The following is a 72,089-nucleotide window of genomic DNA, read 5'->3' as shown; positions in this document are numbered from 1 at the left end:
CAGACCAACTTTCTGTGATCCTGCTACCAACCTCAGTAGATATGTGCAGTGTGCGCTACATTGCATTCATACCCAACTTGTAGGCCGCAATCAAACTTAGCTTGACCTATTTCCTGTGAAACTGGATTGTGCAATTTTATCAGATACTCCTATTTATAGCATATCATCAATATATAACATCATGATTTGTATATTGATTCTAAGCAGTGCAAAACGTGCTGCTCTGTGTGTAACTCAGCGCATCTTTTCACAATTTATATAAATGGCTTGGATGAAAGGGCCAAAGGTATCATTGCTAAATTTGCTGATGACACAAAGATAAGTAGGAAAGTAAGTTATGAAGCGGACATAAGGAGGCTACAAAAGGATATGAATAGGTTAAGTGAGTGGGCAAAGATCTGGCAAATGGAGTATAATGTGGGAAAATGTGAAATTGTCCATTTTGGCAGGAAGAATAAAAAAGAAGCATATTATCTAAATGGTGAGAGTTTGCAGAGCTTTGAGATGCAGAGGGATCTGGGTGTCCTAGTGCGTCATTAGCAAAAGGTTGGTATGCAGGTACAGCATGTAATTAGGAAAGCTAATAGAATTTTACTGTTTATTGCGAGGGGAATTGAATACAAAAGTAGGCGGGTTATGCTTCAGTTATACAGGGCATTGGTGAGACCACATCTGGAGTACTGTGTACAGTATTGGTCTCCTTATTTAAGGAAGGATATAAATGCATTGGAAGCTGTTCAGAGAAGGTTTATTAGACTAATACCTGGAATGGGCGGGCTGTCTTATGAGGAAAGGTTGGACAGGCTAGGCTTGTATCCTCTAGAGTTTAGAAGAGTAAGAGGCAACATGATTGAAACATATAAGATTCTGAGGGGTCTTGACAGGGTGGATATGGAAAGGATGTTTCCTCTTGTGGAAGAATCTAGAATGAGGGATCACTGTTTAAAAATAAGTTGACGCCCATTTAAGACAGAGATGAGGAGAAATCTTTTCTGTCAGAGTGTCGTCTTTGGAATTCTCTTCCTCAAAAGACAATGGAAGCAGAGTCTTTAAATATTTTTGAGGCAGAGGTAGTAAGATTCTTGATAAGCAAGGGGATGAAAGGTTGTAGGGGTAGGCGTGAATATGGAGTTGTGGTTACAAAGAGATCAGCCATGATGTTGAATGGCGGAGCAGACCCAAGGGGCAGAGTGACCTACTCCTGCTCTTAATTTGTATTGTTTGTACCTTTTCAAAATGCTTGACTTCATGATTTCCTTTTCATATGGTGAGAGAAAAATCTTTTTCTGAATGCATTTTGGTTTTTGGCTGGTTCTTAGGACTTCGGTAACACTGATGAGGCAGTATTTATTCTAGGGAATGAAGAACCTGCCACATGGTGTGATACCAGAATCATATGTAAGCTGCGGCAGACTGGGAAACCAGGTTTGCTTCCTTGAAGGACATTTGTGAGTATATAAGTTACCATATTTATTGAATTCAGTTTTACGACTCGTCATGGTGGTATTGAAATACTGTCTTTTGGGTAGTTTAGTATCATAGCATTCTCTTGTGAGAGTGACAGCATATTTATACATTACTCTGCAAAAATCTAACATACCATTATAATGCAGCTGGATGTATTAATATTTACCTCAGGGACCGTTGGGCTCAACATGATTACTATTTCATTTTGCCTGCTTGAAAAGTTGAAATGGAATAGTGAAACTTGAATTTTTATAAGAATAATTCCCTTGAAATTATTGTAAATGTGCCTTGTAACCTGCATTGCAGGCATTTATGGTATTTCAAGTATGGAGAAAAAGCTATTTTATTATCAACCTAATTTGCATCTGGATGTGTAAGTGATGTTTAATTAGCATATTTAACATGTTCTCCCTCTTAGAGCAGGAAATATATTCTCTAATTTTCATAATAGGATTAGTTTAACACACCATCTTTACACTTGTGGGACTAACTTAGTGGGGATGGTAGTGTCGTAGTAATGTTACTGGACTAGTAATCCAGAGACCTAGACTAATGCTCAGGAGACATGAGTTCGAATCTGACCACAGCAGGTGGGGGAATTTAAATTCAATTACTAAATCTGGAATTAAAAACTAGTCTTGATGATGAAACTACTGGATTCTTGTTTTAAAACCCATTCAGGTTTACTGATGCCCTTCAGTGGAGGAAATCTGCCATCCTCACTTGGTCTGGCCTACATGCAACTCCAGATCCACAGCAATCATGCTTCACTTTTAATTGCCCTCTGAAATGGCGTAGCAAGCCATTCAGTTATATCAAACTGGGTGAAACCAACTCCACATGGACTGCAGCAGTTCAAGAAAGTGGCTCACACTCACCTTTTCAAGGGCAATTAGGGGCAGGCCTTGCCTGCAACGCTCACATCCCAAGAACAAATAAAACAAATCCCATTAAATTTGACATAAACTGATGGCTCTGCCTCACCTATTCTTTTGTCATTTAATGTCCCACATCTTCATGCCTATCACAGAACTTCCTTTTTGTTCTTTTTCCACCTTCCCCCACTTTCACCTACTTAAACTTAAATGTAAAACATTTCCCAGTCCTAATGAAAGATCATCGACCTGAAATGATAACTCTACACTCTCCACCTTACCTGCTGAGTATTTCTAGCATTTTCTGTTTTTATTTCACGTCTCCAGCATCCACAAAATTTTGCTTCTGTATAAACTGATACTTGTAAGGCTATTATGTGAATTGAGCCTGGGCAATTTTATTCCGATTCCTAGGGGGTCAGACCCATAGCAGAAACTGGCAACTATATGGAAGGAATTGACAATAATTGAAATATTATTTATGGAGATTTTGCATTATATTATTTTTCTTCTTGTGGTTTCAGGAGAATGAGCTCTGTGTGCTATCTGATTTTGGAATCAGACATTACGACAGATAAATAGAGCGCATCAAAGACTTAATTTTGCATGGAGTTTGTTGGAATGAAGAAGCAACTAATGAAGCTGCGATCTTCCAGGAAGCGGCTTCCTAATTGGCTGTCTCTATGTCCGCCATCCAATTAAGGACAACAGGAGTGTTCCTGAGGTTGCTAGCCCAATCAGAGGGCCTGCAGCTGTGGGCAGCCAACAGCCCCAATGGGAGAGGTGAACCCTGCTGAGGCAGGTAGGGGAATGTGACAACACCTCAAAATGGAGGCACCCTGGGAAGCATGAATAAAATGTCAAACATAAAGAAGCCTGAAGCTGGTAGAGCCATCAAAGTGGAAGGAAAAGCAATCTGGAGGATTTGATTTGGCGGCAGGCATGATCTTTCATTCCTGAGGCCCCATCATTGGGGCCTGGATCCGCTGGCTCCGATGGCCTTCTGGCCTGCCACCGGGAGGCTGCCTCCACGGAGCTGTCAGGCTCCGCACTCAGTGGGGATCCACTCCAATGCTGGAAAGATGCTGATGGAGACCTCACCATTCCCCCCATCTCCCATTTAGGTACTTAATTGGCCTAAGTGGCTACCCACCGCTGCCGGACACGTCGTCACTGCAATTATTCACCTGCCTCGGTCAAGATCGCCTGGAGGTGGGAAGGCATCGGGGCCGTGACCTGATACCCTAATCCCCCAGTATCACATTCAGACCCACCTCTGCGGGACCCAGAAGATTCCACCCACTGTGTGTAGTTTTGATCGTAATATTAGAGCAGGGACATCATGATACCAGCGACGTGGATCGCTGCCATCAGATACCAGAGAGTGGATAGAATATGGAACTCATTACTACATGGAATGTTTTTTAAAATGTTGAGCATTTGTTGCCCATCCCTAATTGCCCTTGACAACTGAGTGGCTTGCTCGGCCATTTCAACCACATTGCTGTGGATCTGGATTCACATGCAGGCCATACCTGTAAGGACAGCAGATTTCCTTCCTTAAAGGGCTGCAGTGAACCAGGTGGGTTTTTACAGCAATCAATGATAGCTTCATAACAGCATTACTGAGACTAGCTTTCAATTCCAGAATTTTATTCATTAATAGAATTTAAATTCCACCAGCTTGCGGTGGGATTTGAGCCCATGTCCCTAGGACATTAGAAGAAGGGAATAGAAGAATATAGAAACGTTGGCACATAGAAAATTCACAGCACAGAGGGAAGCCGTAGTTTTATATGTTAAAACATTTCAAGTGCATACCCAAGTATTTTTAAATGCAATAAGGATTTCTGCCTCTACCATCCGTTCAGGCAGTGAGTTCCAGACCCACACCAGCTTCTGGGTGAAAACATTTCTCCATAATTCCCCTCTAAACCTTCTGCAAATTATTTTAAACTTGTGGTTATTGACCGCTCTGCTAAGGGAAATAGGTTCTTCCTATACACTCTATCTAAGTCCTCATAATTTTACACATCTAAAATAATCTCTCCTCAGCCTCATTTGTTCCAAAGAAAACAACCCTAGCTGATCCAACCTTTCCTCATAGCTAAGATTCTCCTTTCCTGGCAACATCCTTGTAAATTTCCCCTGTACCCTCGCTAGTGAGATCACATCCTTCCTGTAATGTGGTGACCAGAACTGTGCACAGCACTTTAGCTGCATCCTAACTAGTCTTTTATGCAGTTCTTACATAACCTCCCTGCTTTTATATTCTATGGCTTGGCTAATAAAGGAAAATATCCCATAGGCCTCCTTGATCACCTTATCTAACTGTCCTGCTACCTCCAAGGTGTCTGCTACATGCACTCCAAAGCCCTTCTGTTCCTTTAAACTTCTCATCATCCTACTATTTATTGCATATTCCGTTGCCTTGTTTCCCTTCCCCAAATGCATTCTCTCAAATTTCCCTGATTGAATTCAATTTTCCACTTTTCTGCCCACGTAACCAGTCCATTGATATCTTCCTGCAGTCTACAGCATTCTTCCTCACTGTCAACCACATGACTAATTTTTGTATCATCTGCAAACTTCTTAATCACGCCCCCTACATTTAGATCTAAATCATTGATATACATCATGAAAAGCAGGGGACATAGTACTGAACCCTATGGAACTCACTGGAAACAATCTTCTGGTCACAAAAACATCCATCGACCTTACCCTTTGCTTCCTGCCACTGAGACAATTTTGGATCCAATTTGTCACTTTCCCTGGGGTCCTATGGGTTCTTATCTTGCTGACCAGTCTGCCATGTGGGACCTTATCAAAAGCAGATAGGGTTAGATAGGTAGGGTGGGAGGCGTCTCATGAAGAGTATAAACATGACACAAACCACTTGAGCTAAAGGCCTTTTCTGTGCTGTAAATTCTATGTAGTACTGGAGAAATTAAAGAAGCTAAGTCTTATTGAGCTATTCAAGGTCCTTTACCGTGTTCATGAAGAACAGTGAAGGGGCTTGAGATTTCTGATTTCGACGGTAAGAGGTGCTATATAAATGATACATAGCTGTTGAAATGAAGAGGGAAGATGAATAGACAGATTAGATACAATTGTTTCGCATTGAGGATAAAGTACTACCCAAGAAGGTGATCAAGGTATTTGTCGAGACAATAAATCAAGAGGTATAAATAGCGAACTATATATTCTGTTTTTGAATCTGGAGCCATTCTAATGGACTGAACTGATCTTTCTAGTCTTGTACATTCCAATATCTTCTTTCAAGTTTATTCTCGCAGTTTATTTTAAAGCCTCACAAGAGACTGTTTGAAAGCGCAGGCTTGGATAATTCAGACTGCTTTGGAGAGGCTACTTCCTTATGAATTCTAGGGAAGTCTTTTTGCCCTAATCCATGAATAAGCAGTTCCAGGGCACGCCAGAGAGAAGCAACGGAAAAGCTTAACAAAGTCATGTAGTGAGGGCTTTAACCAAGTAATGCAGGAGCTAAAAACAAGAAATGCTGGAACCACTCAGCAGGTCTGGCAGCATCTGTGAAAAGAGAAGCAGAGTTAACGTTTCGGGTCAGTGACCCTTCTTCGGTCAGTTCCGAAGAAGGGTCACTGACCCGAAACGTTAACTCTGCTTCTCTTTTCACAGATGCTGCCAGACCTGCTGAGTGGTTCCAGCATTTCTTGTTTTTATTTCAGATTTCCAGCATCCGCAGTATTTTGCTTTTATTTTAATGCAGGAACTATCCTGATAAGAATACAAATGTTTGAAAATGGCTTCCCATCTTTACTTTGATGAAACCAGCAATCTTCACCCTATAAAAGATTCATGGAGGGCAGATGATGGTGAGGGAACTGTACTACACCTATAAGCAGCTGAATTAATGAAAAACTGGCTGATGTGATGCAAGGACACATATTTGCTGGTGGAGCAAAGGATGTGTCAGATTTTGCCTTCTGCCTTTTCTTATATTGACATATCAATAATAATAAATATGCAAGGACCACATACCCATGTATTTACATGAAGTCAGTCCGTTGAATGGAACCTTGGATGCTGTAAGGGTGATCTCCAGTGTTTAAGTTCAATAACACCCTTGTTGCACCAGTATACTCTCACTTTCATACATTATCTCCATGTATATCACCTGATCCATCTTTGTCACCTTACCTGCTTTTGGCAGAAAACTAGTAAGTGCAGTTGGAACTGTCTTATCTGTGATCTACAAAAGCACATTCCTAGGTACCTAGTACCGTTCAATTACTATTCTTCAGTAATTTCCACATCATCCCTAACTCAGCTTGCCTCCTGTTAATTATGCTATTTCTCAGTTTTACTAGCATAGGTATAAACTGCACGTTATAATTTGATCTATTCGATTACTCACTTTTGCTTAAACTTATACTGTAGTTAATAACAGACACCCACCTTCTTCCTCCTTAATTTTGGTTTGGTTCCAGCTAGCTGGACCAAAGGTATGTCCGATCATTGTTTCCTTGTGACCTGTCTGCAGTAGCTTGCCTGTATGTTTTGCAAAGAGATATTTGAGACAAGTGCTGTACGATCTCTCTCTTCCTCTATCACATTCTTCATGCTCTATATCAGTTAATCCATGATGCTTTCTGCTCATGTCAAGTTATCCTAATTTAGCAATTTTTTACTCTTCGCCCTAAATTCTGAAGCTGGGATTATGATACAAATACTGTGACAAAAGCAGGTCAGAGGCTGAGTATTCTGTGGCAAGTAACTCGCCTCCTGACTCCACAAGACTGTCCGCCATCTACAAAGCACAAGTTAGGAGTCTGACGAAATACACCCCACTTACCTGGATGAGTACAGCTCCAACAGTTCGACACCATCCAGGACAATGCAGCTCAATTGATTGGCACTCCATTCAACACCTCAAACATTCACTCTCTCCACCTCCAGATTGCCATAGCTGCAGTGTGTTCCATCTAAAAGATGCAGTGCAGCAACTCATCAAGGCTCCTTCGACAGCAGCTCCCAAACCTATGAACTCCCCTGTATTACCTAGAAGAATGAGGGTAGCAGATGCATGGGAACACCACCAGCTGCAAGTTCCCCTCCAAGTCACACAACATCCTGACTTGGAAATCTAGCGTCGTTCCCTCACAGTCGCTGGGTCAAAATCCTGCAACTTTCTACTTAACAGCACTACAGTGGTTCAAGAAGGTGCCTCACATCACCTTCTCAAGGGCAATTAGGGGATGAGCAATAAATAAAAGCAAAATACTGTGGATGCTGGAAATCTGAAATAAAAACAAGAAATGCTGGAAATACTCAGCAGGTCTGGCAGCATCTGTGGAAAGAGAAGCAAAGTTAACATTTCAGGTCAGTGACCCTTCTTCAGAACCAAAGTGCCAGTAGCACTATGGAGCTGAGTTTTGCAGCCTATATATTTGAGCTATTAATGAAAATGCATAAACCTTGGTATTGCTCCCCTTCTACTCCTGAACCTGGCCCTGTTAAAAAGCAAAAGGATGTAAAGAACCAACAGAAGTGATACAAAATGAAAATGTGTTTGAAAGATGATTTTTTAATAGAGGTCATTGTCTTTAGAACTGAAAATGAAAGTGGCATAATTTTCCTATAAATATTTCAGTGCTTGGGGCATTTCTGGGTAAACATTTGAAACAAGGCCTTTGCTCTTTTCCGATGAGATCATTTGTCTGAGTTGCATGCACAGCTCACTCAAGCATGTAATGCTCATCATGCTCATGTCCCAGAGGCAGAACTCGGTGAAGGAACCTCTGTGCAATTTGGGACTTCTATATTCAAGAACGCTTGCACAAACATTGCTTCCTATATTTTAATTAGCTCTGAATAAATGATCAGTGTAATCTAATGGGATAGAATGTGTTTCAATGGTTTGTACTAGATTCCTGATTTTGATGCAGCCTTTCAATGAGGCGTATTAAGATGACATCATGAAAGACAAGAGCAAAACTAAAGGCGGATTGTGAACGTCTGAACTCTGACATTGAATTACAGCTTTAAACTGCTTCTCGCGGTCCTGCTGTTTTCTTTCCAGTTAATTAACAATACAACGGATGCCTAATGCCTTATATACCAATTAGACCAATAATTAAGGGGCTGACCTGACTAAAATTAATCAGGCTGCCATTCCCTGCAAATGTTTTTCACACTGGATAAAATTTAATACCTCCCACTCTGTTGGACAAATGCTTAATGACAAAGTTTAATGCATTCTGCTGCAAATATCAAGTTGTTTTATAGGGCTGCTGAATGAAATTACTGGTAAGTGACAAGCTACCCTTTATAAGCATAAAAACAAAGACATGAGAATCTATAGGATAAAACTGCATTGGAACACTCTCAATTCTGAATGATTGGAAACAGAGCCACATAATAGTATTCACTCACAGAGCTTTTAGTTTGAAGAACAAACAGGAAAAGCCTCTTTGCATGGAGTTGGGTGGCAATGGAATTCACTTCCAGATTAGAGATTGAAGCAAGAGCTATGTGAAGATAACAGATTATATTTTATAGATGCATGAAGGAAAGGGGGTTTAAAGGGATATGGGTGCAGTGTGGGTAAATGTGATTCAAACTGCTTGCTCATGTGGTGGGTAAATACCAACATGGACTAGTTGGGCCAAATGGTGTGTTTTTGTGTTGTAATTTATATGTATTTCTATGACTTCGAAATTGTATATTGAGTTCTGGAATTAAATAAAATGGGACTGAAGATAGAAATTATGAAAAATATACTTTTTGTTTAATACATTTTCAATAGGCAAACAATTTATATTGAGATTTTACATTGTGAAAATTTCTTCAAATTCTATTTTCTAGAACAGTACTTAAAATGGAAGCTTGGGAGGTGGCATTGGTATAATCTATTCTGCAGGATCAGCCTTTGAGTGGGGTGGCATGTCAGCCATGTCTAGGAAGGCCAGCAGAACCAATGGGCTAACAGTCAGAGGGTTGAGTCAGTCTTGAAAGTGCCATTGAGTAGCAGGCGCTATATTCTGCATCTAAATTTATTATATTGTATAGAATTGCATAGAAATTACAACAGGGGAAATGAGTCATTCAGTGCAAGAAGTCTGTGTTGGTGTTTAACTTCCATATGAGCAGCAGTCCTGATCTGACTTGCCCACCCTGTTCCCATATCAATTATTGCCCTTTCCTTCAACTACTGGTCTCAACTATTCTTAGACTTTGACACCTCCTCTGCTTCAATTACTAACTCCAACAGTGTGCTAAATATCCTCACAAACCTCCATGTAAATAAAATTGACTTTGAATGCTTGATGCTGATACTCAGCATTCATTCAAAGTAGGAAAATATCCCATTGTCCAGCAGCAGAAACAATTTCACAAAATTATAAATGTAAACCATAAATTTAAATATAGTGTATTAAAATGGGACATATTGTATTTCACTGTTTTTGCCAGTAAAACCTTAGTTCTTTCTTATCAACTGTTCTGGAAGTGCTTGTGGTTATTGCATAGGAATAGGACAATTATTATTATTTTTTATTTGTTCTTGGGATGTGGGCATTGCTGGCAAGGTCAGCATTTATTGTCCCTAATTGCCCTCGAAAAGGTAGTGGTGAACCACTGCAATCCATGTGAAGTCTGCACATGCACAGTGCTGTTAACAACAGGAGCATTCGAGCCACGCAAGTACCAGGCAGTGACCATCTCCAACAAGAGAGACAATCTAATTATCTTGCCTTGACGTTCAACAGCATAACCATTGCTGAATCCCCCACTATCAACCTCCTGGGTGTTACCATTGACCAGAAACTTAACTAGACCAGTCATATAAATACTGTGACTACAAGAGCAGGTCAGAGTCTGGGAATTCTGAGGTGAGTAACTCACTTGATGACTCCCCAAAGCCTGTCCAGCATCTACAAGGCACAGGTCAGGAGTGTGATGGAATACCCTCCATTTGCCTGGACAAGTGCAGCTCCAACAACATTCAAGAAGTTCGACACCATCCAAAACAAAGTAGCCCACTTGATCAACGCCCCTTCTACCACCTTAAACATTCACTCCCTCCTCCACCAGTACACAGTAGCACCCGTGCGTACCATATACAAGACCCACTACAGAAACCTGCCAAGCGTTCTTTGACAGAACCTTCCAAACTGCAACCTCTACCAGCTAGAAGGGCAAAGGCAGCAGACGCATGGGAACACCACCATCTGCAACTTCCCCTCCGAGCCACATACCATCCTGACTTGGAACTATATCGCTGTTCCTTCACTGTCACTGGGCCAAATTCCTGGAACTTCCTTCCTAGCAGCATTGTTGGTGTACCTACATCACATAGACTGCATCGGTTCAAGAAGGCAGCTTACCATTACCTTCTCCAGGGCAATTAGGGATGGGCAACAAATGCTGGCCTTGCCAGTGATGCTCACATCCCATGAATGAATAAAAAAATGGATGGAGATGTTTTTGGAGCCTTCTGCTCCGGTTAGCTGTTTAATTGTCCACCACCATTCATGACTAGGTCTGGCAGGACTGCAGAGCTTTGATCTGATCCTTTGGTTGTGGGATTGTTTATTGCATACTGCTTCTGATGTTTAGCATGCATTTTGTCCTGTCTTATAGCTTCACCAGGTTGGCACCTCATTTTTAGGTATGTCTGGTGCTGCTCCTGACATGCCCTCCTGCACTCTTCATTGGACAGTGTTGTTAAAGTTAGAGTTTGAGCTATGCTGGGCCATGAGGTTACAGATTGCGGTTGAATACAATTCTGCTGCTGCTGATGGCCCACAGCGCCTCATGGCTGCCTAATTTTGAGCTGCTACATTTGTTCTTGATCTATTCTATTTAGCATGGTGGTAGTGCCACACAATGGAAGATGGCCTTTCTGTGGAGGGGGGGTGGACTTACCTGCACAAGGACGGTGCAGTTGTCACTTCTACCAATATTGTCATGGACTGATGCATCTGCGACAGGTAGATTGGTGAGGGTAACGTCAAGTAGGTTTTTCACTCTGGTTGGTTCATTCACCACCTGCCGCAGGCCCAGTTTGGCCAATGTGTTCTTCAGGACTCGGCCAGATGAGTTAGTAGTGGTGCTTCTGATCCACTCTTGGTGACGGACACTGAAGTCCCCCACACAGAGTACATTCTCTGCCCTTGCTACCCTCAGTGCTTCTTCCATGTGGTGTTCAACATGAAGGAGCACAGATTCATCAGTTAAGAGAAGGCAATAGGTGGTAATCAGCAGGAGGTTTCGTTGCCCGTGTTTGACCTGCTGCCATGAGATTTCATGCGGTTCGCAGTGAATGTTGAGGACTCCCAGGGCCACTCTCTCCCGACTGTTTATCACTGTGCCACCACTACTGGTGTGTCTGTCCTGCTGGTGGGACAGGACATACACAGGAATGGTGATAGAGGAGTCTGGGACATTGGCTGTAAGGTATGATTGGTGAGTATGAATATGTCAGGTTGTTGCTTAGCTGGTCTGTGGGACATCTCAATTTTGGCACAAGCCCCCAGATGTTAGTGAGGAGAACTTTGCAAGGTCAACTGGGCAGGGTATGCCTTTGTCATTTCCAGTGCTGAGGTCAGTTCCATGAGGTGCATCTGGTTTTATTCCTACTTGACTTTTCTGTAGCAGTTTGATATAACTGAGAGACTTACTAGGCCATTTCAAAGGGCAGTTAAGAGTCAACCGTATTGCTGTGGGTCTGAAGTCACATGTAGGCCAGACCAGGAATGGACAGCGGATTTCCTTCCCTAAAGGACATTAGCAAACCAGATGGGTTTTTATGACAACCTGGTAGCTCCATCATCATTATTAATGTTACTTGCATTTTATTCCAGATTTATAATTAATTTAATTTAAATTCCCCAGCTGAAATACAGTGAAATAGGCGATAGATAGAAGATTAAGTATGAACTCATAGATGAGCACTTTAATCAGAGCACGGTCTGGAGAGCAGGTCCAACCAGAATATCAATTTTTAAGATGTTAATTTTGGATATGCTTCACCGATAGCCATCAGGAAAACAGATGCAGAGCCAGGAAGGAAGATGTTAGAAGATTAGACTGAAGGCCCTGTTTTTAAAAGCAAAGGAGGCGCTGGGAAGGTTTACAGAGGGAATAACTGAGAGTAGAAGCCTGTCACTTAGAGGCTGTGCTGCCAATTGTTGCATAAAGAGCAAAGAATGAACAAAAAGCCAGATTCAGAGGAGTCGAGTAGTCAGAGGAGAGCAGATTGGAAAGATATAAATCAGAAGAAAACTACAGAGACAGAGTGGGGTGAGACCATGGCGAAATTTGAGGATGGGAATATTAAATGCAGTGTGTTGGGGACAGGGAGCTAATGTCGGTCAATGAGGATAGGAAAATGGGCAAACAGGACCTAGAGAGTGAGACAAAATGCATGTAGCAGAAATTCACACAACGTGTAGGTTAAGGAGGGTAGAAGAAGGGACCCTAACCAAGGGAGTGCTTGAGTAGTCAAGTCTGAAGGTAGAAAAAGCATGGATAAGCGTATAGCTGTGTAAGGGCAGTGATATATTGTATTGCCTTGGAGAGGCTATTACAATCTGCAGCACTGAACAAAACAAATAGTGATGAGTAATCCTTCCCCAAATACAATCATTTCTGCTCAGCAGATACGTCAGAATTTCACAGCAGCATCCTATCCACTGTTTTCAATGAAGTTCTCCGACACTATCTCAGCATAAAATAAAATGCATATTGTTCCTTAATTATGGAGCTAAGAGGAGGTTTATTAGCTCCACAGTCCATTGTTAACGGTCACAATTGGAGATTAATAAATGTACAGTATTGAACAACTAAAAGCATATTGTACTCAAACTTTGGGGTGAGAAATTAGGTTTGTTAGCACCTGTTGTTATTTTGGCGCTACGCGTGTCCTTAGAGCTCCAAAATGGCAGTTGCGGTGCCCGCGCACACTTGTGGAGCGAATCATGCCAGACGCCATATTGGTCAGAGCGCAGTAAATGTCCACCAGAAGCATGCAGAGTAGGCAGATTGAGATGTCAATCAGCACGCAACGCTGATTTGACATCACTGGTGCCATTTTGGAGATCATCACTCCAACCAATACCCTGTATTAACCTTGCACAGCTGAACATGCTTTCAGCAGCAGGAAGGACCACCCATCAGTGCTATTTAAAGGGCTTATCAACTATTTACAGGTTAGTTGTTAGTTGATTTCTTCTGGCTGTTGCTGTGATTCTACAAGTATTTGGTGCTTTCTATATCTGTTTCAGTTGCAAACGTTTACAGGGAGAGGTGCGAGAGGACTTTTTGCAGACTTCAAGGCTTCTGTACAAGGCAGCTGCTCCCAGAGCCGAATGCACAAATAGGCATTCCCATTGGAATACAGCACAACAGGGAGAATGAACAGAGGTCACCCAGAGCAGGACAAGCTTTTGGAACAGAGAGGAGAAGGGCTCTTAGCAGGAGGCCATATCTGCCCAGGGTACTCAGGGAGCAATTCTCCTCCCTGAACCTCAGTGTAGAACAATGTGTGAGATGTTGACACTTCAGTAAGGACATCCTCCCTGAAAGCTGTCACCTGCTGCAGTCACAACTGCAACCTCAGAGCAGGGCAAGGACTCCATTGCCAATGGTTGTGAACGTGACCATGGTGATGAATTTTTATGCAGTTGGCTCCTTCCAGGCTGGAGCTGGAGATGTTTGCAACATCTTACAGTTTGCCATCGATCCTCTCTATTCAAAGGGAACTAACTACATTTCAGTCTCTGTTGCTAAAGCCAGGAAGATGGAGTGAGCATGTGGCATAACTAGGATTGCAGGTTTTCCCATGGTGCAGGGTGCAATTGACTGCTTGCACATTGCTTTGTGGGTTCTGCATACTGGAACCCAAAGGGATTCCACTCCCTCAACATGAGGCTGGTCTGAGATCTTAGGCAGCGAATCAAGCTGCCTTCATTCTTGCAGCAATTCGCTGTGCCCACTCTATTTCAGCCACTATGGCAAACCAAAGGGCGAATACTAGGTGACAGGTGCTGCCACACAAAATGTGATAGAGCAGACCATTGGCACACTGAAATAACACTTCTGCTGCCTTGATCACTCTGGAGGACACCCACAATACAGGGTGGATGTCAAGATTCATGGTGGTCTGCTGCATGTTGCATAACTTTGCCATCATGAGTGGATAGCCTTTGCCACTAGCTAAACGGTGAGCAGATGAGGAGCCAAAACATCATGAGGAGGAGCAGGAGTATGAGGAGGAACAAGAGGAAGAGGAGGAAAAGGAAGGGAGGAATTGACATAGAGGGCCCTTTTCTGCTGTCCATGAAGAACTTATCTGCGTGTGACTACTGCAACTGCAACCCCAATTCCCCCTTCATTGACAGACCCACACCTTACCTTTCCTTGGTCACTGACCATCACAGCGTCTGCTTGGACACAATGTAAAAATAAAAGTCACCACAAAATAAACATTCCAAACCAAATTTACCAATGAGATAATGCCATATTGTATTCAAAAGTCAACTAATCACCCTTGTGCATTAACAGTGTCTGTCTTCTAGGTGACTTTGCCTGTCCTAGTTGTAAGAATGTGGGCTTATGAATGTATTTTGAGGGATTGAGAAGTGCAAGACTTAAATGACCAGAAGACTTTCTCTAAAGTTACTGTCTTTCAAAATTACACTGCTTTGGTCTGTCTACTGACTTCTGGCAATGTCACAAGTGACCTTGATATTGCTAAAAGTGATTATTATTGTTAGAAGAGAGAGGATAAATACAATTAGAGCTGTCTACGGACTTACAGCTTATTGCTTTTTATGTCTGTGGGAATTGCTGAAAATAGAAACATGTTGTCGAAGCTTTTCGTCTTGCACTCATCAGGGCAATCTGCAAGAATAACCAATGTAAGGGAAAACAGCAACTTATACTGCATAAGAAGAGAGTGATGATTGGGTGGCAAGTGAACTCTGATTGGTAGAGGTGTTGCCATGGAGAATGCACCAGTTTATGATGACTGACAGTTAACTGCCAAGCTTTGTTTGAAATTTAAACTAGGCAGCTTGACTCTGATTGATCAAGGCATTGCCCTGAGGAATGAACCACCTGTCACTTATTTTGTTCGGCTGAAACAGGCGCAATGTTTATACATAAAAACAAAATACTGCAGATGCTGGAAATCTGTATTAAAAACAAGAAATGCTGGAAATACTCAGCAGGTCTGGCAGCATCTGTGAAGAGAGAAGCAGAGTTAACGTTTCAGGTCAGTGACCCTTCATCAGAACTAGCAAATATTAGAATTGTAAAAGGTGTTAAGCAAGTAAAGCGGGGGTGGGCAAGAGATAGCAAAAGAGATGGTGTTGATAAGACAAAGTTACAGAGAAAATGTTTATGCATATTATTTCTGTCTGCAAAGAACAGGACCCTGTGTATTAATATATATAGCTTCCAGTATGTGCAAATGCACCACACTGTGAGCCCTACTGACAATCTTAAATTGGTTGTCAACGTAATTCTTAGCACACTGAGGATTATTTAGCAAATAAAATAAAAGCAAAATACTGCGGATGCTGGAAATCTGAAACAAAAACAAGAAATGCTGGATTCACTCAGCAGGTCTGGCAGCATCTGTGGAAAGAGAAGCAGAGTTAACGTTTCGGGTCAGTGACCCTTCTTCGGAACTGACAAATATTAGAAAAGTCACAGATTATAAACAAGTGAGGTGGGGGTTGGGCAAGAGATAACAAAGGAGAAGGTGCAGATTGGACCAGGCCACATAGCTGACCAAAAGGTCACGGAGCAAAGGCAAACAATATGTTAATGGTGTTTTGAAAGACAAAGCATTAGTACAGATTAGGTGTGAATATACTGAATATAGAACATCAGCAAGTGCAAACCTGAAGAAAAACAACCTGAAAAAAACAGTGGGTAAGCATTATTTAGCAAATGTTGTCCAATCGCGGAATCTCATCTAATGTTGGACACTGTGTTTTGAGTTTTGCAAGCGGGGAGTGGTTGGGTGCAACCCGTCCCTTGCCCATTGCGAACAGCAGAAGGGACATGTTGTTTGATACAATCCGCCAATCTTTGGGACGTCCGGCCTATATACCTAGCATTACACTGGCATTGAAATTCATATATCACGTTATTCATTTGTGTGATAAGCTGGTCGTCTTTTTGGCTTGATGGCAGCATCCTGTTAGTGGTGTACACTATACGTGTTACTGCTGCATAGTAGTAGCATGCAACAGCTGACTTTACCTGTTGCTCTAATTTTTGGGATACATTACTCTTCCAGGGTAATTTGAGGTAGACTGGGCATGTTGTTTAGGGCTGAAAAGGTCGGCCTTAGGCCCATTCAGTAGGGCTCGCATTGTGGTGCATTTGCACATTCTGGAAGCTACATATATTAATACGCAGGGCCCTGTTCTTTGCAGACAGAAAGAATATGTATAAACATTGCGCCTGTTTCAGCTGAACAAAATAATTGACAGCCATTCGGTGGTTCATTCCTCAGGGCAATGCCTTGACCAATCACAGTCAACTGCCTGGTTTAAATTTCAAACAAAGCTTGGCAGTTAACTATCAGTCACCATAAACTGGTGCATTCTCCATGGCAACACCTCTACCAATCAGAGTTTACTTGTCAACCAATCAGCACTCTCTTCTCATGTAGTATAAGTTGTTGTTTTCCTTTATATTGGTTATTCTTGCGGATTGTCTTGATGAGTGCAAGACGAAAAGCTTCAACAACATGTCTCTATTTTCAACAATACTCAAGTTCTGTACTACCTAAACAATTGTCTATGGGAATGTTGTATATCTGTGGGAATGTGCTCAAGACTTTTGATAGTTGTTGAAAAAGAGTTGAATAGAATTCCTTTTATTTATTATATTTCAGATTTCCATTAATATTAAAGTTGGTCTATAGGTGTATTGGTTTATTAATTTGGTCTTATGTTTCATAGAATTAGAAGAAAGAATGATAAAATGTAGTTTTATTCACAGTTAGAATTCCTGCTGTCCTCAAGGTCCTGGGTCACATCAGAAACCATGAGAACAGAAAACAAACAGAAAAATTTTGTGCTAAGTCTAAACAGCAGATAAGGGAGGCTCAAGGCCTGTGCCTGAAGACAGAACATGCTGTGCTAATGATTGGATGGATTTCTCTGCAGTTCTGGCTTTTGGGATCACTCTCAGTGTGGAAGGGCCTGAAGGACACCAGACAGTTGCAGTTGCAAATGTGAGTGGAAGATACGGGGAAGGGATCATGCCTTCTGTAATATGTTTAGCTAATCTCGCTGGAAGAGACTACTGAGGTTTTGGTAAGTTTTAATACTACGACCGACCGCTCCAGTCAAAGCCCCCAATCAAAATATACGATTCTGATTGTGGTGGGAGAAATGCACTGATAATTCAATCCTGTCACTCCACAGATCGCATAACATATCATTTAAAACTTTCCAAATTAAAGAAAGACCCAGCCAAATTGTACCATCTATTAACTCCCAAATGAGGCTAACCAAACCAGGTATCTTTCAATCAACAAATTAACTCTTTAATTAAAAGAGCTAAATTCTCAAACACTATGAAGATATAAACAACATTTAAAATAGATAAAATTAGAGTCCTTGCAAATTTACAGTTCAATGTTGCTTGAAGTCATCACATAATGTTGCTTGAAGTCCTCACAGCTGTCTGATGTGGAAAAAAGATTCTTCCACAGTAGAACAGTCCGTAGTCCAATTGCAACAGTAGGTGATGCTTTCCTTCTCAAGCGAATTTCAACAATTAACGACTTGCAAACACTTTCAATAGAATCAATCTGACTTTAGAGTTTTTTCAGGATAAAAGATTGTCACAGTCTAACTTCTCTTCCTTCAGTATAAATTACCAGAGATCTGTGTTTTGGCTTGACTTTTTCTTAGAATTTTGAGAGATAATAATAAACAGACTAAAATTCCCTTCCTTCAATTTGAATGGTTGAGAACTCTTTTTCCAGGTGCTGTCACCACAGCTGTCTGTCTGTGTGTCCTCTGTGTCTGTGTTCTGAATGAAAAAACTGTCTTCAACTAAAAAGCCAGTTCAAAATTGAATTGTAACAAATGTATCATTTAATACTCACTCCCAGTGGCTGTATCTATGGTAACAAGAATCCACCCTTTGAATTTCAGTCTCCAAATGGCTGTTTCTCAGGCAATGAAAATGCACCTTCCTATAACTCCTGAGGCTTGCTGGTTCTTAAAGCAATACTCATCCTTTGCAAGCCTGAAAGGCAAAATGCATATTCCCAGAAAAAAACTACATTGGGATCACTCTCAGTATGGAAGGGCCTGAAGGACACCAGACAGTTGCAGTCGCAAATGTGAGTAGAAGACACGGGGAAGGGATCATGCCTTTTGTTAAACGTTTAGCTAGTCTAACTAGGAGAGATTACTGAGTTTTTGTTACATTTTAATATTAAATAGTAGAGAACTATATACAGCTTTATACAAGTATGTCTAACTCCATTGATGCCATGATGCTTCTCCTTCAAGTCTCTCTCTCATGTGATCTCTTACAAGTGGGAGGTATTACTCATACTGTTCCAGATATTAACCCTTTCACTACACCTTCTACCTAAAGGACAATAATAGATAATTCTTAAGTATTCTTTGTAAACTGCTGCTTGATAATTATTCAGTCCAACTTATGTTAAATAAAATCTGAACTGTTATCAATCTGGAGTCAGCTTCAAACTATTGAACATACAGTCCACAGGGACTTCAACTTTATTACACACTGCTACTATGCAGTGCTACCCCAATGGCTGTAGCATGGTTTGTGGAAGCTGCTGACTCTCAGTGGTGGTGGCTACAGATGGCCTCAGAGGATGACCTCGAGCAGCTCTGGGCCTAGAAAGCCCAGCTGCGAACTGCACCATCTCGGCATAGGCGGCAGCTGTCTGGCTGCCTGGCGGACAGGCAAGAAACAGGCACTGGTGGAGTGGCAAGGATGAAGGAAGAATGTTGTCTTCCTGAGAGACGACAGCAGGTTTGTGCTGTATTGAGCCACTGCCATTCCTAGGAGCAGCGCCTTAGCAATCCTAGTAATCAGTTGGAGGACAGATTCCTGGATTGTTGTGACACCCTGCAGGCCCCCTTGAGCACTGTGATCTACAACTATGATGGAAGCAGTTTGAGCTAGTAAGGTAGCAAACTGGCCTTGCATGACAGCAGTCTGAGCTTCCACTGCAGCACTCAGACATTGGGTGGCTTCATATGCTGCATCAAGGTTGTGTGTACAAGTGTGCAAATGGAGTTTGTCACCACTTCCATGCTGGAAAGGATGGTTTCCAAGGTCTGGGCAAAGCCCTGTGCTATCTTGGTGATTGATACGTCCAAACTCCTCGACATTGGTAGGTAGGTAGGTCAAGGGTAGGTCGTGCTTCACAAACCTTATTGAGTTTTTTGAGAAGGTGACCAAACAGGTGGATGCGGGTAAAGCCGTGGATGTGGTGTATATGGATTTCAGTAAGGCGTTTGGTAAGGTTCCCCACGGTAGGCTATTGCAGAAAATACGGAAATATGGGATTGAAGGTGATTTAGAGCTTTGGATCAGAAATTGGCTAGCTGAAAGAAGACAGAGGGTGGTGGTTGATGGCAAATGTTCATCCTGGAGTTTAGTTACTAGTGGTGTACCGCAAGGATCTGTTTTGGGGCTACTGCTGTTTGTCATTTTTATAAATGACCTGGAAGAGGGTGTAGAAAGGTGGGTTAGTAAATTTGCGGATGACACTAAGGTCGGTGGAGTTGTGGATAGTGCCGAAGGATGTTGTAGGTTACAGAGGGACATAGATAGGCTGCAGAGCTGGGCTGAGAGATGGCAAATGGAGTTTAATGCGGAAAAGTGTGAGGTGATTCACTTTGGAAGGAGTAACAGGAATGCAGAGTACTGGGCTAATGGGAGGATTCTTGGTAGTGTAGATGAGCAGAGAGATCTTGGTGTCCAGGTACATAAATCCCTGAAAGTTGCCACCCAGGTTAATAGGGCTGTTAAGAAGGCATATGGTGTGTTAGCTTTTATTAGTAGGGGGATCGAGTTTCAGAGCCACGAGGTCATGCTGCAGCTGTACAAAACTCTGGTGCGGCCGCACCTGGAGTATTGCGTGCAGTTCTGGTCACTGCATTATAGGAAGGATGTGGAAGCTTTGGAAAGGGTGCAGAGGAGATTTACTAGGATGTTGCCTGGTATGGAGGGAAGGTCTTACGAGGAAAGGCTGAGGGACTTGAGGTTGTTTTCGTTAGAGAGAAGGAGGAGGGGAGGTGACTTAATAGAGACATATAAGATAATCAGAGGGTTAGATAGGGTGGATAGTGAGAGTCTTTTTCCTCGGATGGTGATGACAAACACGAGGGGACATAGCTTTAAGTTGAGGGGTGATAGATATAGGACAGATGTCAGAGGTAGTTTCTTTACTCAGAGAGTAGTAGGGGCGTGGAACGCCCTGCCTGCAACAGTAGTAGACTCGCCAACTTTAAGGGCATTTAAGTGGTCATTGGATAGACATATGGATGAAAATGGAATAGTTTAGGTCAGATGGTTTCACAGGTCGGCACAACATTGAGGGCCGAAGGGCCTGTACTGCGCTGTAATGTCCTATGTTCTATTGGTGCAGGCTTCCCTACGAACCAAACATTTTGGTCTGCATACCCATCAGTGTTGTTCTGTAGGCTGTCCATCAAAGTGTTCATTTGAGTCCTATGCATTGGAGCTCGTGTGTGACCTGGTCCTGTGGCGAGCTGTAACCTGTGCTATCCATGCTCCCTGCCCTCGCTGCAGTCCACTCGCACCTGGTGTCTAACCACATGTAGGTCTTCCATGAATCTATCTTCTAAGATATGTGCAGTGTCAATATCTGAGCTGGTGGTTGCGAGTGTGAAATCAAGTCATGGTGCTCAATCTTCATCATTACTTTCTCCTTGATGTTCCTGGCCAGGTTGCATCTCTTGGCAATCGATAAAGATAAAGGCACAACTATAAGTTTGTGGTGCAGAGCAGGGAGGTGAGTAATTGCAGTGTGCTTACATCATCTGCAACACAGAAGAGATTGTGGGGTGAGGGAGTGGTGGGATGTGAGAAGGAGGGTTAGGTATACAAATACGGTCATCTTCGATGGTTTCAGTCCCACTGCTGGCCATAGCCTCAGCAATGGGCATCCCAATAATGGCCAGCACTGTCTCCTCCATGGAGATTAGGACATGCAGGGTGCTTGTCCCCCTCCAGTTAGCTCCTGCTGCCCTTGGTTGCATGCCACCTTGTCCTGTGAGAGAAAGGGAAATGCATCAATGGTCTGTTAGCTGGCAGTGTTTGCAACCGATGAGATGTAGGTATGAGGCTTGCAATGAAGCATATAAATGTTATGTATGAGGCCTGATTGACAGAGACTGTTGGTAGATGAGTGATAGGGGTCTGGCAATTTGTACTGACTGAGTCTATTGGTACAATTGGTTGGATATGACATGTGAAGGTGTCTTCACCGACCTTGACAACTTGTGTGAGGTCATTGAACTCCTTGCGGCACTTTATCTAGGTCCTTGGTGTTTGACTCCTGGTATTGACCTCCAGGACTATCTATTGCCACTCCTTTTTGTCCATGTGTCTGGAGGGCCTCATTTCCCCCTGCAAATACAGGGCATATCTCCTCCTTTCCACCTCCTCCACAAAAGCCTCCAGTGCAGTGTCCAAAAAATTGGGAGCCTGTTCTCTTCTCTATTTTGCCATTCTTCACTCTTTCCTGGGTCAGATTCTCTTTAACTGTTAATCCCAGTACCTGCTCAAGACACAATGCACCTCCCATTTAAGAGGTGCAGGCTAGCTTTATATGGTGCTAGCCAGTCACAATATTGTACCAGCCAATGAATGACACAGTTAGCACTGGCTGGACACAGATCATTCAAATGAGGAGGCAGCACAAAGTCTGCATTGCAATCAACAGACATGGGTTAATTATGCATTGTAATCCCTCTGCCCTTTATTGAGAGCTAACCAATTTATCCCTCCTTATCTCTTAATGTACTTTACATGTTTCTGTCTTTCTAGAATGATGATGTAAAGCATTTTATATTTCTGAGTCATATTTCTTCCATCTCACATTAACAATCCATAAGATTATTTATCCTTACTGTGGAAAATAGATCATGTGACATATTAATTCCTTAACTGTTGACAATGGCCCCAGTAAATTGAAATTTAAGAAATAGAAGGTTTCTAGTTTTATATAGTAAATTAATCATGTGCTTTATATTCCCAATATTAAATAAAGAATGATGGAATACAGAATTAATTCCTAGTTCCCATTGGGAATTAATGTAACTCACCCCCTTCCATGTGTTTGGTTCAACAACTACTCATCAGAAATCATACTGGATGCAACAACTCTTGTTGTTACGAGGTATAACCACTGCTTTTGTGCACAACCACAGCACTCTGAAAGGGAATTAGATATACTTCCCCTATAATAAATGGCTGCATTGAGTTTCAAAGTAGTAATTCAATTGAGTGGGTCTGATAACCTCATAAGCTGGGAGTGTGAAGCTTGAGAGGTTTATAAATGTCAGCAGAACCAAATAATGGAATTATTGCCTGTCACTCATTGTCAGAACGTTATTGTTTGCATTATATTGACTTTGCTTTTTAAGGATAAAATTCTCATTTTGTGTCTTTCCTTTAACTATTTGGTAAAGTAGTAGCGCACTCATGGGCAAGTTCAAGTTTGATTTGAGTATGTAATTAAGGCTGTGCAATGTTGAGGGCGTGCTACATTGTTGGAGATGTCATCTACCTTCCAGGTTGGGATTAAGAAATCCTATAACTATTTGAGAAGAGCAGACATTCATTCCTCAAGCAACAGCATCAAGAACAAATTACTTACTCATTTATCTCATTGCTGTTTGTGTGTCCTTGTTATGCATTACTTAATTGCTACATTTCCAACATTGCAATAGGGACTATAGGTCAAAAGTTGTTTATTTAATGTGAAGGCCGTTTGTGGGACTTTTTGAAGATTCATAGAGTCATAGAGACATTATGGCACAGAAGGAGGCCATTTATCCCATCGTGTCCATGCTGGCTCAGTGTAGAGTAATCCAGTCATTCCCATTCTCCTGCTCCATCTTCGTAGCCCTGCAAACTTGTTTCCCTCAAATGCCTATCCAATTTCCTTTTGAAATCATTGCTTCTGCTTCCACCACCCTCCTATGCAGTGAGTCCAGGTCATTACCACTCTCTGCATAAAATACTTCTTCCTCACATCCCCCCGTATGTCTTGCCCAAAACCGTAAATCTGTGTCCTTGAGTGCTTGTACTATTCGGGTGGTAACAGCAGAGAAAATGGACACCAAGCATTGATAGTTCAAGGAAATGTTTGTTTATGTCATTACACATCATGTCATTACATCAGCATCTTGTTAGCATAATATACAAATACATTACACTGCTTCCCCTTTCAAAAGTAAAGTACTTTTCCTTTTGTTTCTCTTCAATGAATCACAACTACAAATCAAGTTTAATAACTGGTTTATGAAGTCTTTCTGATATCTTTACAGCTTTTTTATATTCTGTCATGGGTTGTGGGTGGCGTCTGTTGCCCATCCCTGATTGCCCTCGAGAAGCTGGTGGTGAGCTGCCTTCTTGAACCGATGCAGTCCATCAGGTGCGGGTACGCCAGTGCTGTTAGGGAGGGAGTTCCAGGATTTTGACCTGGTGACAGTGAAGGAACGGCGATATATTTTAAAGTCAGGATGGTGTATGACTTGGAGGGGAACTTGCAGGTGGTGGTGTTCCCATGCGTCTGCTGTCCTTGTCCTTCTAGATGGAAGGGGTCACGGGTTTGGAAGGTGCTGTCGAAGGAAGCTTGATGAGTTGCTGTAGGGCATCTTGTAGATGGGACACACTGCTGCCACTGTGCGTCAGTGGCGGAGGGAGTGAATGTTTTAATGTGGTGGATGGGGTGCCGATCAAGTGGGCTGCTTTGTCCTGGATGGTGCTGAGCTTCCTGAGTGTTGTTGGAGCCACACTCACCCAGGCAAGTGCAGAGTATTCCAGCACACTTCTGACTTGTGTATTGTAGATTGTGGACAGGCATTGGGCAATCATTCGCTGCAGAATTCCCAGCCTCTGACATGCTCTTGTAGCCACCGTATTTATGTGGCTGCTCTAGTTCAGTTTCTGGTCAATGGTAACCCCCGGGATGTTGAGATTGGGGGATTCAGCGATGGTAATTCCATTGGATGTCAAGGGGAGATGGTTAGATTCTCTCTTGTTGGAGATTGTCATTGCCTGGCACTTGTGTGGTACGAATGTGACTTGCCACTTATTATCCCAAGCCTGAATGTGTCCTGGTCTTGCTGCATATGGACACGGACTGCTTCAGTATCTGAGGAGTTGCAAATGGTACTGAACATCCTACAATCATAAGAAAACATCTCCACTTTTGACCTTATGATAGAGGGAAGGTCATTGATTAAGAAGCTGAAGATGATTCAGCCTTGGGCACTACCCTGAGAAACTCCTGCAGTGATGTCCTGTGGATGAGATGATTGACCTCCAACAACCACAACCATCTTCCTTTGCGCTAGGTATGACTCCAACCAGTGGAGAATTTTCCCCTTGATTCCTATTGAATCCAGTTTTTCTCGGGCCTATTGATGCCACACTAGGTCAAATGTTGCCTTATGCCAAGGGCAATCACTCTCACCTCACCTCTTGGGTTTGGCTCTTTTGTCCATGTTTGGACCTAGGCTGTAATGAGGTCAGGAGCCGAGTGGCCTTGGCGGAATCCAAACTGCGCAACAGTGAGAAAATTATTGCTGTTTAAGTGGCACTCATTTGCTCTGTCCAAGACACTTTCCAACACTTTACTGATGATCAAGAGTAGACTGATAGGGTGGTAATTAGCTGGATTGGATTTGTCTTGTTTTTTGTGGATAGGATGTACCTGGGCAATTTTCCACATTGTCGGGTAGATGCCAGTCTTGTAGCTGTACGGGAACAGCTTGGCTAGGGGTGAGGTGGAAATCTTCAGTACTACAGCTGCGATGTTGTCGTCAGGACCCATAGCCTTTATAGTATCCAGTGCATTCAGGCATTTCTTGATATCACATGGAGTGAATCGGATTGGCTGAAGACTGGCATCTGTGATGCTGGGGACCTCAGGAGCAGGCCGAGATGGATCATCCATTTGTCACTTCTGGCTGAAGGTAGTTGCGAATGATTCAGCCCTTTCTTTTGCACTGATGTGTTGGGCTCCCCCATCATTAAAAATGGGGATATATGAGGAGACTCCTCGTCCTGTTAGTTCTTTAATTGCCCATCACCATTTATGACTGGATGTGGCAGGACGGCAGAGTTTTGATCTGATCTGTTGGTTGTGGGATTGCTTAGCTCTGTCTATTGCATGCTGCTTCTGCTGTTTGGCATGCAAGTAGTCCTGCTTTGTAGCTTCACCGGGTTGACATCTCATTTTCAGGTCTGCCTAGTGCTGCTCCTGGCATGCTCTCCTACACTCCTCATTGAGCCAGAGTTGATCCCCTGGCTTGATGGTAATGATAGCTTGGCCATGAGGTTACAGATGGCGTTAGAATACAATTCTGCTGCTGCTGATGGTCCATAGTGCCTCATGGATGCTCAGTTTTGAGCTGCCAGATCTGTTCTGAATCTATCCCATTTAGCACGATGGTAGTGCCACACAACACGATGGAGGGTATCCTGTGTGAGGATGGGACTTCATTTTCACAACGATTGTGCAGTGATCACTCCTACCAATTCTGTCATCGGCAGAAGAATCTGCAACACGTAGATTGGTGAGGACAATGTCAAGTAGGTTTTTCCCCCTTGTTGGTCTGTCACCATCTGCTGCAGACCCAGTCTAGCAGCTATGTCCTTGAGGACTTGGTCAGTAGTGGTGCTACCAAGCCACTCGTGGTGATGGACTTTGAAGTACCCCACTCAGAGTACATTCTGTGCCCTTGCCACCCTCAGTGCTTCTTCGAAGTGGTTTTCAACACGGAGAAGCACTGATTCATCAGCTGAGGAAGGGCGGTAGGTGGTAATTGGCAGGAGGTTTCCTTGCCCATGTTTGACCTGATGCCATGAGACTTCATTGTGACTGGAGTCAATGTTGAGGACTCCCAGTGCAACTCCCTCTCTACTGTATACCACTGTGCACCGCCACCTCTGGTGGGTCTGTCCTGTCGGTGGGACAAGACATACCCAGGAAAGATGATGGTGGATGTAAGGTATGTTTCTGTGAGTATGACTATGTCAGGCTGTTGCTTGACTCGTCTGTGGGACAGCTGTTATAATTTTGGCACAAGCCCCCAGATGTTAGTAAGGAGGACTTTGCAGGGTCGACAGGACTGGGTTTGCTTTTGTTGTTTCCAGTGCCTACGTTGAGGCCAGGTGTTCTGTCTGGTTTTATTCCTCTGTGTAGAGTCAGGTTTTGGACTGCTTGGTTTGGGTTCAGTATTTAAAGAAGATCTTTTTTACATTCTCATAAATTGGTACGTCATCACTGAAGTCTGAACTGGTTCAGACACTGGTATGAACAAGTGTTCTAGTGGATCATGCTCATGCTTTGGTGCATCCCTTGCTGGGATCATGTGATCTACATGAACTTTTCTCACCTTTCGGTTAATTTCAACCAAGTATCTTTTGGTTCCACACTCTTCTACTACATTTTCCACATTCCACTTGTGTGGCTTGTGACGGGGACTCAAAACACAGACATGCTCATTTTGCCTGAAACTGCATGCTTTCTTGTTAGTTTTTGACTGAACTGTTTTTCTTCAACTTTAGCAGTCAAATTTGGTAGGACCAGACTCAAACGTGTCCTTAACCTTCTCTTCATCAAAAGCTCAGCAGGTGTATACCCTGTAGCAGAGTCTATACTTCAGCAGGAAATTCGCCAACTGCTGTTTCATACTAAAATTTGAACACCTATGCAGCACTTATTTCTTGAGCGCTTCTTTAACTATCCTTACAGTTCTTTCAGCTGCTCCATTGGATAATAAAGAGGAGTGAGGGTATGTTCAATAACGTTTTGCTTCGAGAAACTTTGGAATGGAGCAGAACGAAATGGAAGATCTATTATCTGAGGCAAGTTCCTCTGGTAAATCATGACACGCTAAAATAGACAGTAACTTGTCTATTGTTCATTCAGCATTGGTATTTTTCCCCATGTGCTTGACTTCGATCATCTTTGACTGGCTATTGATGAGAACTAAGAAACTGTCATTTTCCTCCTCACAAAAGTCTACATGAACTCTTTGAAATGTCTCGGAGGCCATGGTCATGATTGTAAAGGAGTTTTAGGTGGCTTATTTCCACAGTTTTGGCAGATTGCACATTTGCTAACCAATGATTCTTGGTCACTGTCTAGACCAGGCCAACAAACAAAACCTCTAACTATGGATTTCATACTGACTATTCCTGTGCATTCAGTATGGAGTTCTGCCAGAATATTCTCTCTCAAAGAACTAGGTACCACCACTCTATGACCACAGTTAATGCAGCCCTGTTCACATGACAACTCATTGCCAGAAAAAATGGTAAGCCCGAGGATTGGGAGCAATTTAGAGTTCACCAAAGGAGGACCAAGAAACTGATAAAGGGAAAAGAGATTATGAATGGAAGCCAGCTTGAAACATAAAAGCGGACTGTAAAAGCTTCTTTTGGTATATGAAAAAGAAACGATAAGTAAGGATGAATGTGGGTCCATTGCAGGTGGAGACTGGAGAGTTTGTGGTGGAGAATGAGGAAATGGCAGAGAGAATAAACAAATACTTTGTGTCTGTTTTCACGGAGGAAGACACAGAAAATCTCCCAGAAATATTAGGGAACCAAGGGACTTGTAAAATGAGGAACTGAAAGAAATTAGTATCAATAACAAGGGAGTACTTAAAAAACTACTTGGATTGAAAGTTGACCAATCCCCTGATGAGCTACATCCCAGAGTATTCAAGGCAGTGGCAACAGAGATAATGGATACATAGGGGGCTATGTTTCAAACTTCTATAGATTCTGCAAAGGTTCCTACAGACTGGAAAGCAGCAATTGTAACCCCACTATTTAAGATGGGAACGAGAGAGAAAATGGAGAACCACAGACCTGTTAGTTTGATATCAGTAGTAAGGAAAATGTTATGATCTGTTATAAAGAATGAGATAACTGGACACTTGAAAAATAATGATATGATTGGGCAGAGTCGACATCATGTTTGACAAATCTGCTGGAGTTTTTTGAGGATGTTACTTGTAGCATAGATAAAGGAGAACCAGGGGATGTGGTGTATTTGGATTTTATATTTAGAGATACAGCACTGAAACATGCCCTTCGGCCCACCGAGTCTGTGCTGACCAAGAACCACCCATTTATACTAACCCTACCTTGAAGCGGCCAACACCCCCAGCTTATACACACTACTGAGTCAGCGGCGCTTGAGATGGCTTGGCCATGTGAGCCGCATGGAAGATGGCAGGATCCCCAAAGACACATTGTACAGCGAGCTCGCCACTGGTATCAGACCCACCGGCCGTCCATGTCTCCGTTATAAAGACGTCTGCAAACGCGACATGAAATCGTGTGACATTGATCACAAGTCGTGGGAGTCAGTTGCCAGCATTCGCCAGAGCTGGCGGGCAGCCATAAAGACAGGGCTAAATTGTGGCGAGTCGAAGAGACTTAGTAGTTGGCAGGAAAAAAGACAGAGGCGCAAGGGGAGAGCCAACTGTGCAACAGCCCCAACAAACAAATTTCTCTGCAGCACCTGTGGAAGAGCCTGTCACTCCAGAATTGGCCTTTATAGCCACTCCAGGCGCTGCTTCACAAACCACTGACCACCTCCAGGCGCGTATCCATTGTCTCTCGAGATAAGGAGGCCCAAAAGAAAGAAAGAAGACAGTAATCCCATATTCCCTACCACCTACCTACACTAGGGGCAATTTACGATGGCTAATTTACCTATCACCTGCAAGTCTTTGGCGGTGGGAGGAAACTGGAGCACCCGGCAGAAAACCCACACAGTCACAGGGAGAACTTGCAAACTCTGCACAGGGCAGCACCCAGGATTGAACCCGGGTCCCTGGAGCTGTGAGGCTGCAGTGCTAACCACTGCGCCACTGTGCCACCCATTTTCGAAAGGTTTTTGATAAGGTCCCACACAGGAGATTAGTAAACAAAATTAGAGCACATGGGATTGGGGATAATATACTGTAATGGATTGAAAATTGGTTAACAGAAAGCAGAGAGTAGGAATAAATGAGTGAATCTCAGGATGGCAGGCTGTTACTACTGGGGTCTCGCAAGGATCAGTTCTGGGGCCACAGCTGTTCACAATCTATATAAATGATTTGGATGTGGGGACCAAATGGAATATTTCCAAATTTGCTGATGACACAAAACTAAGTGGGAATCTAAGTTGTGAGGAGGATGTAAGGAGGCTTCAAGGGGATTTGGACAGGCTATGTGAATGGGCAAGAACATGGTAGATGGACTATAATGTGAATAAGTGAGAAGTGATCCACTTTGGTAGAAAAAATATAAAAAGCAGCATATTTCATAAGTAGAGAGAGGTTGGGAAGTGTTGATGTCCAAAGGGACCTGGGTGTCCTTGTTCATGAGTCACTAAAAGCTAGTATGCAGGTGTAGCAAGCAATAGGAAGGCAAATGGTATGTTGGTCTTCATTGCAAGAGGATTTGAGTACAGGAGTAATGATGTCTTGTTGCAATTGTATAAAACCTTGGTGAGACTGTGCCTGGAGTATTGTGAACAGTTTTGGTCTCCTTATCTAAGGAAGAATGTACTTGCCATAGAGGGAGTGCAACGAAGTTTCACCAGACTAATCCCTGGGATGGCGGGATTGTCTTCTGAGGGAAAATTGCAGAAACTGGGCCTGTATTCTCTAGAGTTTTGAAGAATGTGAGGTGATCTCATTGAAACTTACAAAATTCTTACAGGGTGTGACAGGGTAGATGTGGATAGGATGTTTCCTCTGACTAGTCCGTCTCGATCCAGGGGACACAGTCTCAGAATAAGGGGTAGGCCATTTAAGACTGAGATGAGGAGGAATTTCTTTACTTAGAGGGTGGTGAATCTGTGAAATTCTCTATCTCAGGGAGCTGTGGAAGCTCAATCATTGAGCATGTTCAAGACAGAAATCAATATATTTCTGGATACAAATGACATCAAAGGATATGAGGATAGTGGGGAAAAATGGCGTAGAAGTAGACAATCAAGCACGATCTGTTTGAATGGCGGAGCAGGTTTGACAGGACGAATGGCCTACTCCTGCTCCTATTTCCTACGATCCTATGATGATTGTGGAATGGTTTCAGTTCCTCGTCTGTACACTGGTCAATTTCTATCCATCCATTTCATGTCTGTTCATAGACTCTTCTCAACACTGAGTCTTTTTGAGTTTCAGCTGCAATTTCAGTTGCTATGATTGGAAAGTTATCATTTACTACTCCTGTTGTTAAGATGAAAAGTGCGAAGAGAAATGCAGACTGGTTTCAATCTCATAATGAAGAGCTGGAACCTGTCATAGCCGCTAAGCGCATTGCACTTTTGAACTACAAGAAAGCCCCCAGCGATTTAACATCCGCAGCACTTAAAGCAGCCAGAAGTACTGCACAAAGAACAGCTAGGCGTTGCGCAAACGACTACTGGCAACACCTATGCAGTCATATTCAGCTGGCCTCAGACACCGGAAACATCAGAGGAATGTATGATGGCATGAAGAGAGCTCTTGGGCCAACCATCAAGAAGATCACCCCCCTCAAATCTAAATCGGGGGACATAATCACTGACCAACGCAAACAGATGGACCGCTGGGTTGAGCACTACCTAGAACTGTACTCCAGGGAGAATGCTGTCACTGAGACTGCCCTCAATGCAGCCCAGCCTCTACCAGTCATGGATGAGCTGGACATACAGCCAACCAAATCAGAACTCAGTGATGCCATTGATTCCCTAGCCAGTGGAAAAGCCCCTGGGAAGGACAGCATTACCCCTGAAATAATCAAGAGTGCCAAGCCTGCTATACTCTCAGCACTACATGAACTGCTATGCCTGTGCTGGGACGAGGGAGCAGTACCCCAGGACATGCGCGATGCCAACATCATCACCCTCTATAAAAACAAAGGTGACCGCGGTGACTGCAACAACTACCGTGGAATCTCCCTGCTCAGCATAGTGGGGAAAGTCTTTGCTCGAGTCGCTCTGAACAGGCTCCAGAAGCTGGCCGAGCGCGTCTACCCTGAGGCACAGTGTGGCTTTCGTGCAGAGAGATCGACTATTGACATGCTGTTCTCCCTTCGTCAGATACAGGAGAAATGTCGTGAACAACAGATGCCCCTCTACATTGCTTTCATTGATCTCACCAAAGCCTTTGACCTCGTCAGCAGACGTGGTCTCTTCAGACTACTAGAAAAGATCGGATGTCCACCAAAGCTACTAAGTATCATCACCTCATTCCATGACAATATGAAAGGCACAATTCAACATGGTGGCTCCTCATCAGAGCCCTTTCCTATCCTGAGTGGTGTGAAACAGGGCTGTGTTCTCGCACCCACACTTTTTGGGATTTTCTTCTCCCTGCTGCTTTCACATGCGTTCAAATCCTCTGAAGAAGGAATTTTCCTCCACACAAGATCAGGGGGCAGGTTGTTCAACCTTGCCCGTCTAAGAGCGAAGTCCAAAGTATGGAAAGTCCTCATCAGAGAACTCCTCTTTGCTGACGATGCTGCTTTAACATCTCACACTGAAGAATGCCTGCAGAGTCTCATCGACAGGTTTGCGTCTGCCTGAAATGAATTTGGCCTAACCATCAGCCTCAAGAAAACGAACATCATGGGGCAGGATGTCAGAAATGCTCCATCCATCAATATTGGCGACCACGCTCTGGAAGTGGTTCAAGAGTTCACCTACCTAGGCTCAACTATCACCAGTAACCTGTCTCTAGATGCAGAAATCAACAAGCGCATGGGTAAGGCTTCCACTGCTATGTCCAGACTGGCCAAGAGAGTGTGGGAAAATGGCGCACTGACACGGAACACAAAAGTCCGAGTGTATCAGGCCTGTGTCCTCAGTACCTTGCTCTACGGCAGCGAGGCCTGGACAACGTATGCCAGCCAAGAGCGACGTCTCAATTCATTCCATCTTCGCTGCCTTCGGAGAATACTTGGCATCAGGTGGCAGGACTATATCTCCAACACAGAAGTCCTTGAAGCGGCCAACACCCCCAGCTTATACACACTACTGAGTCAGCGGCGCTTGAGATGGCTTGGCCATGTGAGCCGCATGGAAGATGGCAGGATCCCCAAAGACACATTGTACAGCGAGCTCGCCACTGGTATCAGACCCACCGGCCGTCCATGTCTCCGTTATAAAGACGTCTGCAAACGCGACATGAAATCGTGTGACATTGATCACAAGTCGTGGGAGTCAGTTGCCAGCATTCGCCAGAGCTGGCGGGCAGCCATAAAGACAGGGCTAAATTGTGGCGAGTCGAAGAGACTTAGTAGTTGGCAGGAAAAAAGACAGAGGCGCAAGGGGAGAGCCAACTGTGCAACAGCCCCAACAAACAAATTTCTCTGCAGCACCTGTGGAAGAGCCTGTCACTCCAGAATTGGCCTTTATAGCCACTCCAGGCGCTGCTTCACAAACCACTGACCACCTCCAGGCGCGTATCCATTGTCTCTCGAGATAAGGAGGCCCAAAAGAACAAAAGAATGTTGTTAAGATTGCACCTTCACATCCTACTTCTGAGTCTTCAAGCGGCAAATGTGACAGTGCATCAGTGATAGCAGTCACTTTCAAACTGTGATTTTTGCTGTTGTAGTCATACTGTGAGAGAAGTACAGCCCATCACTCTATCCTTGATGCTGCCATCTTCGTTATTGCAGACTTTGATCCCAGAATAGCTATTAAGGGTTTATGATCTGTTGCTAGCGGAAGTTTCTATCCAACAAAAACTGGTGAAACTTCCGGATTCCGAAGACGGCTCCAAGTGTTTCCTTTTTTATCTGCATGCAGTTGGGTTCACTCTCATTCAGGGCATGTGAAACAAATTCTATGGGCTTCTCTTGACCATCATCTATGACATGACTGATTACTGCTCCAACTCCATAGTTTAAAGGGTCACATGATAGCTTCAGTTCACGATTTGTGTCAAAATGAACTAGTAAGTGTATCACTGGTCAAGTTTCTATTTCATGTATCATAAGCACCTTGTCCTGCTTTAAGCCATTGCCATTTCACATCTTTCCTCAAAAACTCGTAATGGAGCTAACACGGTTACAAGCTCAGGCAGAAATTACGAGTTGTGTTGGATCACGCATAGAAACGATCCAAGCTCAGACATATCTTCTGGCTTTGGGGCATTGACTGTAGCCTCTATCTTCTCTTTCACTAGCTGTAGTCCTTTCTCATTGATTTTCAAGCCAAGGTACACTACCTCAGATTGCACAAAAACACACTTGCTCTTTTGTAACTTCACATTGTGATCATTGAGCCTTTTTAACACTTCATCCAATACTTGAAGATTCTCTTCCTCTGTTGCGGTTGCAATCAACACAACATCCTGATTACACAAGCAATGTGGCACTCCTTGCAAATTCTTATCCATTGTAGCTGGAAGACTTTTGGCGAAGACTTCATACCATAGGGCAGCTTCGTGTAGGAGTATAACCCCATGGGTGTGTTTATGCTTACTCTCTCGATCCACATTGAGCTAGGCATAAGCATGGGACAAATTCAACTTCATGAATAACTGGATCCCGCTAACTCTGAGGTTGGTAGTGGATACAGCTCATCATCCACTGCCTGCTTGATTGTGACTTTGTAGTCCCAGCATAGTTTTATGGTTTTGTCTGTCTTGGGCACTACTACAAACTGATGTTATCTGGCCTGCGGGAGTGGGAGTGGAGGCATGGGCCAAAAAATCGGATGGATGCACTCGCCTGGAAACTGGACATTGCACCTTCAGTTCCAGACTTTGTCAGCAGTGGGAAAGCTCCAAGGCGGCATTGCTGCCACAAAGCAGCGAGACTGCAATTTGAGTTGGTGAACAGCTAGTTAGAATCCTTTTTTAAAAATTCATTCATGGGATGTGGGCGACGCTGGCCAGCCAGCATTTATTGCCCATCCCTAATTGACCCTGAGAAGGTGGTGGTGAGCTGCCTTCTTGAACCGCTGCAGTCCATTTGGGATAGGGACACCCACAGTGCTGTTAGGAAGGGCGTTCCAGGATTTTGACCCAGCGACAGTGAAGGAACGGCGATATAATTCCAAGTTAGGATGGTGTGTGACTTGGAGGGGAACTTGCAGGTGATGGTGTTCGCATGTATTTACTGCCCTTGACCTTCTAGTTAGTAGAGGTTGTGGGTTTTGAAGGTGCTGTCTCAGGAGCCTTGGTGCATTTGCGTTGAATTGAAGAAAATGTTATGGGAGGTTTCAGATTTAGTCAACGGTGTACGGAGATCATGTGCCTTCAGATCGCCAGCTGTTTAAAGGTTGTGGCATGGAACCGAGGCCTCAGTGCAGCCAAGGGAAGGCAGCCATGGGGAACAATGGATAAGGCAAGCGGAGGCCATTGTTGGCATGTGGTTCTGGGCTATTTGCAAGGATGGGCATATTCTCAGGTGCAAGGCTCAGGTGGGTGCAGTCTCGTGTGCAAGGGTAGGGTGGGCACAGTCTGGGGTTCAAGGCTAGGGTAGGCACAGCCTCAGGTGCAAGGATAGGGTGGGCACAGCCTCAGGTGCTGGGCTTTCTGCAAGGGTGGGCATTGAGGGGCATTAGCGTATATTCAGAGGGGAGTAGCAATGGGAAGGTCCTAAGGTAAGTTCATCTCTGCAAGGACAGTGGCCCTGTTCTGAATTGTGAGATGCAACCTTCACCCATGCTCCCTCAATGGGCACAGGCTGCATTTGGTCAGCATCTCAGATGTGTCAGAGTGCGTGGTGAAACTGGGCGCTAGGCACTGGAGTGTGATTGGAAGGAGGCGACAGGCAGAATATAGTGAGTTGAGTCTTTATTAGTTCACTTTGAGAGGCCATCACGGTGGCAGGAACTGGGTGTGTATGAGCTTGTGTCTTAGCCTCGCCACTTTGTGGCAGTAACGCCACCTTGGATCTTTCCCACCGCTGACAAAATCTGGAACTGAAGGCACAACGTCCGGTTTCTGGGCGAGTGTATCCACCCGATATTTTGGCCCTCGCCCCCACGTCTCCACTCCCACTCCTGCTGGCTGGATAAAATCCAGCTCGTAGTAGTGCCCAAGACAGACAAAACCATAAAATTATGTGGAGCCGACAAAGTCACAATCAAGCAGGCAGTGGATGATGAGCTGTATTCACTACCGATCTCTCAAGATTTGAATGCAGAGTTAGTGGGATCCAGTTATTCAGAAAGTTGGATTTGTCCCATGCTTATGCCTCGCTCAATGTGGATCGAGAGAGTCGGCAGTAAAAAGACCCCTGGCATAGATCTCATACACCCCATCTTTGTGGACCCTTGTGTTGCTTAGCCGTGGCTCAGAGGGAAGGAGGACCAGGATCCTGCTGTGTCCACCTGTGAAGCTCCAATAGGAGACAGGCAGCAACCGGCCATGCCAAGAAGGGCCAATCCAGAGAGTATACCGGACTCACCTCAGCTACCTCCAAAAGTCCGAGCAGCAGTGTCAGCGAAGACTGCAGCTCTCTAGTGAGGCTATCATTGACTCCTCCATCATCTGCTCATGGTCACACATTGTCTCTGGCTACTCCATCAGATGTTCCTTTACCTTTCTCTGCAACTCTTTTGCTAATTATCTTAAATCTGTGTCCTCTGATTACTGACCCTCCTGCCAGTAGAAACATTTTCTTCTTATTTACTCTTACCAAAAACCCTTTATAATTTTTAACACTTCTATTAAATCTCCTCTTAAACCTTCGCTGCTCTAAGGAGAAAAATCCCAGCTTCTCCAGTCTCTCCATATGACTGACGTCCCTGGCAATTAGATAGATAATGAATAACACCTTTGAGAGAGCGCTCAAACTTTATAATATTACTGCTGTTGTGAAGTATTAGGCATGTTTTAAAACACTAAGTAAGTCTTCCAAAGGCACCCATTTAAAAAAATGGGTTTTGAAATTAGAAATGTGTTGTGACATTGAGTCCTGGTAATAATCAAGGTCGCTAGTCTGTGGAGGTGGCTAACCTCAGCAGGGGCAGTAATGAGGGTGCTACAACTGAACTCAGCATCCCTCGACCCTGAAGGAAAATCAGGGTCGTAAGCATATAAGAACAGGAGGAGGCCATTCAACCCCTTCCAGCCTGTTCTGCCATTCAATGACAATGGCGAATCTGTATCTTAACTCTATCTACCTACCTTGGTTCCGTAACCTTTAATACTCTTATCCAACACACTGGGCAATTGTTTGTCTGTCAAGAATGAAGCTTGGAAGTGTGACTTATTCTATCTCAACAATACCAAATGAATATGTAACTTTCTGGCAAAGCTCTAACGTCTCATAGGAACAGGAGGAGGCCATTCAGCCTCTCAAGCCTGTCACGCCCATTCAATTAGTTCATAGCTGGTTTGTACTTTAAATCTAACCCTTAATACCCTTACCCAACAAAAATCTACCAATCTTAGTTTTGAAATTTTCAATTGATCCCCCCCACAGCTTCTACAACTTTCTTGGGGAGGGGCAGTAAGTTCCAGATTTCCACTCCCCTTGTGTGAAGTCCTTCCTGAAATCAGCCCTTAATGGCCTGGCTCTAATTTTAAGGTTATTATCACTCCAAAAACAAACCAATCAGGTCTTTTTTTTTCCTGATGACTAACTACCCTTGTGGATAGTGCATGTGTGTGGCCTCTACCACCTAGAAGGACAATGACAGCAGTTGCATGGGAACACCACCACCTGCAAGTTCCCCTCCAAGCCACACACTATCCTGATTGGAACTATATCGCCATTCCTTCACTGTCGCTGGGTCAAGATCCTGGTACTCTCTTCCTAACAGCACAGTGGGTGTCCCGACACCACATGGACTGTAGCAGTTCAAGGTGGCAGCTCACCACCACCTTCTCGAGGGCAATTAGGGATGGGCAACAAATGTAGACCTTGCCAGCGACACCTATATCAAGGCCACTTGAGTAAAGTTACAGGAGAGATGTTGACCCACAAGGGAGCATATCTCAGAATGAGTTGCTGCTGTGACATGGAGAGGCAGAAATGCAGAATCAAAATCCTTTCTAAATTCTCCAAATGTGTAAAATGGTTGCTTTTTTTAATAGCAATTTGCCACTCTTCTACTGAATACTGGAAGGCTATCAGTCAAAATTATTTCAACATCTCGCATTTATAGAGTGCCTTTAATATGGTAACAGTTTCCAAAATCCTTTAGAGGAGAATTAATAAACAAAATGTGGCACAGAATTAAAGGAATGCAGGGTGAAGACAGGTGCACTGCCTGAGAGTGTGGTGGAGGCAAATTCAATCATGGCTTTCAAAAGGGTTTTGGATAATTATCTGAGGAGAAAGAATTTGCAGGGCTATGGGGAAAAGGCAGGGGAGTGGGACGAGCTGAGTTGTTCTTGGAGAGAACCGGCACAGACACGACAGGCCGAATGGCCTCCTTCTATGCTGTAACCATTCTATGATTCTATGATTCAGTAGAGGGGGGAGGGGTGCAAAAGTTGCAGTAGCAGTAGAGGGATGTCCAGGAGTTGTAGCTGCAATACAGGGGGATCCAGGAGTTGTAGCAGCCGTACAGTGAAGACAAATGTAGGTCCCTTACAGTCAGAAGCAGGGGAATTTATTACGGAGAACAAAGAAATGGCTGACCAACTAAATGCATACTTTGGCTCTGTCTTCACAAAAAAGGACACAAATATCATACCAAAAATGTTGGGGAACACAGGGCTTAGTGAGAGAGAGGAACTGAAGGAAATCAGTATTAGTAGAGAAATGGTGTTGGGGGAATTGAAGGCCGCTAAATCCCCAGGGCCTGATGGTATGCATCCCAGATTACTTAAGGAAGTGGCCCGAGAAATAGTGGATGCATTGGTGGTCATCTTCCAAGATTCTATAGACTCTGGAACAGTTCCTACAGATTGGAGGGTAGCTAATGTAACCTCACTATTTAAAAAGGCAGGTAGAGAGAAAGCAGGGAATTATAGACCAGTCAGCCTGACGTCGGTAGTGGGGAAAATTATAGAGTCCATTATCAAAGATTTTATAGCAGAGCACTTAGAGAACAGTAGTAGAATCGGGCAGAGTCAGCATGGATTTACGAAAGGGAAATCATGCTTGACAAATCTACTAGAATTCTTTGAGGATGTAACTAGTAGAGTTGATGAGGGGGAGCCAGTGGATGTGGTTTATTTGGACTTTCAGAAGGCTTTCAACAAAGTCCCACATAAGAGATTAGCGTGTAAAATTAAAGCGCATGGGATTGGGGGTAGTGTATTGCAATGGATAGAAAATTGGTTGGCAGACAGGAGACAAAGTTTAGGGATAAATGGATCTTTTTCTGAATGGCAGGCAGTGACTAGTGGGGTACTGTAGGGATTGGTGCCAGGACCCCAGCTATTCACAATATATGTTAATGATTTAGATGAGGAAACGAAATGTAATATCTCCAAATTTGCAGATGACACAAAACTGGGTGGGAGGGTGAGTTGTGAGGAGGATGCAGACAGGCTTCAGGGTGATTTGGACAAGTTGAGTGAGTGGGCTTAATGCATGGCAGATGCAGTATACTGTGGATAAATGTGAGGTTATCCACTTTGGGAGCAAAATCAGGAAAGCAGATTATTATCTGAATGTCTATAAACTGAGAGAGGGTAATATGCACTGGGACCTGGGTGTTCTCATACACCAGTTGGTGAAGGTAAGCATGCAGGTCCAACAGGCGGTAAAAAAGGCAAATGGTATGTTGGCCTTCGTAGCGAGAGGATTCAAGTACAGGAGCAGGGAGGTCTTGCTGCAATTATACAGGGCCTTGGTGAGGCCACCCCAGGAATATTGTTTGCAGTTTTGGTCTCCTTATCTGAGGGAGGATGTTCTTGCTATAGAGGGAGTGCAATGAAGGTTTACCAGACTGATTCCTGGGATAGCGGGACTGATGTATGAGGTGAGATTGAGTCGGTTAGGATTATATTCGCTGGAGTTCAGAAGAGTGAGAAGGGATCTCATAGAAAGCTATAACATTCTAACAGGACTTGACAGGGTTGATGCAGGAAGGATGTTCCCGATGGTGGGGGAGTCCAGAACCAGGTGTCATAGTCTTAGGATACTGGGTAAACCTTTCAGGACTTCTTTCTTTCAGAAATTTCTTCACCGAGAGAGTGGTGAGCCTGTAGAGTTTGCTATCACAGAAAGCAGTTGAGGCCAAAACATTGTGTGTTTTCAAGAAGGAGTTAGCAATAGCTCTTGGGTCTAAAGGGATCAAAGGGTATGGGGCGAAAGTGGGAAAATGGTTCCTGAGTTGGATGATCAACCATGATCATAATGAATGGTGGAGCAAGCTCGAAGGGCCAAATGGCCTACACCTCCTATTTTCTATGTTTCTATGTTTACAAGAGAGTTCAGGAGTTATAGCAGCAATACAGGAGTTACAGCAACAGCACAGGAGAGTTCAGGAGTTACAGCAACAGTACAAGGGAGTTCAGGAGTTACAACAGCATTACTGGGGAGTCCAGGAGTTACAGCAACAGGTTAGGAGAGTTCAGGAGTTACAGCAAAAGTACAGGGGAGTTCAGGAGTTAGAGCAGCAATACAGGGGAGTCCAGGAGTTACAGCAAAAGTACAGATGAGTTCAGGAGTTACAGCAACAGTACAGGGGAATTCAAGAGTTACAGCAACAAGTTAGGAGAGTTCAGGAGTTACAGCAACAGTACAGGGGAGTTCAGAAGTTACAGCAACAGTACAGGGGAGTTCAGGAGTTAGAGCAGCAATACAGGGGAGTCCAGGAGTTACAGCAAAAGTACAGATGAGTTCAGGAGTTACAGCAACAGGACAGGGGAATTCAAGAGTTACAGCAACAAGTTAGGAGAGTTCAGGAGTTACAGCAACAGTACAGGAGAGTTCAGGAGTTACAGCAACAGTACAGGAGAGTTCAGGATTTACAGCAACAGTACAGTGGAGTTCAGGAGTTACAGCAAAAGTACAGATGAGTTCAGGAGTCATAGCAACAGTACAGGGGAGTTCAGGAGTTACAGCAACAGGTTAGGAGAGTTCAGGAGTTACAGCAACAGTACAGGAGAGTTCAGGAGTTACAGCAACAGTACAGGGGAGTTCAGGAGTTATAGCAACAGTACAGGGGAGTCCCGGAGTTACAGCAAAAGTACAGATGAGTTCAGGAGTTATAGCAACAGTACAGTGGAGTTCAGGAGTTACAGTAAAAGTACAGATGAGTTCAGGAGTTATAGCAACAGTACAGGAGAGTTCAGGAGTTACAGCAACAGTACAGTGGAGTTCAGGAGTTACAGCAAAAGTACAGATGAGTTCAGGAGTTATAGCAACAGTACAGGAGAGTTCAGGAGTTACAGCAACAGTACAGGGGAGTTCAGGAGTTACAGCAACAGTACAGGGGAGTCCAGGAGTTACAGCAACAGTACAGGGGAGTCCAGGAGTTACAGCAAAAGTACAGATGAGTTCAGGAGTTACAGCAACAGCACAGGAGAGTTCAGGAGTTACAGCAACAGTACAAGGGAGTTCAGGAGTTACAACAGCATTACTGGGGAGTCCAGGAGTTACAGCAACAGGTTAGGAGAGTTCAGGAGTTACAGCAAAAGTACAGGGGAGTTCAGGAGTTAGAGCAACAGTACAGGGGAATTCAAGAGTTACAGCAACAAGTTAGGAGAGTTCAGGAGTTACAGCAAAAGTACAGGGGAGTTCAGAAGTTACAGCAACAGTACAGGGGAGTTCAGGAGTTAGAGCAGCAATACAGGGGAGTCCAGGAGTTACAGCAAAAGTACAGATGAGTTCAGGAGTTACAGCAACAGTACAGGGGAATTCAAGAGTTACAGCAACAAGTTAGGAGAGTTCAGGAGTTACAGCAAAAGTACAGGGGAGTTCAGAAGTTACAGCAACAGTACAGGGGAGTTCAAGAGTTAGAGCAGCAATACAGGGGAGTCCAGGAGTTACAGCAAAAGTACAGATGAGTTCAGGAGTTACAGCAACAGTACAGGGGAATTCAAGAGTTACAGCAACAAGTTAGGAGAGTTCAGGAGTTACAGCAACAGTACAGGAGAGTTCAGGAGTTACAGCAACAGTACAGGAGAGTTCAGGATTTACAGCAACAGTACAGTGGAGTTCAGGAGTTACAGCAAAAGTACAGATGAGTTCAGGAGTTATAGCAACAGTACAGGGGAGTTCAGGAGTTACAGCAACAGGTTAGGAGAGTTCAGGAGTTACAGCAACAGTACAGGAGAGTTCAGGAGTTACAGCAACAGTACAGGAGAGTTCAGGATTTACAGCAACAGTACAGTGGAGTTCAGGAGTTACAGCAAAAGTACAGATGAGTTCAGGAGTCATAGCAACAGTACAGGGGAGTTCAGGAGTTACAGCAACAGGTTAGGAGAGTTCAGGAGTTACAGCAACAGTACATGAGAGTTCAGGAGTTACAGCAACTGTACAGGGGAGTTCAGGAGTTACAGCAACTGTACAGGGGAGTTCAGGAGTTATAGCAACAGTACAGGGGAGTCCCGGAGTTATAGCAAAAGTACAGATGAGTTCAGGAGTTATAGCAACAGTACAGTGGAGTTCAGGAGTTACAGCAAAAGTACAGATGAGTTCAGGAGTTACAGCAACAGTACAGGGGAGTTCAGGAGTTACAGCAACAGTACAGGGGAGTCCAGGAGTTACAGCAACAGTACAGGGGAGTCCAGGAGTTACAGCAAAAGTACAGATGAGTTCAGGAGTTACAGCAACAGTACAGGGGAGTTCAGGAGTTACAGCAACAGGTTAGGAGAGTTCAGGAGTTACAGCAACAGTACAGGAGAGTTCAGGAGTTACAGCAACAGTACAGGGGAGTTCAGGAGTTACAGCAAAAGTACAGTGGAGTTCAGGAGTTACAGCAACAGTACAAGGGAGTTCAGGAGTTACAACAGCAGTACTGGGGAGTCCAGGAATTACAGCAAAAGTACAGATGAGTTCAGGAGTTACAGCAACAGTACAGGGGAGTCCAGGAGTTACAGCAACAGTACAGGGGAGTTCAGGAGTTACAACAGCAGTACTGGGGAGTCCAGGAATTACAGCAAAAGTACAGATGAGTTCAGGAGTTACAGCAACAGTACAGGGGAGTCCAGGAGTTACAGCAACAGTACAGGGGAGTCCAGGAGTTACAGCAACAGTACAGGGGAGTTCAGGAGTTACAGCAACAGTACAGGGGAGTTCAGGAGTTACAGCAACAGGTTAGGAGAGTTCAGGAGTTACAGCAACAGTACAGGAGAGTTCAGGAGTTACAGCAACAGTACAGGAGAGTTCAGGATTTACAGCAACAGTACAGTGGAGTTCAGGAGTTACAGCAAAAGTACAGATGAGTTCAGGAGTCATAGCAACAGTACAGGGGAGTTCAGGAGTTACAGCAACAGGTTAGGAGAGTTCAGGAGTTACAGCAACAGTACATGAGAGTTCAGGAGTTACAGCAACTGTACAGGGGAGTTCAGGAGTTACAGCAACTGTACAGGGGAGTTCAGGAGTTATAGCAACAGTACAGGGGAGTCCCGGAGTTATAGCAAAAGTACAGATGAGTTCAGGAGTTATAGCAACAGTACAGTGGAGTTCAGGAGTTACAGCAAAAGTACAGATGAGTTCAGGAGTTACAGCAACAGTACAGGGGAGTTCAGGAGTTACAGCAACAGTACAGGGGAGTCCAGGAGTTACAGCAACAGTACAGGGGAGTCCAGGAGTTACAGCAAAAGTACAGATGAGTTCAGGAGTTACAGCAACAGTACAGGGGAGTTCAGGAGTTACAGCAACAGGTTAGGAGAGTTCAGGAGTTACAGCAACAGTACAGGAGAGTTCAGGAGTTACAGCAACAGTACAGGGGAGTTCAGGAGTTACAGCAAAAGTACAGTGGAGTTCAGGAGTTACAGCAACAGTACAAGGGAGTTCAGGAGTTACAACAGCAGTACTGGGGAGTCCAGGAATTACAGCAAAAGTACAGATGAGTTCAGGAGTTACAGCAACAGTACAGGGGAGTCCAGGAGTTACAGCAACAGTACAGGGGAGTTCAGGAGTTACAACAGCAGTACTGGGGAGTCCAGGAATTACAGCAAAAGTACAGATGAGTTCAGGAGTTACAGCAACAGTACAGGGGAGTCCAGGAGTTACAGCAACAGTACAGGGGAGTCCAGGAGTTACAGCAACAGTACAGGGGAGTTCAGGAGTTACAGCAACAGTACAGGGGAGTTCAGGAGTTACAGCAACAGGTTAGGAGAGTTCAGGAGTTACAGCAACAGTACAGGAGAGTTCAGGAGTTACAGCAACAGTACAGGAGAGTCCAGGAGTTACAGCAACAGTACAGGGGAGTTCAGGAGTTATAGCAACAATACAGGGGAGTTCAGGAGTTACAGCAACAGGTTAGGAGAGTTCAGGAGTTACAGCAACAGGTTAGGAGAGTTCAGGAGTTACAGCAACAGTACAGGAGAGTTCAGGAGTTACAGCAACAGTACAGGAGAGTTCAGGAGTTACAGCAACAGGTTAGGAGAGTTCAGGAGTTACAGCAATAGTACAGGGGAGTCCACGAGTAACAGCAGTAGTACAGGGGGCTCCAGGGTTTCTGCAGCAGTACAGAGGGGTCCAGGAGTTACAGCTGCAGTACAGGGAGGTCCAGGAGTTACAGCTGCAGTACAGGGAGGTCCAGGAATTACAGCTGCAGTACAGGGCTCCAGCAGCACTCCAGAGTTACTGCATTAGTGAAAGTCAGCAGTTCAAGCACGGCTGGCAGTGCTTTAAAGATAGCGCCAGACCCTGCATTCTTGTTATATGATGCCACCATCAGGGTCTCATAGCCTGTCCCTCCATCCTGCAATTGAACAGGTCCCGTGCCTCGGTTATGTTAATTGGCCGACTGCTACGTGATCATAGTCGGCCATCTGCAAACATGTCATATGGTGACGGCACCTGCTTCTGGTGCCACCTCTGAGACCTGTGATAGGCTGACAAAATTTAGCCCTACAATTGGGGTTGCCCAATCACTGGGATCAGGTCTTTTAAATTCGGTTTTGGGATGTGGGCATCGCTGGCTAGGCCAGCATTTATTGCCCTTCCCTAAGCGCCCTTGAGAAGGTGGTGGTGAGATGTCTTCTTGAACAACTGCAGTTCAAGTGGGGTCGGTACACCTACACTACTGTTGGGAAGGGAGTTCCAGGATTTTGATCAGCGACCATGAAGGAATGGTGATCTAGTTCCAAGTCAGGATGGTGTGTGGCTTGGAGGGGAACTTGCAGGTGGTGATGTTCCCATGCATCTGCTGCCCTTGTCCTTCTAGGTGGGAGAGGTTGCGGGTTTGGAAGGTGGTGTCTAAGGAGCCTTGGTGCATTGCTGCAATGCATCTTGTAGATGGTACACACTGCTGCCACTTTGCGTCGGTGGTGGAGGGAGTGAATGTTTGTGGATTGGGTACCAATCAAGCGGGCTGCTTTGTCCTGGATGCTGTTGAGCTTCTTGAGTGCTGTTGGAGCTGCACCCATCCAGGCAAGTGGAGAGTATTCCATCACACTCCTGACTTGTGCCTTGTAGATGCTGGACAGAAATTGGGGATTCAGGAGGTGAGTTATTTGCTGCAGGATCCCTCTGACTTACTCTTGTAGCCATGGTATTTATATGGCTACTCCAGTGCAGTTTCTGGCCAATGGTAACCCCCAGGATGTTGATAGTAGGGATTCAGCGATGGTAATGCCATTGAATGTCAAGGGGAGATGGTTAGATTCTCTCTTGTTGGAGATGGTCATTGCCTGGCACTTAAGTGGCAAGTAACATTCGCGCCACTCATCGGCCCAAGCCTAGATATTGTCCAAGTCTTGCTCCATTTCTATACGGACTGCTTCAGTATCTAAGGAGTCACGGATGAGCTGAATATTGTGCAATCATCAGCGAACATCCCCACTTCTGACCTTATGACTGAAGGAAGGTCATTGATGAAGCAGCTAAAGATGGTTGAGTGTAGCACAATACCCGGAAGAAATCCTGCAGTGATGTCCTGGAGCTGAGATGATTGACCTCCAACAACCACAACCTTCTTCCTTTGTGCTAGGTATGACTCTAACCAGCAGAGAATTTCCCCTAATTCCCATTGACTCCAGTTTTGCTAGGGCTCCTTAATGCCATACTCAATCAAATGTTGCCTTGATGTCAAGGGCACTCACTCTCACCTCACCTCTTGAGTTCAGCTCTTTTGTCCATGTTTGAGCCAAGGCTGTAATGAGGTCAGGATCTGAGTGGGCCTGGCGGAACCCAAAGTGAGCGTCAGTGAGCAGGTTATTGCTAAGCAAGTGCCGCTTGATAGCACTGTCGACAACACCTTCCATCACTTTACAGATGATTGAGTGTAGACTGTTGGGGCAGCAATGGCCGCGATGGATTTGTCCTGCTTTTTGTGTACAGGACACACCTGGGCAGTTTTCCACATTGCAGGGTAGATGCCAGTGTTGTAGCCATACTAAACAATTTGGCGGGTGGTGCAGCAAGTTCTGGAGCACAGGTCTTCAGTACTATTGCCAGAATGTTGTCAGAGCTCATAGCCTTTGCAGTATCCAGTTGTTTCTTGATATCATGCCGAGTGAATCGAGTTGGCTGAAGTCTGGCATCTGTGATGTTGGGAACTTCAGGAGGAGGTTGAGATGGATCATCAATTTGGCTCTTCTGGCTGAAGATTGTTGCAAATGCTTCAGCCTTATCTTTTTGACTGATATGCTGGGCTCCCCCATCATTGAAGATGGGGATGTTTGTGGAGCCACCTTCTCCAGTTAGTTGTTTAATTGTCCACCACCATTCACAGCTGGATGTGGCAGGTTTTCACTAACACACTGTTCCTCTCTAGCTTCTTTAATTCCTCTTCAAATTGGGTTTTGAGCACATAAGGAAAAGCCTACCCTCGAAATATATTGGTTTTGCAGTCGGCCTGACTCGAATGTGCGCTTTCACACTGATTATGCCTTCAAAGCTGTCCTCAAAAATGTTGCTGTAACTAGTTAATGACTGATATAGCTTCTTGCCCATCACAAATTGGAAAAGTCTTTGCCCATTAATGTTGCTATATTTCACTATAACAATGGGTAGCATCAGCAGCAGTACACAGGGATCCAGGAGCTACAGTAGCAGTCCAGGAGTCGAGCAGCACTCCAGTTTCACTGCATCAGTGAAAGGCAGCAGTACAAATAGGGCTGGCAATGCTTTAAAGATGGCACCAGCACCTGTGATCTCATCATCTGATGCCACCATCAGCACCTCGTAGACCGTCGCCCCATCCTGCAATAGGACAGGCCTCGCACATCGGTTGTGTTAATTAGCCAGACGCTGCATGATCAGCCTTATATTGGATATTGCACTCATTTGTCTGCACATTTCTAACACTTCACCAGAGCAGGTTTTCTACTGAACTGTGCTCTCATTTCGAGGTATGTCACTGAATTTGCTTTCGTACATATCTCTACTCATAATGGAGCAATCTGCAGCTGTTTTGATGCAGATGTTGATGTCGTGTTGACTTACCAACACCTTTGTGCAAAAATGTCTCTGTCATTTGAGTGATTACTAGTGGCGTAAATGCTCTACAGCCCTAGCTGCAATTTGTTTCGGCAATCTGGATTAACTTCAAGATTGTGAACTCCACCATTGTGACGTCGCTGTTTTCCATTACCACCGGAATGAGTTTCTTTCCCGCTTTGGCCTTTGCTCAGTAAGCAGTTGCAATAAGGCCTTGCTTTTGGCAATCAAAGCAGTTGGCTTTTCAGTATTGACATGGTTGTACCATGTGGTTGCCCTTACAGCAATAACAAGACACTAAACTGCAATCACCAGCTCTCTTCTGAATAGGTCACTCCACTTCAGGCTTGGCGGAAACCTTCTGACAGAGGACAGAGGCTGTACTAGTCACTGGCATAGGATGAAATTCCTGAGCATTCTTTGATGCCATCTCTATAGAAAGAACAATCTTACCCGTCAGTTCAAATGTAAGATTTTGTTAGTGTAGTCACTTCGAGTGGATTCTTTTGTCCACCAATCCACACAAATCAGTCTCGCAAGCACACTCGAAGCAAGTGCCAAAGTTGCAACATAATGATCAATTCTTCAGTGCCACAATTTACTCACCAACTGTTTCACTACTTTTCTGATTTCTGGTTCCAAATTTATAGCTTTCCACTATCTCTAATGGCTTAGGGTTCAAATGTTCCTCCAACTTAGTGATGATTGTTTTGAATGGCACATCTTTTGCCTTGTTGGGAGCAAGAAGGTGCCAACGTTTCTACCAGATAACAGAACTGCTAAGACAACTTCTCAAGAAAACAGAAAGTGTGGTGTTGGAATTCACACCAAGAACAAGCATTTAGAAAGCTTAAAGAGATGCTCATATTACTGGACATCTTTACACACTGTAACTCTACACTATCTATGACAATGGCAGCAGAAGCCTCCTCCACTGGGTTACGGACCGTTCCCTTTCAGGAGCAACCTGATGGTTCCCACAGACCAATATTCTATGCATCTAGAGCTTTGTCAGACACAAAGCATGCCTCGCACTTCTGGGCCAATTTCCATAAACAAAATTGTTTTCTTACACCTAAGAATTGCCTTATTCTGAGTCTTGACCTCTTCACTTTCACCTTCAATTTCCAAAAGGTTATTAGTTCTGAAAGACATATCCATTCTTTCAATATACAAACTGAATGGTTCTCGAGTCCTCTCAAATGTTCTTAGCTGTCTGATGTATCCCCTGGGTGTAGCAATTTCCAAATTGACAGTAACCCAGTAAACCCTTACTGCAGCTGTCCGTAACAGTGATACCTAAAACCAGCCTAATTGGTGGTTGAAATATTCTCTTACCCAAATGAGTACTCTGAATCTAATGCACATTAGGACCCTACAGCATACCATTCAACTGAGGAGACACAATTTCAGGTTGAGGCTTCTTACACTATAGACAAAATCTCTGCCCTCCAAGCAGGTAGGTCACTGGGAGCTGGCTGATTCTTGTTCATTGCAGTTTTTGCTGCTGTTTGCTGCCTTTATTTATGGGCTTTGATCTCATCCTCATCAGCATTTTCTGTAATATATTCGGGTAGCACTAGCAAAGAAAATGGACACCAAGCATGGCTCATTAAAGGAAGTGTTTATTTATGTCATTACATCATCATGTCATTAGCAGAATATACAAATATATTACAAAATCAAACCTCTCCAAGTTCCTGTTAATTTTTTCCCTGGTTATTGTTTCTAAAAACGTACCCACCACTGATTATAAATTAACTAGCTTGTAGTTACTCGGAATGTCCTTACACCTTTTCTTGGAGAAGGGCATCAGATTTGGCACTTTCCAATCCTCTGGCACCTCCTTTCCTTACACTACCTTTTAAGCTAACTGCAATTCTATTCTCATATTCTCCCTTTGCTGGTCTTAGTTTCATTTTCACATCCCCTCTCAACTTATTGTATTTGGCCTGGTTCTTGCTTGAAGAATTCACCTGACAGGCATCATACACACACATTTCATCATATTCTCTATCTCCCTCATCATCCAAGGAGCCCTGGATTTGGTTCCCTGCCTTTCTCTCTTGTTGGAATGTACCTAGCCTGTACCTGAAACATCTCGTCCTTAAAGATTACCCATTGTTTTGTTACAGTTTATCCTCACAATCATTTTACCTTTGCTAGATCACCTCTCATCCCATTGAATTTACCCCCTTCCAATTTAAAGTTTTACTTTAGCTTGTTCCTTGATCTTCTGCATTAATATTCTAAACCTAATGATCACCCTTACCCAAGTGTTCTCCCACAGACATTTGGTCCTCTTGGCCCACCTCATTCCCCAGCATCAGATTTAGCCATGCCTCTTTCCTAGTTGGACCAAGAACATGCTAGTCAAGGAAGTTTTCCTGAACACATTTCAGATACTTCTCCCCCCATCCTTACCCTTTACTCTAACATTATCCCAAATGATATTTTGGTAATTAAAGTCCCTCATTATCACCACTCTATACTTCTTGCACATCTCTGTGATTTTTCTGCAGATTTGCTCCTCTATCTTTCTTTCATTCACTATTTGGAGGCCTGTAGAATACTCACAGCAGCACAATCATCCCATTTTGCCTCTCAACTGTACCCAAATGAATTTTATCTTTGCCTCCTCGAAGACATCCCCTCTTTCCTACACTACAATGTCTTCCCTAATCAGTACTGCCACCCCACATCTACTATGAAAGTGGAATTTTCTATATAGATTTTAAGAAAGTGTTTGACAAAGTACCACATAAAAGACTGGTTTACAAAATTGAGGCTCATGGAATAGGAGGGTCAGTGTTAGCTTGAATAAAACATTTTTCTTAAGGACAGATAACAGTGAGTTATGGTAAGTGATTGTTTTTCAGACTATATGATGGTAGACAGTGGTGTTCCCCAAGGGTCAGTGCTGGGACCACTGATTTTTTTGATATATATAAATGACTTTGATATTGGAATACAGAGCAACATTTCAAAATTTGACGATGATACTAAAATCAGAGTTGTGGCAGACAGTGAGGATGATAACAATTGACCACAACAGGACATAGATAGGCTAGCAGAATGGGCAGACAAATGACAGATGGAAGTTAACACACTGAACTGTGAAGTGATGCATTTTGGCAAAAGGGATAAGGAGACGCAGTGTATACTTCATGGCACCATTCTATTAAGTGTGCAGGGATAGAAGAACCTGAGGATTCATGTGCATAGATGTTTGAAGGTGGTAGGACATATTGAGAGAGCTGTGAGCAAAGCATAATGATCTTGGGCTTCATAAATAGAATCATTGAGTACAAAAGCAAGAAAGTTATCCTGAACCTTTATAAAACTCTGTTAGGCCACAACTAGAGTACTGTGCACAGTTCTGGTCACCACACTTTAGGAAGGATCTAAAGGTTCTTGAGAGGGTGTATCGGAGATTTACCAGAATGGTTCCAGAAATGAGGGAGTTTAGCTACAATGTTAGGTTGGAGAAGCTGGGGTTGTTCTCCTTGGAGCAAAGGAGATTGTGGGGAGATTTGATGGAGGTGCACAAGATTATGACATGTTTAGATAAGATAGACAAAGAAAAGCTATTCCCATTATTTGATGGGACAAGAACTAGCGGAACACAGATTTAAGGTTTTGGGCAAGAGATACAGGGGGATGTAAGGAGTGGTAATGACTTGAAAGTCTTTGTCTGCGAGGGTGGTGGAAGCGGAGATGATCAATGATTTCAAAAGGAAATTGGATCGGCATTTGAGGGAAATAAATTTGCAGGGCTATGGCGATAGAGCTGGGGAGTGGGACTGATTGGATTCCTCTACTGACAGCCAGCATAAACTCAATGAGCTGAATGGCATCTTTCTGTGCCGTAATGACTCTATAACTATGACAACTAACTAAACTATGTGAGTAATTCAAATGAACAGGATCAACCTAGTAAGAGGTAAACTTAGAACTGATGTCAAGAAACACTTCCTCCCTCAAGCAGAAACCAGCACATAGAATGGACTAAAAGTAGAAAATGCTGGAAATAGTCTGGCAGCATCAGTGGAAAGAGGTGACTAGATGTGTAGATGAGGGTAAAGCAGTTGATGCAGTCTACATGGACTTCAGTAAGGCTTTTGATAAGGTCCTGCATGGGAGACTGGTTAAGAAGGTAAGAGCCCATGGGATCCAGGGCAATTTGTCAAATTGAATCCAAAATTGGCTTAGTGGCAGGAGGCAGAGGGTGACGGTCGAGGGTTGTTTTTGTGAGTGGAAGCCTGTGACCAGTGGTGTACTGCAGGGGTTGGTGCTGGGACCCTTGCTGTTTGTAGTGTACATTAATGATTTAGACGTGAATATAGGAGGTATGATCAGTAAGTTTGCAGATGACACGAAAATTGGTGGTGTCGTAAATAGTGAGGAGGAAAGCCTTAGATTACAGGACGATATAGATGAGCTGGTAAGATGGGCAAATGGAAGTTAATCCTGAGAAGTGTGAGGTGGGAGGACTAACCAGGCAAGGGAATATACAATAATATAAAAGCAAAATACTGCGGATGCTGGAAATCTGAAACAAAAACAAGAAATGCTGGATTCACTCAGCAGGTCTGGCAGCATCTGTGGAAAGAGAAGCAGAGTTAACGTTTCGGGTCAGTGACCCTTCTTCGGAACTGACAAATATTAAAAAAGTCACAGATTATAAACAAGTGAGGTGGGGGTTGGGCAAGAGATAACAAAGGAGAAGGTGCAGATTGGACCAGGCCACATAGCTGACCAAAAGGTCACGGAGCAAAGGCAAACAATATGTTAATGGTGTTTTGAAAGACAAAGCATTAGTACAGATTAGGTGTGAATATACTGAATATAGAACATCAGCAAGTGCAAACCTGAAGAAAAACAACCTGAAAAAAACAGTGGGTAAGCAAAGGGAATATACAATGGATGGTAGAACCCAAGGAAGTACAGAGGGTCAGAGGGACCTTGGTGTACTTGTCCATTGATCACTGAAGGCAGTAGCACAGGTAGATAAGGTGGTTAGGAAGGCATATGGGATATTTGCCTTTATTAGTCAAGGCATAGAATATAAGGGCAGGGAGGTTATGATTAAGCTGTATAAAACCCTAGTTAGGTCACAGCTGGAGTACTGTGTACAGTTCTGGTCACCACACTCTAAGAAGGATGTGATTGCAGAGGAGATTCACCAGGATATTGCCTGGGCTGGAGCATTTCAGCTATGAAGAGAGACTGGATAGGCTAGGGTTGTTTTCCTTAGAGCAGAGAAGGCTGAGGGAGGGACCTGATTGAGGCATACAAAATGATGAGGGGCATTGATAGGATAGATAGGAAGAAACTTTTTTCCCTTAGCAGAGGGATCAATAAGCAGGAGACATAGATTTAAGGTAAGGGGCAGAAGGTTTAGAGGGGATTTGATGAAATAAAATTCACCCAGAGGGTGGTTGGAATCTGGAATACATTACCTGAAGGTGGAGGCAGGAACCCTCACAACATTTAAGAAGTATTTAGATGAGCACTTGAAATGCCATAGCATACAAGGCTATTGGCCAAGTGCTGGAAAATGGGATTAGAATAGATAGGTGCTTGATGGCTAGCACAGACACGATTGGCCAAAGGGTCTGATTCTGTGCTGTATAACTCTATGACTCTATGACATTTGTATTCTTGCGAATTGTCCTGATAAGCGCAAGACAAAAAGCTTTGACAGAATTGGATGCAATACTCCAGCTGAGGCCGAACTAGTGTCTTATACAAGTTCAACATAACTTCCTTGCTCTTGTACTCTATGCCCCTATTAGTAAAGCTCAGGACATTGTATGCTTTATTAACCGCTCTCTTAACCTGTCCTGCCAACTTCAATGACTTATGCACATATACACCCAGGTCCCTCTGCTCCTGTACCCCCTTTAGAATTGTTACCCTTTATTCTACATGTTCTTCCTACTTCACTTCACATTTCTCTGCATTGAACTTCATCTGCCACCTGTCTGCCCATTCCACCAACTTGTCATGTCCTTTTGAAGTTCTACACTATCCTCCTCACAGTTCACAATGCTTCCAAGCTTCATATCATCTGCAAACTTTGAAATTGTGCCTTGTACACCAAGGTCTAGGTCATTACTATATCTCAGGAAAAGCAAAGGTCCCAACACTGATCCCTGGGGAACTCCACTATAAACCTTCCTCCAGCCCGAAATACATCCATTAACTGCTGTTTGTTTCCTGTTACTCAGCTAATTTCGTATCCATGTTGCTACCGTCCCTTTTATTCCATGAACCATAAGTTTGCTCACAGGTCTGTTGTGTGGCATTGTATCAAACGCTGTTTGAAAGTCCATGTACACCACATCAACAGCATTGCCCTCATCAATCCTCTCTGTTATCTCCTCAAAAAACTCCAGCAAGTTAGTTAAACGTGATTTTCCCTTAAGAAATCCATGCTGGCTTTCCTCAATTAACTCACATTTGTCCATGTGACTACTGATTTCGTCCCGAATTATTTTTTTGAGATATTTTCCCACCACCGAAGTTTGTCAGACACTATCTCCCCCGACAAAGCCATGCTGACTATTCCTGATTAATCCCTGCCTTTCCAAGTGGAGATTAATCCTGTCCCTCAGAATTTTTTCCAATAGTTTCCCTACCCCTGATGTTCGACTCACTGGCCTGTAATTACCTGGTTTATCCCTGCTACCCTTCTAGAATAATGGTACCAATGTAAAGGACAGCAACAAATTATATGGGAAGAGAGTGCTGATTGGTTGGCAAGTGGACTCTGATTGGTAGAGGCGTTGCCATGGAGAATGCACTGGTTTATGGTGACTGACTGTTAACTGCCAAGCTTTGTTAGAAATTTAAACCAGACAGCTTGACTCTGATTGATCAAGGCATTGCCCTGAGGAATTAACCAGCGAATGGCTGTCACTTATTTTGTTTAGCTGAAATAGGTGTAATGTGTCTACATGTTCTTTCTGTCTGCAAAGAACAGGGCCCTGTGTATTAATATATGTAGCTTCCAGTGCGTGCGAAGGTGCCACACTGCGAGCCCGACTGAATCTTAAATTGGTTGTCAGCATAATTCTTAGCACACTGAGGATTATTTAGCAAATATTGTCCAATCGCGGAATCACATCTAATGTTGGACACTGTGTTTTGAGTTTTACAAGCAGGGGCTGGTTGGGTACAGTCTGTACCTTGCTCATTGTGAACAGCGGAAGGAACATGTTTGATATGATTCGCCAGTCTTTAGGACGTACGGCCTATATACCTAGCATCACATGGGCATTGAAATTCATAAAATAAAAGCAAAATACTGTGGATGCTGGAAATCTGAAATAAAAGCAAGAAATGCTGGAAATACTCAACAGGTCTGGCAGCATCTGTGGAAAGAGAAGCAGAGTTAATGTTTCAAGTCAGTTCTGAAGAAGGGTCACTGACCTGAAATGTTAACTCTGCTTCTGTCTCCACAGATGCTGCCAGACCTGCTGAGTATTTCCAGCATTTCTTGTTTTTATATCATATTGAAATTCATATATTACATTACTCATTTGTGTGATAGGCAGAACATCTTTTTGGCTTGACGGCAGCATCTTGTTAGGTGCAACCAGAATCCACTTGCCAACCAATCAGCACTCTCTTCTCATATTGTATAAGTTTGTTGCTTTCCTTTCCATTGGTACTCTTGCAAATTGTCCTGATGAGTGTAAGATGAAAAGCTTCGACAAAATGTCTCTGTTTTCATCAATACTCATAGTTGTGGTTGTTGGAGGCTAATCATCTCAGCCCCAAAACATTGCTATAGGAGTTCCTCAGGGTAGTGTTCTTGTTCCCACCATCTTCAGCTGCATCAATGACCTTTCCTTCATCATAAGGTCAGATTTGGGAATGTTTGCTTATGATTCTACAGTGTTCAGTACCATTTGCAACTCCTCATATTGCAGCAGTCCATGCCCACATGCAACATGAGATGGGCAGCCAATTAAGCTCATTAAAAGCCTTGTTAAGGTCAGTTAAAGGTCAACTGTAATTTTCACTTTTATTTCTGCCTGAGCCCTCCCCCAGCACCACCCCATCCCTGCACTTTATTTGTTTTATGCCCTTTCAGTTAGGACTTTGGTCCCAAATCAGATCAAGTGCAGCCTATTCCAGAAGGACAGCTCCTTCCTGTCTCAAAACTGGAGCCAGTGTCTCATGAATTGGAAGCACTCATTTCCACACCAATCCTTCAGTCACTTATTTACTTTCCTGATCTGGTTGTCCCCATGCCAATTAATACATGGCTCAGGTAACAATCCAGAAATTGTTCCCCTCAGGGTCCTTCTTTTTAGTTTATTTCCTAATTTCTGATACTCCCTTAGTAGGACCTGCTGCCTATTCTTCCCAATGTCATTAGTCACGACAAGAACCACAACAACTACAGCTTTCCCTTCCCTTTCCAAGATCCTCTGAGATATCCTTTACCCTTGCACCAAGTAGACAACACACCCTCCTGGACTCTTAGTCATGTCTATCCTCCTAATTATTGAATCCCTTATGACTATAACCTTTATATTCTGCTGCTCCCCACCTTGAACTGCTTCCTGGTCCACAGTGCCATGGTCAGCATTCTGGCTATTCTTCTTCACAGTCTTTCACTTTATCCTCACATGTAGTATGTACATCATCCATGTTCGACATGACCAGTGTCTGTGGACCAATGTCTCCTTCTTTACCTCCACGTGGTTCCCCCTACCCTGCTAACTGATAGTCATGCACTGTACTTTCTGTAATATTATTTGTTCCTTTAGTGCGTGAACTATTGTAAGATTCACAGGTGTGCAAATAATATAGGAAGGTCTTTATTGTAACTTAGACTGGAATATATATATAAATACACACAACTAATACAGGAGCACACCTACACATGCCTTACTCTGTCTACACCCACAGCTCTCTGGTCATGTGACGTGACCACTTCCTTCAGTGACTCTCCACTTACAGTCTCTTAAAGTGATCTCATAGCATCCCCCTTCTTTCCAAAGATAAATTAATCAGAAAATATATGTACAGTATACCATGATGTTGTGGTTCAGACTAATTGTACAGGAATAACACAAAGGAGGTTTGCTTATTCATCCTTGTCTCAGAGCTGTGCTCATCTTTACGACTCCTCTGAGACTCTGGTAACTCAGAACTTTGGTTAGCATGCTCTTCCTCTCTTCTCATAGTCTCTCTGCATTCATCTACAGACTTTGTCTTTGAACATGCCTGCGATGCCACAGGGTTATCAAATGTAATGTTATCGTACAGCTCTGAGTTGACTTTGGTCCCATCTGAGAATTGCACCTCTTACGATCTGGTCTGGTTGCATATCCTAAAAACCTCTGCAGGATACCAAGTTCCCAATGCATGATTTAGGACTCTGAACTTCTGTCCTACTAACAATCAAGCTAATTATGATCCTGCTTGCCTGTTATACGAAGCCTTCATCTTCCTATGTTTGGAAAGCAGTACATCTTTTACTGTGGAAAACTTAGAAAGATGGTGACTTGCAACATCATTAATCACTGGCAATCCCTCTGGCATCCGGGTACTTGCTGCAACAAACTGAAGTCCAAGGAAAGACTCCCTGTCATGCAGCCTCTTCTTGTCAAAACTCCCAGCATTTGCATCGCCCTTTAAATGGACCGACCTGATACAGTCGACCTGGATATTTTCTACCATCTTCAGTGCGTTACAGTCTTCCCGTATTGTGACAATTTGTAAATCTTGGCATACTGGAAGTCCTGTGATGGCTGGTCCAGTTGTGTCTACGATGTAGAACATTCGGAGCTACCATAGCTGTAGTTCAAGGTTATTGTTCCAATGCACTGCATCTGAGAATTGTTGTAGGCAGGCAGCCTAACTGTGGTGGGTCATACAATAGAGTCCCATTTCTTTAAATACATGTCCTTCAGTACATGGAGAGGCAGGATATTTTCACTTGTGCTCTGGTGTTTATTTTCACACTGAGCTTCTGCTTGCCACTCTTTTGCAGACATATAATCCTGATCATGGCAAATGCATCAGATTGTGTAATAGCATAGGCACGTGATCCAAACTGACTTTGTGGAATGTTTGCTCGCTGTTTGCATGAGTGCACTCTTCATCCGTATCTTTCTGGCAATTTATCTCTCTGCTGACCGGGTGCACCTGCTTGGGCTTTTATTGTGTGTTGGAATACCTTTTATTGTGTTTGCCATCCTGTTTTTCAGACTTTCTCTCTGTATGTGATCTGCCACCATTCCTGTGTACAGTATCTGAGCTCAGCCTTCTGCACTGCCTTGCCCAATGTCCTCGCATGCCACAAGCTTTGCACTGGTCCAGGTACGCCAGACAACTGCGAATTGGGTGAGTCAGGTCACATTTGCCACAAGGCTTAGCAGACTTCTGAGCCTTGATGACCATATAAATTGTCATAGCCACCTCCAACGCTTGTAACTGTTGGTGCCCAGCCAAGATGGTTTCAAATTTCTTTCCATCATTAAGTAATGCATCTAAGCTGCTCCCTTTCTTCTTTTCTTGCTGGTCTTTTTGAAAGGCCTCTATTGGGGTAGATACGATGACTAGTTCCATAATCCATTCAGCAAGTGAAGTCACATTCCTGAGCTTTGTCTCAGTACTCAGCAACTAACTAGTCAATGAACTCATCCTGCTTTTGCTGGTAGGTCATAAGCTCAAGCCTTTGCACTCAGAAATTTACCTTGAGTTGATCTGCCAGGAATGTCCATAGCTTACAAGGGTCCTTCTGACCTTAGCGACAATCCTGATGTGTTGATCCATTGCAGGCCCTTGTTGTCCAGTGCGATCTTGATTTTTGCAGCTGCACTAGAGAGGGTACAGAGGAGATTTGTGAGGATCTTGCCTGGACTAGAGAATTTTAGTCATGACGAAAGTCTCGATAGGCTAAGGTTGCTTTGTTTGGAACAGAGGAGGCTGAGTGAAGACCTAATTGAAGTGTATAGAATTATGAGGTGCCTAAATAGGGTCTATAGGAAGGCCTATTCCCCTTGGTTGAGGGGTCAATAACTCAGGGGCATAGATTTAAGATAAAAGATAGAAGGTTTAGAGGGGATTTGAGAGGAATTATTTCCACAGGAGTGTGATGTGGGATCTGAAACTCAGTGCCTGAAAGGATGGTAGAGGCAGAAATCCTAAATCTAGATCTTTCCAGATATTTTCCACAGCTCACCAATCAAAAAAGAGCAAAACATTATAGACATAAGCAGAGTCTTACGGTTTATTCTAATGTAGTCCAGCATAGAAATGTAGCCTTGATGTCCAAATAAGTCCGGGAACTTGAAGCCAGATTTCAGAGAAAATCCACATCGAGGTCCTTTCCAGATCTTTACTCGAGCTCACAAGATAACGTCAGGGGATGGGGGTTTGAACTAACAAACAGAGACCATTTAAACTAAGTTAACTTTAAATTTAGGCTAAAATGTTCCAACTGTTCGAATCAGAGGAACTTAAGCAGCAGAAGAAAGGATTAAGGGGGAGAAAGCAATGGATGGCAACAGATTGCCACGGACAGGCATGCAGAGTGAAGAGCTCCACATATCTATGACCCACAGACAGCAGTGTGATAATGATCAGATAACCTGTTTTTAATGATGTTGGATGAGGGATAAATATTGCCCAGGACTCAAAGGAGAACTTCCCTGCTCTTCAAAATACCACCATATCATCCCTTACATTCTCCTGAGAGGGCAAAAAGGAATTTTGGTTTACCATCTCATCTGAAAGATGGCACCTCCAGCAGTATAGCACTCCCTCAGTACTGTACTAAAGTGTCAGCCTAGATTATGTGCTCAAGGATGAATGATTGGAGGAATGAGCACAAAATCCCACCCCGGCAGCAGGGGAATTCAAACTCAGTTAGTTAATTTTTAAAAATGAAATAAAAAGCTAGTATCAGTAATGGTGACCACAAAACTACTGGATTGTCATAAACACCCATCTCGTTCACTAATGTACTTTTGGGAAGGAAATCTGTCATCTTTACCTGATGTGGCCTACATGTGACTCCAGACCCACAGTAATGTTGTTGACTCTTAACTGCCCTCTGACGTGGCCAAGCAAGCCATTCAGTTGTCTTTCAAGAAGGTGGCTCACCATCATCATCTCAAGGACAATTATTTATTTTTATTTATTTATTTATTTAGAGATACAGCACTGAAACAGGCCCTTCGGCCCACCGAGTCTGTGCCGACCAGCAACCACCCATTTATACTAATGCGACATTAATCCCATATTCCCGACCACATCCACACCTTTCTCCTACCACCTACCTACACTAGGGGCAATTTCCAATGGCCAGTTTACCTATCAACCTGCAAGTCTTTGGCTGTGGGGGGAAACCGGAGCACCCGGCGGAAACCCACGCGGTCACAGGGAGAACTTGCAAACTCCGCACAGGCAGTACCCAGAACTGAACCCGGGTCGCTGGATGGATGGGAAATAAATGCTGGCCTTGGCAGCAACACCCCCATCCCATGAATGAATAGCAACAAGTCTCTGGAATGGGACCTGAACCCACAGCCTACTGACTCTGAGGTGAGAGTGCTACCACTGGGTCATGGCTGACACATGAGCAATGCCATAATGTATCTACTAGTGTTTTGATGAAATCAAAATATTATTTTATCTTTCTCATCCACTGGTAAATGCTTTGTTTTATAATTCCTTTTGGGTTGTTTTAAATGCATAATCACATACTGAATTCAACAGCATCAACATTTAAAAGAAAAAAATAGTTTAAAATTAGTACATTGTTATGACCAAGGCAGGAGTAGTGCACTGTTAATTCAGTCCCACCACTCCACTGGTCACAGCATATTAGTAAAGTTTCCCACCTACTGAAAACTAGCCAAAATAAACACATTATTTATCCCCAAGAATAAAGCACACCAAAACAGGTTTCTTCAAACAATAACAAAATTAACTATTTATTAATAAACCAAGTTTTAGACGATAATGAGATAAAACTATATGTAAAAAAGATTTTATAACGTCTTATTCTTCCTAGCCCTCATGCACACACACAAGTATTCAAAACCCAATGGTAAACCGGTTTTAAAAGGATGTTTTAAATTACAACTGTTTTTTAGCAATAATAAAATAACTGGGTAACTTCTGGTAGGATATTTCTGGATCGCGAGGTGTTTGAGAGTCGAATAGTTGGATCCACTTGAAGTCTCTGCAGGTGCGATTAATGAACAGTCTGTGATGGGTAAGCATTCAAGGCAATTCATCTGCAGCAGGCATTACACAGATTTTTCAGCAAAAGGGTATAGCAACAGGTCTACTTCAATTTTAAAGTAGCAGTCTAACAGTAGAAACTTGCTTGTAATTTCAGGATCTCCCAAAAACACAAAAGGCAACAGGAATCACTCTTGAGGCAGAGATTTTCCAGAGACTGGAGGCAATAGGAAGTTTGTTACCTTTAACAATGCTGGGCTTCCTCTCATCAAAGGAGCCTTTCTCCACAGAGAGCAGCAACTCCTCTTTCTCTGGGTCTTTTCCTCACTATGAATCTTTTTATCTTTCCAGGCAGAACACAGCCCCAACTCAAATGTAAGATTCTTTTCTAACAAGAGAGACAAACCTTCCTTTCAGGGGGAGGTCTTTTTCTGGTCTGCAAACACAGGTCTCCAGCAGCAACTGGCTTTTCAACCCAATAGTGAAACTAAACTTTCAACAACCAAGTCCCAAGACATTCATAAATCTTTCTGGTTGCTTGGATACAAGTTTTACAGCCTTCACATCAAACACGAAGTCAGCATTCAGTGTTCACAGAAAGTCATTTTTTTCAGTCTCAGCAGCACACAGACCTCTTAATTTAAAAAAAAAACAAAACTCTCGTGACAATATTTTAAAGGTAACTCCTATATTTTGTAAAATATAATTTCTCACAGAAAGCAGATGACCAAAAAAATGAAGGTCTTTAATAATTGTGCCGAGCATTTTCTGTGCCCATGACAATAGCTATTGCAGACAATGTTATTTTCTTGCCTTGGTTATAGTTTATGCCCAATTACAGGATCACACTAAATAAATAACCTGAACTAATATCAAGTTCTCATTTAAATTTTTCACTGTTCTGGCAATTTAATTTTAGCCACTATTATAACTGAGGTGTGAGGAGTGCACTGTCTTTTCTAGTTCCAATTTTCCTCAGGTCACAACAAATATTGAAATGTTTATCCAGGTACTGATACGGTCAATCATAGACTCTAATCTTTATCTCAGAATAAAATACACCAACCAGGTTTCTCAAATAAACAACAAAATTATCAGTTTATTATAAAACAAAATTTAATTGGTAACACAGCAAAGCATTAATACACAGAATGAAATATAAAAGTTCCCTTTTTACCTTAGCCCTTCACACACACGCACACCAGTTAACCGAAAAATAGAGATTTTTTTCTTTAAGCTCTGTTGCAAAAAAAAGACAAAAAACAATATGCTGAACAAAGACTTGCTAATTCTTGAAGAAAAAAAAGAGAAGATATGGAAAGCTATCAGTTGTACCTTTTTGGTTTGGTGTCCCAAATATGCATGGGGAGACAGTAGTGTAGTGGTATTGTCACTGGACTAGTAACCCAGAGACCCAGGGTATTGCTCTGGGGACATGGGTTCAAATCCCACCACAGCAGAAGGTGGAATTTGAATTTGATTAATAAATCGGGAATAAAAATGCTAGTCTAATGATGGCCATTGTCGATTGTTGTAAAAACCCATCTGGTTCACTAATGTCCTTTCGGGAAGGAAATCTGCTGTCCTTGTCTGGCCTACATGTGACTCCAGACCCACAGCAACGTGGTTGACTCTTACATGCCCTGTGAAATGGCCTAGCAAGCCACTCAGTTGTACCTAACCACTACGAAGTCAATAAAAAGGAATGAAACTGGATGGACTGCCTAACATCGACCGAGGCACTGGAAACGACAACGGCAAACCCAGTCCTGTCGACCCTGCAAAGTCCTCCTTACTAACATGTGGGGGCTTGTGCCAAAGTTGGGAGAGCTGTCCCACAGACTAGTCAAGCAACAGCCTGACATAATCATACTCACGGAATCATACCTGACAATGTTCCAGACACTGCCATCGCCATCCCTGGGTATGTCCTGTCCCACCAGCAGAGGTGGCGGCACAGTGGTATACAGTAGGGAGGGAGTTGCCCTGGAAGTCCTCTACATCAACTCCGAACCCCATGAGGTCTCATGACATCAGGTCAAACATGGACAAGGAAACCTCCTGCTGATTACCACCTACAGCCCTCCCACAGCTGATGAGTCAGTAGTTGGAGGAAGCACTGAGGGTGGCAAGGGCACAGAATGTACTCTGGGTGGGGGACTTCAATGTCCGTCGCCAAGACTGGCTTGGTAGCACTACTACTGACTGAGCTGGCCGAGTCCTAAGGGACATAGCTGCTAGACTGGGTGTGCGGCAGGTGATGAGGGAAAAACATACTTGACCTCGTCCTCACCAATCTGCCTGCCGCAGATGCATCTGTCCATGACAGTATTGGTAGGAGACTGCACAGTCCTTGTGGAGACAAAGTCCCACCTTCACATTGAGGATACCCTCCATTGTGTTGTGTGGCACTAGCACCATGCTAAATGGGATAGATTTTGAACAGATCTAGCAATGCAAAACTGGGCATCCATGAGGCTCTGTGGACCATCAGCAGCAGCAGAATTGTACTCAATCACAATCTGTAACTTCATGGCCCGGCATATCCCCCATTCTACCATTACCATCAAGCCAGGAGACCAACCCTGGTTCAATGAAGAGTGAAGGAGGGCATGCCAGGAACAGCACCTTGCATACCTCAAAATGAGGTGTCAACCTGGTGAAGCGACAACACAGGACTATCTGTGTGCCAAGCTACGTATGCGATAGACAAAGCTAAGCGATCCCATAACCAATGGATCAAATCTAAGCTCTGCAGTCCTGCCACATCCAGCTGTGAATGGTGGTGGACAATTGAACAACTAACTGGAGGAGGCGGCTCCACAAATATCCCCATCTTCAATGATGGGGGAGCCCAGCACATCAGTGCGAAAGATAAGGCTGAAGCATTTGCAACAATCTTCAGCCAGAAGTGCCAAGTTGATGATCCATCTCGGCTTCCTCCTAAAGTCCCCAGCATCACAGATGTCAGACTTCAGCCAATTCAATTCACTCCGCGTGATATCAAGAAACGACTGAAGGCACTGGATACATGCAAAGGCTATGGGCCCTGACAATATTCCAGCAATAGTACTGAAGACCTGTGCTCCAGAACTTGCCGCGCCCCTAGCCAAGCTGTTCCAGTACAGTTACAACACTGGCATCTACCCTGCAATGTGGAAAATTGCCCAGGTATGTCCTGTACACAAAAAGCAGGACAAATCCAACCCGGCCAATTACCGCCCCATCAGCCAACTCTTAATCATCAGTAAAGTGACAGAAGGTGTCATCAACAGTGCCATCAAGCGGCACTTGCTTAGCAATAACCTGCTCAGTGACGCTCAGTTTGGGTTCCGCCAGGGCCACTCAGCACCTGACCTCATTACAGCCTTGCTTCAAACATGGATTAAAGAGCTGAACTCAAGAAGTGAGGTGAGAGTGACTGCCCTTGACATCGAGGCAGCATTTGACCGAGTATGACATCAAGGAGCCCTAGCAAAGCTGAAGTCAATGGGAATCAGGGGGAAACTCTCCGCTGGTTGGAGTCATACCTAGAGCAAAGGAAGATGGTTGTGGTTGTTGGAGGTCAATCATCTGAGCTCCAGGACATCACTGCAGGAGTTCCTCAGGGTAGTGTCCTAGGACCTACCATCTTCAGCTGCTTCATCAATGACCTTCCTTCAATCATAAGATCAGAAGTGGGGATGTTCGCTGATGATTGATTGCACAATGTTCAGCACCATTTGTGACTCCTCAGATACTGAAGCAGTCCGTGTAGAAAGGCAGCAAGACTTGGACAATATCCAGGCTTGGGCTGATAAGTGGCAAGTAATATTCGCACCACTCAAGTGCCTGGCAATGACCATCTCCAATAAGATAATCTAACCATCTCCCCTTGACATTCAATGGCATTACCATCACTGAATCCCCCACTATCAGCATCCTAGGGGCTACCTTTGACCAGAAACTGAACTGGAGTAGCCATATAAACACCATGGCTACAAGGGCAGGTCAGAGGCTAGGAATCCTGACGCGAGTAACCCACCTCTTGACTCCCCAAAGCCGGTCCACCATCTACAAGGCACAAGTCAGGAGTGTGATGGAATACTCTCCACTTGCCTGGATGGGTGCAGCTCCAACAACACTCAAGAAGCTCGACACCATCCAGGACAAAGCAGCCCACTTGATTGGCACCCCATCTACAAACATTCACTCCCTCCACCACCGACACATAGTGGCAGTAGTGTGTAACATCTACAAGATGCACTGCAGCAACGCACCAAGGCTCCTTAGACAGCACCTTCCAAACCCGCAACCTCTCCCACCTAGAAGGACAAGGGTAGCAAATGCATGGGAACACCACCACCTGCAAGTTGCCCTCCAAGTCACACACCATCCTGACTTGGAACTATATCGCCGTTCCTTCACTGTTGCAGGGTCAAAATCCTGGAACTCCCTTCCTAACAGCACTGTGGGTGTACCTACCTCACATGGACTGCAGCGGTTGAAGAAGGCAGCTCACCACCACCTTCTCAAGGGCAATTAGGGATAGGTAATAAATGCTGGCCAAGCCAGTGATGCCCACATCCTATGAACAAATAAACAAATAAAACAATGTCCATAATTCTAAAATACACGAGTCCTGAAGTAAATACTTCACAAAAATATAGAAGCACCGTCATCACTTTATCAGTGATAGGCATGTTTAAACCAAAGAAAGAGATTATACTCCAATTTTCTGAAGGGTTCAATCATAATTCATTATACTTGCATGATAACTGGCAATTGGCAATTCTTTAATCTGGAATTGCTTTGGAAAGACTGATACAGAACATTGTAGATTTAAAATGTACAGGATTGCAATGCTTAATGAGTTTAATTCTCTTTCTGCAGAGTGTTCATCTTGTAAAACTAACCTGTTCTCAGCGAAGAGGTTGAATGTTTATTTATTTGTTGCAGAAAACATGCTCAATCTCATAATGGATTGTTTATTTGCTACCTGATTCCCTTTTTCAAAGGTTATGTGCTGTCTACTCAGTGTTATAAGTTGAAATATTGGGCTGAATTTTAGCAGGCTCATGGAAATAAAAAATAAAAGTTCATGGTGTAGGGGGGTACATATCGGCATGGATAGAAGATTAGTTAGCTAACAGGAAACAGAGAGTAGGCATAAAAGGGTCATTTTCTGGTTGGCAAGATGTAACGATTAGTGTGCCACAGGGATCTGTGCTGGGGCCACAACATTTTGCAATTTATATAAATGACTTAGACAAAGAATAAAAAAGAAGCATATTATCTAAATGGTGTGAGATTGCAGAGCTGTGAGATGCAGAGGGATCTGGATGTCCTAGCGCATGAATCGCAAATGGTTAGTATGCAGGTACAACACATAATTAGGAAAGCTGATAGAATGTTATTGTTTATCGCGAGGGGAATTGAATACAAAAGTAGGGAGGTTATGCTTCAGCTATACAGGGCATTGGCAAGACCACATCTGGAGTACTGTGTACGGTACTGGTCTCCTTATTTAAGGAAGGATGTAAATTGCTTTGGAGGCAGTACAGAGAAGGTTTACTAGACTAATACCTGGAATGGGTGGCCTGTCTTACAAGGAAAGATTGGACAGGCTAGCCTTGTATCCGCTGGAATTTGTAAGAGTAAGAGATGACTTGATTGAAACGTATGCAATCCTGAGGGGTCTTGACAGGGTGGATGTGAAAAGGATGTTTCCCTTTGTGGGAAAATCTCGAACTAGGTGTTGCTGTTTAAAAATAAGGAGTCGCCCATTTAAGACAGAGATGAGGAGAAATTTTTTCTCTCAGAGGGTCATGAGTCTTTGGAATTCTCTTCCTCAAAAGGCAGTAGAAGCAGAGTCTTTGAATATTTTTAAGGCAGAGGTAGATAGATTCTTGATAAGCAAGGGGGTGAAAGGTTATTGGGGGTAGGCAGGAATGTGGAGTAATCAGTTCAGCCATGAACTTGTTGAATGGCGCAGCAGGCTCGAGGGGCCGAGTGGCCTATTCCTGATCCTAATTCATAAGTTCGTATGTATGTATGTTCGTATGTCCTGACATTTCTGTTGGGATGCACGTTTCCGCATGTGGATTGAAATGCACGAGGACTGGCGGAGATGCTGTCTTTATCTTTAACTTATCGAATGCTGTTTGCTGTGCGATTGTCCATTCCCATTGTGTATCTTTGCGCAGTAGCTTTGAAGAGGCTCCACGATCTTCATGTACTGCGGCACAAATTTGTGATAATGTTGGTCATGCTGAGGAACGATGATAACTCTTTCACGTTAGACCGGGTCGGAAACACATGCATAGCTTTGACATTGTCGGACATAGGCTTTACTCCAGCTGCTGTCACTTTGTACCCAAGAAAATCAATCTCGGATGCCGTGAATGTGCATTTGTCTTTGTTGAGTGTCAAATTGTGTTGTGCGAGTTGAGTGAGCATCGTGGATAACTGATAATTGTGTTCTACTTTGTCCCTTCCATGGACGACGACATCATCGAGAAGGTTGCGTGTCCCCTCAACGCCTGACAAGACTGAAGGGACAATCTTCTGAAACACGCTAGGTAGTGGACTCAGTCCACAGGACATTCTGCGGCACTAAAACATGCAGTTGTGCGTAACAAAGGCTGTAAGATGTTGGCTTTGCTCTACTAGTGGCATCTGAAGATAGCTCCATCACATGTAGAGCTTCGTGAAGACTGTGACATCATTTCATGATGCTGATAGTTCTTGGAGCGGGTACCTGTCCAGAATAATTGCTTTGCTGACTGATTTAAGGTCAACGCATAGTCCAAGTTCTCAATTTTTGTGTCTCACAATGACGAGGTTCGATATCCATGGGGATGAGTCGATTCGCTCAATGATACCATCTGCTCCCAGTCATTTCAGCACTAGTGACATTTCAGCACAGATTGCGAACGACAACCAGCTCAAATTTTACAAAACATGCAGGTTAGCATGAGGAACATAAAAGTACCCCTCAATCTCCCCAAATCCAGTAAATAAGGAAGGATACTGTTGCGCATCGTCTGTATCATCGACCACATGAATGTGTGCTGAGGTGGAGTCTGCACGTTTGAAGCCAAGCTTATCGAACAGGTCTACCCCCATAAGGCTCCTGCCTTTGGCCACATAGAACATGAACTTGTCTGGGTTGATATTTTTATAGCAGCCTGGGACTGTGATCGTTTCAAAGACTGAGATAATCAAGTCATCATAAGCTTGATGAGTGTCTGTCACAGGAGTGAGAGAAAGTTGCAAAAAGTAACAACGGTAGAGGTCTTCGCTCAATATTATTATGACCCAGGTTGGAGGAATGGACAGTCTTTCTCCCGTTCCACTGCTCCACGGGTCACAACAAATGTTTAAATGTTTTACCCAGTTACCGATTTGGCCAATTATATACTTTATTTATATTAGTTTCAGAATAAAAAAAAATCCACCAACCAGGTTTCTTTAATACACAATAAAATAATTAATTTATTATGAAACAAGACTTATTCAATAAAGATGCAAAGCTTCTTAACACTGTTATGACCAGGTGCGAAAGTCTAGGTGTCTGTTACTATCTTCACCTGGTCTTATTATTACAGGGTTGAATTTTTAACATATTTTAAGCCCTATTTTAAGTGCCCCAACACCTGCTTCCTGACAGCTGTCAAAGAATACTTAACTGACTACTTAAGAGTGGGCTGCTGTCAATCTGGAGCAAAGCAGAAAGTCCTGCAGAAATCCAGCAGGTCAGGCAACATCTGCGGAGAGAGAAGCAGAGTTAACTTGTCCAAGTTCACAGACCTGAAAGTTAACTCTGCTTCTCTCTCAACAAATACTTCCTGAACTGCTGGGTGACCCCAGCACTTTCCGCTTTGTTGCCACATACTTACCCTGCTGTGTCCCAGTGTCCTGTAAAGTTGCGATACTCTTCTCCCACTCAAGTGTAACATTCCTTCCTGTAGGCGTGCTGCACCTGGGTGAATAATCTTAAATTTGCACATTCCAGGACGTGAGACTTAAATAGACCATAAAAGGTATTTCAGAGGTTTACAGAGAACACACTGACACAAATGTGAATGCATGGGTGTCACAGCAATGTAAATATGTCTTTCAATAAATGTTCCTCACCAACATGTGTCATTTTCTCTGTGGGAATAACAGGTGCCACCATGTATCGCCAATGTCACATCAGAACAGCCAACGTATGCAATAATGTCATTGCCATGCCACCATTCCACCCGAGCGTCTCCACGGATGCAGTGACATGGACATTGGCTCAGTCAGCTGCTGCCTCTAATGGTATACACAGGGATGCTGTAGATGTGGACTGGTGCACAGCAGGTGAGTGAGGGTGATGTGTGGCTTGCACAGCTCATGTCAGTTCCTGTGGAGCAGACAGCTTTTGTCTGATAAGCCACTTCCGTACATACCTACCTCACTGCTGGCCCTGCGTGCAGAGCCTGGGTGCCATCTGCCCTCCCTTACATCTTTCATGTTGTAGGTCCTCAGTGTTGTCATAGTCTGAGGAGGAATCCTGTTGACATCTCTCCTCATTATGCCAGGCCTATTGGGTGCGTAGTTGTGCAGAGCAGCAAAGAAAGGAGCTGGTCTTTTCAGCCCGTAGTACAGGGCATCACATCCATACAGGCATTGGAGGTGCTCTTTCAGCATGCCGATCTCCTGCTCATTGGTGGCCCATGTAGCTCAGTGGCTGACATCATATCTCTCCTCTGCAGCAGTGGTGGAGTCTCTCACCGGTGTTGGGAACCATGTCTGCAAAGGATAGCCCTTATCTCCAAGAAACCACCCCTCCATCTGAGTCAGTTCAGTGAACAGCAGAACTGGCGCAAGATCCAGGTGTCATGATAGCTGCCTGAGAAGCTGTCACACATTTGCTGCAAGCATCTACGGTGATCACATACCAGCTTCACCTAGATTGAGACGGCTCCTTTAATGGTGACATCTGCAGGTGGTAGCCTGGCAGTAGGCCTGATGGGCACATGAGTGCAGTCTATGAACATTACAACCTATGGTTCTCCGGCAATGGTGCCAGAACCAATGGCTTTCTGGGCCTGGCTGTGAGAGTCCGTCCTGAAACGGCAATCCTCACTGGCCCTCCGGTGCAGGACATTGGTGACCTCCCTGCTGCAGGGGTGCGCTGCTGACTGACCCCCAAAAAGGTCTCTGTTGGGCCCCTAAAAGGCGGCAGAGGAGTCAGGCTTGAGAACCGCGGCCACTATGAGGAACAAAGGCATGGGATGTCCACTGGAGCCCCTGGGCTACAGATCATCCTGGAGCAGGGTACAGAGATGTTTCACGTTCTCTATATGCGCAATCTCCTCTGACACGGTTGCTCTGACATCCGATGGCATGTCATGTGGGGCCTGTAGATGCACGGCAACCATAATGGCAGGCTCACCTTGGGGGCTGCTGCATATGACCGGGGGCCTCTACGTTGGTCACACCTGCCTTTTGATATTACCTCTGGCGCATACAGATCCTCACGTGCAGAGGATCACACAATGTAGGATGAGCCATACCAATTTCCATGTGATAAAGTTGAACCCTGCATGTATTCGAAGGTTCTTAACAGGGCATTGATTGGTGTTGATGGGTACATCAGCTGCTTTCCTGGATCAACTATGTGGTGTGCCATGGCATTGCCCATCTTGGCCAACACTCAAGAGTGGCACAACATAACCACATCAAGATCCTACCAGCTGAATCGATTGCCCCCACCATCCATAAAACCTTAATGCTCTTGCCCTTTCTGGCACCCTCCCCACACACAGGGTGCCTAGTGTGCCATTGCTCCCTCACAAACACAGAACGTACACTGTTAACGGAGGGATGGTACATGGTAGCTCCCTTCATGCCAGCACAGCTTTCCCTCCAGTAATCCCAGACTCCCTCCCTTTCAGAATGCAGAGTGCGACCCCTGTGTATCCCCTCCTCCTTTTAAGAATGCAGATATAGACCCCTGCACATCCCCCCCTTCCAGAATGCAGAGTTAGACCCCTGCATATCCCCGCCTCCTTCATCCCTTCCAGAATGCAGAGGTAGTGCCCTGTGTATCCCCCCTCCCTCCTTCCTTTAAGAATGCAGATTTAGATCCCTGTGTATCGCCCCCACCTCCCCCCCACCCCCCGTAATGCAGAGTTAGGATCCGCCGGCTTTTCAGATCATGAACGGGAAGGCACGTGATGGCCGCCCGTTCAACGAAAAATCCGGTAATGTTGGTGGAGAGGTGGCGGGCTGCATAATCAGCAAAGGTAAGTAATCATTACCATATGTTGATTGTGTACGGCGGTGGGGGGGCGGGGGGTGCACCGCCGCTGCCGCTGGTAAAATGCAGCGGGCCCATCTCAACATCGCAGGTCGCAGCGGGCCTCTCCCTGCAGCATTTTACCGGCCCCCATGCCGCGACCCGCAGTGTCGAGGGGCCGGTAAAAGTCAGCCCACTGTGTTTTGAGCTCCCCCTTTGTGAATCCTTGTTCACAGCTTTCCAATTATATGACAAAGAAACCAATTGACACAGGTTTTCTGAGGTTTAAAGAAGAAAGATAAGATTTATTAAAACTCAAACTTAATCTCTAATATGGTTAATACCTACGGATATATGATGCGTCCACGCTAGATGCACACGCGATACACATATGCAAATAGGGACAAAAAAGAGGGGAAGAAAATATAGTAGAGAGGGTTTTGAGGCAATATCAGAAGAGTTTCTTGTTTACTGTGCTTCAAATTCACTTGATTGTAGGTAGTCTTGCTGTTCGTCGGGGCCCAGTGTTGTTCTTAAACCTTGTTCACGTAGGAGACTTTTCGCTTTCTGAGGTTCATGTGTTTTCACAAGATTCAGTTCCATGTGAAAGAGATAGAGGCAGGCAGGACTGGAGAGGAGGTTCTGTTTCAATCGGGACCAGACAGCTTTCTTAGTTCAAATCTTCTGTTGGAAGTTCAAATTCTGTTTTTCCAAATTAAAACTACCCTAGTTGGCCAGCAGGTGGTCACATGACCAACTGGGTTGATCATGTCTCTTGTATGTATTGGGGCAGGGACTGTTCCAACACTGCTGGTTACTATGCAAATGTGTTTCCAGTCAGGGGCTTGCAATTTTAAGTTTTAATATTCCTGTGGCGACATCATGTGTGCCTCAGTCTTGGCAGGTGGGGGGGTTTGCCTGGCAACACACTTTGAAATATGAAAGTATAAATATCTACTCTTCTAAAGTAACCTAACATACACACACCGGTTCAAGAGAAAAAACAAGGAAAAATGAAAAAAACTGGCTCTGCAGAGATCAACTTTTAAAAAAATACTTTGGCCAAGTTATTGTCAATTCTTGAAGAAAACGGATAAAATATGGAATGTTCCAGATCACCTTTGGTCTGGCATCCAGGTACACTTAGACAACTATCACTGGGATCTGAAATAAAAACAAGAAATGCTGGAAATACTCAGCAGGTCTGGCAGCATCTGTGGAAAGAGAAGCAGAGTTAACGTTTCAGGTCAGTGACCCTTCTTCAGAACTGACAAATATTAGAAATGTAAAAGGTTATAAGCAAGTAAAGCGGGGGTGGGGCAAGAGATAACAAAGGAGAATATGTAAATAGGACAAGTTCACAGAATAGCTGACCAGAAGGTCGTGGAGCAAAGGCAAACAATATGTTAATGGTGTTTTGAAAGACAAAGCATTAGTACAGATAGGGTGTTAATGGACTGAAAAATTGAAGAGCCACAAGGACAAACATGAAAAAAAATATTTTTTTTGTGTTTATTTAAGTTTATTTCATCTTAGTTTGT

At 43.9% G+C, this 72,089-nt stretch overlaps 1 protein-coding gene across 1 annotated transcript; it reads left to right on the top strand.

Annotated features, from left to right (window-relative positions):
• Positions 1-41,343: 41,343 nt before the first annotated feature.
• On the top strand, positions 41,344-46,565 carry LOC137368840 (serine-rich adhesin for platelets-like). The gene is made up of 5 exons (XM_068029047.1): positions 41,344-41,367; positions 41,481-41,907; positions 42,004-42,687; positions 43,024-43,707; positions 46,444-46,565. Exons 1-5 carry the CDS (start codon positions 41,344-41,346, stop codon positions 46,563-46,565), a joined length of 1,941 nt encoding a protein of 646 aa, XP_067885148.1.
• The last annotated feature ends 25,524 nt before the right edge of the window (positions 46,566-72,089 follow it).

Source organism: Heterodontus francisci, chromosome 4 (genome assembly GCF_036365525.1).
Source record: "Heterodontus francisci isolate sHetFra1 chromosome 4, sHetFra1.hap1, whole genome shotgun sequence".
NCBI classification, from domain to species: Eukaryota; Metazoa; Chordata; class Chondrichthyes; order Heterodontiformes; family Heterodontidae; genus Heterodontus; species Heterodontus francisci.
Note: the sequence above shows the minus strand (reverse complement) of the source record. Positions and strands in the feature narration are given on the sequence as shown.

Bases quoted from the DNA above. Each gene is read 5' to 3' on its own strand.
- LOC137368840 (XM_068029047.1), top strand. From the start codon at position 41,344: ATGAGTTCAGGAGTTACAGCAACA. The intron at 42,688-43,023 runs GTACAGGGGAGT...GCAACTGTACAG, and splicing joins GTCCAGGAGTTACAGCAACA to GGGAGTTCAGGAGTTACAGC. The intron at 43,708-46,443 runs GTACAGGGGAGT...TTGGGTTTTGAG, and splicing joins GTCCAGGAGTTACAGCAACA to CACATAAGGAAAAGCCTACC.